The sequence below is a fragment of the Cryptomeria japonica genome, chromosome 10 (assembly GCF_030272615.1).
Source record: "Cryptomeria japonica chromosome 10, Sugi_1.0, whole genome shotgun sequence".
NCBI classification, from domain to species: domain Eukaryota; kingdom Viridiplantae; phylum Streptophyta; class Pinopsida; order Cupressales; family Cupressaceae; genus Cryptomeria; species Cryptomeria japonica.
In genome coordinates this window covers 611,610,451-611,682,539 of record NC_081414.1, presented here as the reverse complement: position 1 = coordinate 611,682,539, position 72,089 = coordinate 611,610,451, and the positions used below count along the sequence as shown (strand labels likewise).

At 35.7% G+C, this 72,089-nt stretch overlaps 1 protein-coding gene across 1 annotated transcript; it reads right to left on the bottom strand.

Moving 5' to 3' along the window:
* Window positions 1–36,368: 36,368 nt before the first annotated feature.
* LOC131064814 (receptor-like protein 1) lies at window positions 36,369–58,710 on the bottom strand. Its single transcript, XM_057999084.2, has 3 exons — window positions 57,859–58,710; window positions 57,421–57,550; window positions 36,369–36,991 (listed from the first exon to the last, which is right to left on the bottom strand). The coding sequence occupies exons 1-3, from the start codon at window positions 58,708–58,710 to the stop codon at window positions 36,369–36,371; spliced, it is 1,605 nt and encodes a 534-aa protein (XP_057855067.2).
* Between the last annotated feature and the right edge of the window lie 13,379 nt (window positions 58,711–72,089).

Here is a 72,089-nt window from a genome sequence, read left to right as displayed (position 1 = left end):
GGATAAAGTGTTTGAAGGGAAATCCGCAATGAAACTTTCATCTCTCCTCGGAGGGAAGAAAAGATTTCCTCTTGATCTCTCCATCATTCACTTTTCCCCACATCACATTTTGGTGACATCTTACATGCTTTATTCTGAAAATCATCGCATATTTTTCATTTACAAGTTTAATTTTTCTGCAAACTTAGTGGTTAATTCATTCAAAACCCTAGTTTTTAAAATTGAAATTGAACTTGTGTTGTGTAAAAATTGCTTGTTATTGTCTTAGATCTCAAAATTGCTTTGTTTGTCAAATTCAATTTCTTCATTGTCCAAATCAATTTGCAAATCAAATTCACAAAATTAAGAGGTTAATTGTAAAAACCCTAATTTTCAAAAATCATCTTGAAATTGTGCAAAAATTGAATTTCCATTTAATTTTCAGATTTGTGACTGTTTTCAGACTTAGCTTCTGTCCTAAAATTCAAAATTTCAATTTCCCTCTTTCAGAATTCAAAATTTCAAAAATTAAGTGGTTAGGTCCTAAAACCTTAATTTTCAAATTTAATTGGATTTTGTGTAAATTTCAATTAATTTCAACTTTCTAAACATTTTTCAAGGTGTCCCTATGCATTAGGTTTGACCCTTTTCAAATTTGCAATTCAATTCCTCTTTTTTCTCAAAACCCTGATAGGGTCCTATTTTCACATTCAAACCTTCATTTCGCCTATCTAGAGATCGTAAAATCCACCAATTTTGGGGGGTTAGCTTTAAAATCATTGTAACTTTCATCCCTGAAAATTTCAAAAAAAGTTGGTTGAACAGTGTGCACTTTCAACACGGTCCCTAACTTTTTTCCCGAAATTTCGGGAGACTGTTATGACTGTATTTAATAGCTTAAATCCGGAAAATTGCCCGATTTTGTCGATTTTTTATCCCTCTAAAATTTTTAAAAAACCTTCAAAATTCAACATTTCAAATTTCAATTTAAAAATAAATAAATTAAGTGGTTAATTATAATTTGCGTTGATTTTAAAAATTCTGATTTTGTCAATTTTAAATTCCAATTTCCTTTCACTTATAATAAAATTATTTTTGGAAATTGTGTCATTTTCTTCTTTCAACAAAGTTCAAATTGTTTAATTATAATTTTCCCAAATTTTGCATTATTCAATTTTTAAAAACTTTATTCCTATAATTCAAAATTCAAATTCAAAATTACAAATTTTCCCTCTAGTGCATGAGTTTCACCACTATTAGTCCTACCTACACTATCCTCGTTAGATGAAGCATTAGAATTAAGGCTTCCCACAGTTTAATTACCGAGGAGATGAAGCATAATTTGGGTGACTTATTTAATGAGGATCATTCTAATTTTTCCCATCCTAATCATGTCCCTATCTATCCAATTGATGAATCCCATGACGAACACGAAGAATCTTTGACTAGAGTTTCCATAGATCAACTCTCAAAATAGGACAATTAATTTGATAAGTTTCAACAATGGATGTCCCAAGAGTACCCTAATAGTGAAGCTCTTCCCTTAATTGAAGGCCTTAAACGCATGATTCAAAGTGATAAGAATGGAATTGATATATTGCGTGGCATTTCTCATATTATTTATTCTAATGTCATGCCTATAAAGAGTTGTGCTAAGAACTTAGGTTATTCACAACCTTCGAATCAAATCAATCATTCTATTCCTCTGACTACTCCTATGACTAGTGCTCCTACTTTTACCTCAAACATCATGGCTACATCAACTCAAAATGTCATTCCTACAACTATTAGTCACGGGGGAAATCCATCTTCTTCATTTAATCCTCCATCTTTACCTATGTCTTCCATAAGTATTCATATTATCCCTCAACCAATCAATGTGACACAAGGGGGAAATTCATTCAACAATTTTATTCCTCCTTTAAGTGTCCCATTTCCTACTCAATCATCACTTATGCCTACTTATCATAATGTCCCACCAACTTATTCTCAATCCATTCCTTCCTTCAATAACATCACACCACCTTCTCAATCAACCATGTCTAACATCAATTCTTCTACCGAAGCGACCATTAACAATCTTGCTCAAATTGTGTCTTCCATACAACAACAAATTGCTTCCATGAGTCAATCCAAGTTTAGTGTGCCCATATTTGATGTTGCGAGCCCACTTTCCCTTGATATTGTTAAAGTCATGCCACCTATGCATGTTGAGGTCCCTTAATTGGAACTCTATAATGGAAAAGGTGATCCTCGTACACATGTCAACACTTTTCAAACCTTGTGTACTGATTTTGCTTATGATCAAAGATTGCTTGCAAAACTGTTTACAAGAACACTAAGAGATAAGACATTACAATGGTATTTCTCTTTGCCTTCTTATTCTATCACTTCTTTTCAACAATTAGCAAATTCTTTCATTCAACAATTTCAAAACAACATTGGTCCTACAATCACTTTGATTGATTTAATGCATTGTAAACAAGGTGTTAAAGAAAAAGTGACTGATTTCATTTGTAGATATAAGCATTTGTGTGCCCAGATTTCTTTTTTTGTACCTAATAATGATATTCAAAGAATTTTCATTTCTAATTTACAAAAAGATATTAAGGAAAAACTTCTTTTGTTCGAGTTTACTTCCTTTCCGCAGTTGTGCGCAACACTCCACAATTATCAACTGGATGTGAGTCAAATGGACCAATCTACTCCTATGGCTCTGAGTGATAAGGGGGAGAGTGTTCAAAAACTATTTCCGAAGTTCAAACCAACAAAAAGCTTCATCAAGTTCAATGATACAATCAACAACAACAATGTGAATGCTACAATAGGTGTGCCTCCTATTTCTAAATTCTTTAAAAGGGAAAGACACTTTACTCCTTTGGATGAATCTTTACATAGTATTATGTCTCAGTTATTATAAAATTTTTTTTATCAAACTTCCTCCTATAAAACCAACTGACCCATCTAAACTTGCATCCCCTTATTTTGATAACAATTACTTTTGTCAATTTCATCGTCAGCCTGGTCATGATATTGAGAAATGTTTTGCATTGAAAAGTAAGATTCAAGATTTAATTGATAATAATACTATATCTGTGGTAGGTGTGAATGATAAGGGAAACAAATTAGTAGACCCCCCTAATCAAAATCTTAATATTTTCACTGATCTTTTTCCTTCTCATACCTCTAACGTGATTGAGACTGAACATACCTCTTTCTCTCCTTCTGATCTTACTACCACAACTCCAAATTTAGTGAATATTGTAGAGAAACAAGAGACACCTAAGGACCCTTGTATTACATTTGACCCTAGTGATACCATTGAAGCACCCGTTGGCCCTCTATACATAGTTGTGAAGGTTAAGGACATACCTTGCCGTGGTGCTCTTGTTGATCCCTCTTGCATGGTTAATGTCATCACTAAGGAGTATCTTTTCACTTTACAATTGCATAAACTGATCTATGATGACACTAATGTGGTTGTGAAGTTGTTTGATGGATTCTCTTGTCCTACCATTGGTTCTATCACCCTTCCTGTTGAAGTTCACACTAAATCTATGGATGTGAACTTCGTTATCATTCCTTCTTCCGAGCAATTCCATGTGAAGTTGGGCTACCCTTGGCTATCTTCCATGAAGGCTATTGCTTCTCCAATTCATGTATATTTGAAATTTCCCCACAATGGAGAAATCATAACTATTAACCACAACTTATTTCGACCATCCGAAAGAAGCCCAGGTGTTCCTATTGATCTCTTTTGCCCTAAGCAATTTCAATCTCTTCCACAAAGGAGCGATGCTCTTTTCCAATCTTATAAAAAATGGAGGAAAGATATAATCTTATCCTTAAGTCAACATAGATCCCCAACAATTGATATCCCCATCCTTCTTGTAGATTAAATCCTTCCCCTAACGGATAGGACTAATCTTCCTCCTAAGGAAGATCCTCAACCTATTCCTATGGATGTGACTATGCCTTCTCCTAAGAACAACAACAATGTTTATTCTAAGGTTAGACTTGTACCACCTCCCCATGATGGACTTGGTCTCCTTCCTTCACCTAATATTCCTCCTTTATATGGTGTAGTTCCACCTCCTTGTTCTTATAGAGAGAAGAGACCTGCCTCTCCTCTTGTCCAACCTAAAAGACCTCAACCTAAACCTTCAACTATCAAAGAGGAGACTATTCCTCCTTCAACAAATGTTCCTCCTTCTTCTCAGTCTTCCACAATGACTTGATGAACTCATTGTGTGAGAGACCACCGATGAAGGCGTTGTGCTCAAGCTCATGAAGCTGTTCCTCAAAACATTCAATCTCCCAAGACTCCAACAGTTGACATTTTACTCTTAGACAGTTCAAATAACCAGAAGACAATTGAGAGGGAGGGGGGGTGAATCAGTTGTCTTATATTACTAGAACCTTAAACAATTAAAACTTTAATACCGAAACCCAAAATATTAATACCAAAATGCATAAACCAAATACTGAAATAGCAGATAAGCCAATTAAGCATAAACACCAACCAGAGAATAAATACCATCCACATGACACTAAGATTTGTACGTGGAAAACCCGGTAAAGGGAAAAACCACAGTGGGGAGCCTACCTATAGTTAGATAATACTTCTGTAGTAAGTATGTGAATTACAATTGAGGGGCTTGCACTTGTAGAAAGGCCAACAACCTAGAGCGCACTGCTCATCACAAAAGGAGTCTCAGTCTCATTGACTACATAGAAACCTAGACTACAATCCAGAGAAATGAATGAACTGAAAAGATAGCATCTGCTATGCCTAAGTATACTTCCAGTTAAGCTCAATACCAGAGGACTAAATCCTCTTACATAAACCCAACTCGATCTCCAATGATCGTCCAAATCCTCTGCCTAAATGATTATTATATTATTAGCTCATTACATCCTCACACATGATCTACAATGAGATCTGACATCATATATATAAAAACCCTGGACCATAAACAATAAGGTCAGCCACCAGATAATAAACCAATTAAATAATTACAAAACATGTCGGCCTAAGATAAAATAAATAATATCCAACCCATAAGAAATCCTGGAAACACATTGAGAGGTCCAATGCACACGTTACATTAAGTCGATCCATAACCTAGATACACCGGGACCCAATATAGGTCCACACTCTAAAGAAATGATCTCCATCAACCAAGTCTCAAACATGATCACCATTAGTATCCTAAATCTCCACTAGAAGCCACACCAACACCACTTATGCATATCATCAAAGATCTTCATCAAAGTTCTGTCAGTGAAACCCTCATCGGAACCACAAACCAAGCTTTCTAGCAAACAGGATAGCATCTGATCACCAAAACAAAACCAACTGATTGAACATGAATCAGAGTAGCATGAATAAGACAATTCCATAACCCAAACATACTGGATCATAATTTAACCAAAAACCAAACATCTTACTAGGACCAGAAGCATATCGGTAAAGCAGCCAAAATAGCCAGTGTTCACATCAATGACAAAACATCAATGCAACACATAATAAATTCCTCCAAATGGCCAACAATGTCCCCCTTTGGCATTGATGGCAACACTAGATGTGAAAAACATCCAAGTGCCAAGAAATGCCAAACAAGTCTCTCTCAATGGAAGACAACCAACAATCTCCCACAAAAAGATATACCAGTGAAGTTCTGAAACAAAGACCGAACTTCCCCTATGAATGATATCTTTGTAAGGCTTTGTTTTTCACATATGTCTCTCCCCCTTTGACATCAATGCCATAAATTTGACAAAAATATCAAAGAAAAACCATAAACCACTCAATCACAAAGCTAACCACTCCCCTTGAGTAGTAGCATCCCCACATTAGTCCAGAATGAATAATATCTCTGATAATGCATACCAGACTAATGCCAAAAAAACATCAATCAGTTCTCTACCAGAGGGGCAGAAACCCCTAACTTGTCTCTCAGGTACTCAAATGATTCTTTAAGAAAAGGTTTGGTGAAAATGTCTGCAATCTGTTCTTTTGTGTTCACATAAACCAGTCTAACTTCATTTTCTTCTGCCTTCTCCCTCAAAAAGATATACTTCATAGATATGTGCTTTGTCTTAGAGTGAAATACCAGATTCTTTGATATGTCAATAGTAGTAGAGTTATCATAGTGAATAACTACCGGTCCAGTGCAATGCACTTTAATATCCTTCAACATTTGCTTCATTCATAAGACCCGTGTATAGTTCGTAGTAGCAACAACATACTCATCTTCAACATTAAATAAAGAAGTACATGATTGTTTCTTGTTGATCCATGAAACCAACTTCTTCCCAAGAAATAAAGATCCACTAGAAGTACTTTTCCGGTCATCAACATCTCCAGCCCAATCAGCATTTGTATATGCACATAGAGTAAAGTCAGCATCCTTAGGGTACCATAAACCATATTCAGATGTACCTTGAAAGTATCTAAATATTCTTTTCATCGCACTCTCATGATTTTATCTAGGATCACTCTGATATCTAGATGGAATAAAAACAACATTCATTATGTTAGGCCTAGTCTGAGTCAAATAAAGAAGACAATCAACCATAGATTTGTATCTTGTAGGATTTACTGGTGCAGATTCATCTTTCCTTGTCATTTTCTCACTTGTAACCATAGGAGTACTTACCAGTTTAGAATATTCCATACCAAATTTCTTCAACAATTCCTTAGCATACTTAATTTGATAGATTAAAATACCTTTATGAGTCTAAGTGATCCTAAGAAAAATTTCATTTCCCCAATCATAGACATTTCAAATTCTTTCTCCATATTCTTGGAAAATTCCATTGACAACTTATCTTCACCTCCAAAAATGATGTCATCTAAAAATACTTCAATATTAAATATATCATCATCAATGACCTTATAATATAGATTGATGTCAGCATTACCTTTAGTAAAACCAAGCTTCAAAATATATTTATCCAACCTTGCATACCAAGCTCTAGGTGCCTATTTCAATCCTTATAAAGCTTTCCTTAGCCTGCAAACCATGTTTTTATCATCTGAAAGTGAAAAACCATCAGTTTTCTCAATATAAACATCCTCATCAAGATCCCCATTAAAAAATGCACACTTAACATCCATCTAATAAACCTTGTAGTTCATATGGGCAACACAGGCAATAAATAATCTTACAACTTCAATCCTAGCTACAGGTGCAAAATTTTCACCATAATCAATTCCTTCCTTCTAAGAATATCCTTTACAAACCAATCTAGCCTTATTCCTTACAACTTGACCATCTTCATTCAATTTATTCCTAAAAACCCAATTAGTTCCAATAAAATTCTTATTTTTAGGCCGAGGAACTAAATTCCATGTGTTATTCTTCTGTATCTGATCTAATTCTTCTTCCATAGCTTTCAACCAACATTCATCTTTACATGCTTCAATTATTGATACCGGTTCAACTTGAGAAATTAAACATACCTCATTAGTTGCCGATCTTCTTCTTGTCATCACTCCATTGTTCTTATCCTCAATGATCTGATATTTTGAATGATTCAATCTCACATACCTAGGCATCTTCTGACTCTCTGTTCATCTTCCCGGTTCTTCAATTACTGTTGAGTTTTCTGATACAGCAGGAGTAACTGGTTCAACATTCTGTTCTGGTAAAGATGTTACGGGTTCACTTATGATCATTTCCACTGTCGGTTCTTGCTCATAAACTCTGATTTGTCTTCTATTCAGCTCATCCACCTTGACATTAGAACTCTCCACAATTCTCTGTAATCTCTTTTTATAACATCTATATGCCTTGCTTTCATTAGAATAACTAAGAAATATTCCTTCATCACATCTAGGATCAAATTTTCCAATGATATCATCTCTCCTGATATAATATTTACTACCAAAGATTCTGAAATACTTAACTATAAGTGTATTGCCAAACCATAATTTATAAGGTGTCTTACCGGTTTCTCCTTTGATATATACTCCTTTTGAATGTGTAAACTGCTATGCTCACTGCTTCTCTCAAGTAGATATGAGTTATACTAGCTTCCATCATCATTGTTCTAGCATCATCCAAGATAGTTTTGTTGTTACTTTCCACAATTCCATTATGTCGAGGTGTCTGGGAGCCGAAAATTGTCTCCTAATGCCATGCTTCTCACAAAAGTTATTAAACTCACCGGATGTGAATTCTCCACCATGATCTGACCTTAAACATTTAATCTTCAATCCGGTATCTGTATCAACTTTAGCTTTAAAGATTTTAAACTTTTCAAAAGCGTCATATTTCTCCCTTAGAAAAGTAACCCACATCATTTTAGAATAATCATAAATGATTAGCATAAAATATCTATCACCTTGAAAACTTTTAGCTCTAGCAGGGCCACACAAATTAGTATGAATTAGATGAAGAACATCACTAGATTTATCTTGTATACTCTTTAAAGAGGTTCTGACCTGTTTTCCCATTTGACATTCTTTACATACCGGATTATAGGACTTCACAATCTTAAGTATATCTCTAACTGCCTTAGTTGAACTAATCTTTACAATGCAATCAAAATTCACATGACATAGCCTCTTATGCGATAGCCAACTCTCATCAATTTGTGCAATCAAACATGTTTTCTCCCTAGAATTCAAATGAAATATATTACCTTTTGTCTGTGTACCGGTTGCAATCTCCAAACTAGATCTATTAAGGATTTTGCATTTTACATCCTTGAATTGTAATTGAAATCCCTTATCCACCAATTGTCCTACACTCAAAAGATTATGCCTCAAACCTTCAACGTAATAACTATTATCAGTATTGTGCTTACCATCCAATGATATAGTTCCTTTTCCTTTGATCATACATGATTTGTCATCTCCAAATCTAACCAGACTTCCATCAAATTCTTGCAAAGATAGAAACTTCCTTTTATCTCCAGTCATATGATGTGAACATCTAGTGTCAATTACCCATTCACCCTTATCTTCAATTTTAGCAGCAAGTGCCTTCTCTTTAGGTACATTCTCTTGTAGTGCCGGAACATCTTCCTTGATATCCAAGAACACCCATTCCTTTCCATTTCCAGAACCACTAGCAGTGTCAGGTATCGGTTCATCATCAGAACTAGTCACAACTTCCTCATCCGCTATGTAGCATGGTTTATCTCTGTTTTTCCTGTACTTATAAATGTTCTCATATCCAAGGTTAGGCTTAAAATATCTTCTAGTTATCTCTTCAAATCTTGAATTCCTTTCAGGACATCTAGATGCAAAATGACCTATCTTATTACATGCAAAACATTTAAAGGTACTTTTCCTTCATACCTACTTCCTATCTGTCCTTTAGGTACTCTTCTAGAAAATAGGACTTCAAGTTTCTCAAATTCTTCATCTTCTCTCTTCATATCATCCAATTCCCTTGTATATAAATCTTTCCAATCTTGCTTGCTGGTTGATGATGCAGATGCATGAAAACAGGTTCAGACTTCACAGCTCCAGAAGGTCCAAATTATTCAAGCTCAAAAGCAGATAATTTCCCAGCCAAGGTATCTCTATTGACATAAGTATTAGCCATTGTTCTCAATTCATTAATTGCAGTAGCCTTCATCTTGTAAGTCGGTGGTAAAGCTCTCAGAACTTTAGAAACTATTTCATCTTCACTTAGAGTTCCACCACAACATTGAATTCCCATAACAATCTCATTTACCCTTTCCATGAATGTAGTAATCCTTTCATCTTCTTCCATCTTCAAGTTTTCATATCTCACTCGGTAACCATCAAGTTTAGTAATCTTCATAGTAGGACACCTTCATTAAGAGTCTTCAACTTATCCCATATAGCCTTTGCAGATGATTTGTTAGTTAATCCCATTATTTGCTGATCAGAAAGTGCACACAAGAGGGCTTCTCTTGCTCTACAATCATTCTCAAGCTCTTTATCCAAGTTTGTCGGAGGAGGATTTCTAGATGCCGGATTATGAGGTGCAACACCATTCTCTATGATCTCCCAAATTTCCTTGCCAAGACGTCTTAGATGAGTCTCCATTCGAATCTTCCAAACTCTGTAATTTGTTCCATCAAGCCTAGGAATCTCTCCGAAAGATAGCTCCAGATGAACTAGATGAACTTGAACTGTTAATCACCATAGGATCTTCCTCAAGTGGTTAAGATTTTGTAGAGAGGACCAAAGCTCTGATACGAATTGTTAGACATTTCAAATAACCGAAAGACAACTGAGAGGGGGGGGGGGGTGAATCAGTTGTCTTAGATTATCAGAACCTTATGAAATTAAAACTTTAATACTGGAACCCAATAGATTAATATCGAAATTCATAAACCAAATACCAAAATAGAAGATAAACCAATTAAGCATAAACAATAGCCAAAGAATAAATACCATCCACATGACACAAATATTTGTATGTGGAAAACCCGATAAAGGGAAAAACCACAGTGGGAAGCCTACCCATAGTCAGATAATACTTCTACAGTAAGTATGTGAGTTACAATTGAGGGGCTTGCACTTGGAGGAAGGGAAACAACCTAGAGCGCACTGCTCATCAATAAAAGAGTCTCACTGACTACATAGAAATCCAGACTACCATCTGAAGAAATGAATGAACTACAAAGATAGCATCTCCTATGCCTGAGTACAGTTCTAGTTAAGCTCAATACCGAAGGAATAAAACCTCTTACATAAATCCAACTCGATCTGCAATGATCGACCAAATCCTCTCCCTGAATGATTATTATATTATTCGTTCATTACATCCTCACACATGATCTACAATGAGATCTTACATCATATATATACAAACCCTCGACCATAAACAATAAGGTCGGCCACCAAACTATAAATGAATTACATAATTACAAAACATGTTGTCCTAAGACCAAACAAATAATATCCAACCCATAAGACATCCCGGAAACACATCAAGAGGTCCAATCCACACATTACATTAAGCCGATCCATAACCTAGATACATCGAGACCCAATATAGATCCACATGCTAAAGAAATGATCTTCGTCAACCAAGTCTCAAACATGATCACCATCAACATCTTGAATCTCCACTAGAAGCCACACCAACACCATTTATGCATATCATCAAAGATCTTCATCAAAGCTTTGTCGGTGAAACCCTCGCCGGAATCAAAAACCAAGTTTTCTAGCAAACAAGATATCATCTGATCACCTGAATAAAACCAACTAACTGAACATGAATCTAAGTCATGAATAAGCCAATTCCATAACCCAAACATACCGGATCATATTGGATCATAATCCAACCAGAAACCAAACATCTTACTGGGACCAAAAGCATACTGGTAAAGCAACCAGAACAGCTAGTATTGACATCAATGACAAAACATCAATGCAACACATAATCAATTCCTCCAAATGGCCAAAAATCTCCCTTTTTGGCAATGATGGCAACCCTAGATGTGAAAAACATCCAAGTGCAAAGAAATGCCAAACAAGTCTCCCCCAAGGGAAGATAGCCAATAAGCTCCCACAAAAAGATATAGCAATGAAGTTCTGAAACAAAGAACAAACTTACCTTGTGAATGATATCTCTATAAAGCTCTATTTATCACATATATCTCTCCCCCTTTGACATCAATTCCAGAAATCTGACAAAAATATCAAAGAAAAACCATAAACCACTCAATCACAAAGCTAACTACTCCCTCTGAGTAGTAGCATCCCCACATCTATCCAGAATGAATAATATCTCTAATAATGCATATCGGACTAATACCAAAAAGCATCAATCAGTTCTCTGTCAAAGTAGTAAAAACCCCTAACTTGTCTCTCAGGTACTCAAATGATTTTGTAGGAAAAGGTTTGTTGAAAATGTCTGCAATCTATTTTTTGTGTTCACATAAACCAGTCTAACTACATTTTCTTCCAACTTCTCCTTCAAAAAGTTATACTTGATAGATATGTGCTTTGTCTTAGAGTGAAATACCAGATTCTTTGATATGTCAATAGCAGTAGAGTTATTACAGTGAATAACTACCGGTCCAGTGCAATGCACTTTAATATCCTTCAACATTTTCTTCATCCATAAGACCTGTGTACAGTTAGTAGCAACAACAACATACTCAACTTCAGCAGTAGATAAAGAAGTACATGATTGTTTCTTGTTGATCCATGAAACCAACTTCTTCCCAAGGAAGAAAGCTCCACCAAAAGTAATTTTCCGGTCATCAACATCTCCACCCCAATCAACATCTGTATATGCACATAGTGTAAAGTCATCATCCTTAGGGTACCATAAACCATATTTAGATGTACCTTGCAAGTATCTAAAAATTCTTTTCAACGCACTCTCATGATTTTCTCTAGGATCACTCTGATATCTAGATGCAATACAAACATCATTCATTATGTCAGGCCTAGTCTGGGTCAAATAAAGGATACCTCCAATCATAGATTTGTATCTTGTAGGATTTACCAGTGCAAATTCATCTTTCCTTGTCATTTTCTCACTTGTAACCATAGGAGTACTTGTCGGTTTAAAATATTACAAACCAAATTTCTTCAACAATTCCTTAGCATACTTAGTTTGAAAGATAAAAATACCTTTATCAGTCTGAGTGATTTGCAAAACTAAGAAAAATTTCATTTCCCCAATCATAGACATTTCAAATTATTTCTCCATATTCTTAGAAAATTTCTTGGACAACTTATTTTCACCTCAAAAAATGATGTCATCAACAAATACTTCAATAATCAATATATCATCATCAGTGACCTGATAATATAGATTGTTGTCAGCATTACCTTTAGTAAAACCAAGCTTCAAAAGATATTTATCCATCCTTGCATACCAAGCTCTAGGTGCCTGTTTCAATCCATATAAAGCTTTCCTTAACCTGCAAAACATGTTTTAATCATCTGAAAGTGAAAAACCATTAGGTTTCTCAATATAAACTTCCTCATCAAGATCCCAATTAAAAAATGCACACTTAACATCCATCTGATAAACCTTGTAGTTCTTATGGGCATCATAGGCCTGAAATAATCTTACAGCTTCAATCTTAGCTACAGGTACAAAATTTTCACGATAATAAATTCCTTCCTTCTGAAAATATCCTTTACAAACTAATCTAGCCTTATTCCTTACAACTTGACCATCTTCATTCAATTTATTCCTAAAAAACCCATTTAGTTCCAATAAATTTGAGGCCAGAGAACTAAAGTCCATGTGTTATTCTTTTGTATCTGATCTAATTCTTCTTCCATAGCTTTCAACCAACATTCGTCTTTACATGCTTCAATTATAGATATCGGTTCAACTTGAGAAATTAAAGATACCTCATTAGTTGCCAATCTTCTTCTTATCATCACTCCATTGTTCTTATCTCGAATGATCTGATCTTCTGAATGATTCAATCTCACATACCAAGGAGTCTTCTGACTCTCTGTTCCTACTGGTTCTTCAGTTACTGTTGAGTTTTCTAATACTGCCAGAGTAATTGGTTCAACATTCTGATCCGTTAAAGATGTTACCGGTTCAGTTATGATCATTTCCACTGTTGGTTCTTGCTCATAAACTCTGATTTGACTTCTATTCAGCTTATCCACCTTGACATTAACACTCTCCACAATTCTTTGTAATCTCTTGTTATAACATCTATATGCCTTGCTTTCATTAGAATAACCAAGAAATATGCCTTCATCACATGTATGATCAAATTTCCCAATGATATCATCTCTCCTAATATAACATTTACTACCGAATATTCATAAATAGTTAAATGTAGGTGTATTGCCAAACCATAATTCATAAGGTGTCTTAATGGTTTCTCTTTTGATATGTACTCCTTTTGAATGTGTAAACTGATGTGCTCACTATTTCTCTCCAGTAGATATGAGGTAGACTAGATTCCATCATCATTGTTCTAGCAGTATCCAAGATAGTTCTGTTATTCCTTTCCACAACTCCATTTTACTGAGGTGTCCAGGGAGTAGAAAATTGTCTCATAATGCCATGCTTCTCACAAAAGTTATTAAACTCACCGGATGTGAATTCTCCACCATGATCCAACCTTAAACATTTAATCTTCAATGCTGTCTCTGTCTTAACTTTAGCTTTAAAATTTTTAAAATTTTCAAAAGCATCAGATTTCTCCCTTAGAAAAGTAACCCACATCATTCTAAAATAATCATCAATGATTAGCATGAAATATCTATCACCTTGAAATTTTTTAACTCTAGCAAGGCCACACAAATCAGTATGAATAAGAACAAGAACATCATTTGATTTATCTTGTATACTCCTAAAAGAGGTTCTGACCTGTTTTCCCATTTGACATTCTTTACATACCGGATTATAGGGCTTCACAATCTTAGGTATATCTCTAACTGCCATAGTTGAAGTGATATTTACAATGCAATCAAAATTCGTATGACATAGCCTCTTGTGCCATAGCCAACTCTCATCAATTTGTGTAATCAAACACGTTTTGTCACCGAAATTCAAATTAAATATATTACCTTTTGTCTATGTACCGGTTGCAATCTCCAAACCAGATCTATTAATGATTTTTCATTTTCCATCCTTGAATTGTAATTGAAATCCCTTATCCACCAATTGTCCTACACTCAAAAGATTATTCCTCAAACTTTCAACATAATAAACATTATCAGTATTGTTCTTACCATCCAATGATATAGTTCCTTTTCCTTTGATCATACATGATTTGTCATCTCCAAATCTAACTAGACCACCATTAAATTCTTGCAAAGAAAGAAACTTCCTTTTCTCTCCAGTCATATGATGTGAACATCTAGTGTCAATTACCCATTCACCCTTATCTTCAATTTTAGCAGCAAATGCCTTCTCTTTAGGTACATTCTCTTCTAGTGCCGAAACATCTTCCTTGATATCCAAGAACACTCATTCCTTTCCATTGCCAGAACCACTAGCAGTGTCAGGTGTCGGTTCATCATCAGAATTAGTCACACCTTCCTCATCCGCTATGTAGCATGATTTATCTATGTTTTTCCTATACTTATACTTGTTCTGATATCCAAGGTTAGGCTTAAAATATCTTCTAGCTCTCTCTTCAAATCTTGAATTCCTTTTAGGACATCTAGATGCAAAATGACCTCTCTTATGACATGCAAAACATTTAAAAGGTGTTTTTCCTTCATACTTACTTCCTACCGGTCCTTTAGGTACTCTTCTAGAAAATAGGGCTTCAAGTTGCTCAAATTCTTCATCTTCTCTCTTCATATCATCCAATTCCCTTGCATATAAAGCTTTCCAATCTTGCTTGCCGGTTGATGATGCAGATGCATGAAAAGCAGGTTCAGACTTCATAGCTCCAGAAGGTCCAAATTCTTCAAGCTCAAAAGGAGATAATTTCCCAACCAAGGTATCTCTATTGACATAAGTATTAGCCATTGTTCTCAATTCATTAATTGCAGTAGCCTTCATCTTGTAAGCCAGTGGTAAAGCTCTCAAAACTTTAGAAACTATTTCATCTTCACTTAGAGTTCCACCACAACATTGAATTCCCATAACAATCTCATTTACCCTTTCCATGAATGCAGTAATCCTTTCATCTTCTTCCATCTTCAAGTTTTCATATCTCACCCGGTAACCATCAAGTTTAGCAATCTTCACAGTAGGGTCACCTTCATTAAGAGTCTCCAACTTATCCCATATAGCCTTTGCAGATGATTTGTTAGTTAATCCCATTATTTGCTGATCAAAAAGTGCACACAAGAGGGCTTCTCTTGTTCTACAATCATTCTCAAGCTCTTTATCCAAGTTTGTCGAAGGAGGATTGCTAGATGCCAGATTATGAGGTGTAACACCATTCTCTATGATCTCCCTAATTTCCTTTCCAAGACATGTCAAACGAGTCTCCATTCGAATCTTCCAAACTCTGTAATTTATTCCATCAAGCCTAGGAATATCTCTCTGAAAGATAGCTCCAGATGAACTTGAACTATTAGTTGTCATAGGATCTTCCTCAAACGGTTAAGCTTTTGTAGAGAGGACCAAAACTCTGATACCAATTGTTAGACATTTCAAATAACCAGAAGATAACTGAGAGGGGGGGAGGGGGGGTGAATCAATTTTCTCAGATTACCGGAACCATAAGAAATTAAAACTTTAATACCAGAACCCAAAAGATTAATACCAGAATGCATAAACCAAATATCGGATTAATAGGTAAACCAATTAAGAATAAACAACAATCGGAGAATAAATGCCATCCACAGGACACCAATATTTGTACGTGGAAATCTCGGTAAAGGGAAAAACCACGGTGGGAAGCCTACACATAGTCAGATAATACTTCTGCAGTAAGTATGTGAATTACAATTAAGGGGCCTGCACCTACAAGAAGGCCAACAACCTAGAGCACATTTCTCATCACAAAAGGAGTCTCACTGACTGCATAGAAATCTAGACTACAATTCGGAGAAAAAAATGAACTGCAAATATAGCATCTCCTATGTCTGAGTACAATTCCATTTAAGCTCAATATAGGAGGACTAAATCCTCTTACATAAACCCAACTTGATCTCCAATGATCGACAAAATCCTCTACCTAAATGATTATTACATTATTCGCTCATTACATCCTCACACATGATCTATAATGAGATCTTACATCATATATATACAAACCCTCGACCATAAACAATAAGGTCAGCCACCAAACAATAAACCAGTTACATAATTACAAAACATGTTGGCCTAAGACCAAACAAATAATTTCCAACCCATAAAACATCTTGGAAACACAGAAAGAGGTCCAATCCACACATTACATTAAGTCGGTCCATAACCTAGATACACCGGGACCCAATATAGGTCCACACGCTAAGGCAATGATCTCCATCAACCAAGTCTCAAACATGATCACCATTAGCATCCTGAATCTCCACTTGAAGCCACACCAACACCACTTATGCATATCATCAAAGATATTCATCAAAGCTCTGCCAGTGAAACCCTCTCCAGAACCACAAACCAAGCCTTCTAGCAAATAGGATAACATCTGATCACCAGAACAAAACCAACTGAATGAACATGAATCTGAGTAGTATGAATAAGCCAATTCCATAACCCAAACATACCATAGCATACCGGATCATAATCCAACCAGAAACCAAAAATCTTACCTGGACCAGAAGTATACCGGTAAAGAAACCAAAACAGCTAGTGTTGACATCAATGACAAAACATTAATGCAACACGTAATCAATTCCTGCAAATGGCCAACATTTACTCCTCTTTGTGTTCACGCTCCTCTGTCTATATATCTTGATTAAGAAATGAGTGAAAATGTTATTCATGATGGCAATACAACTCCTAATGCTTCTAATAGTGACTATGAATATGTTGACGTGGAAAAGCATTTATCAACTAAATTTAAAAAAACCCCAATCCTAGCTCCTAGAATCGAACAAAGTGACTTAGCCCATGAGCATAGTCCTTGTTTGGATCTTGTGTTAGCTCCATCTGTTGTGCTCGATGTTGCTCCTTTGGCGTGTTTCCCGCTTTCCTGAAATAGCACTAGTACATTTGGGCCTAATTTTTGACGGCTAATTGTCAGATTTGCGACGACACAACGTCGGACTTCCGACCAAATTTACTGTCCAAAACTCCTCGTCGAGCTTCCTGATGATGCCATTTGCGTCGGTCGTCCGATGATGTTATGAACTCCTCTGACGATGGCTATATTTGCACCCCTAGCTACAAATTTTGGCGGATTTCCATTGGAATTCCGACGGATGCTATGTTTGCTCCTCGATGACTATCTGACATTGAAGTGACGTCGGATATACAACAACCTTGTCGGATGTTTCATTAGTTGTCGTCAGAATTCTGACGATGAGAGATTATGTGGCTTAAACGGCTTTGCCATCGGTGCATGAAAGCATTGAACAAGTTCTACTTTTAAAAATTGCATAAAACATTTATTATTTATTTGATTTAGTGTTATTTGCAAAAAATGATTATCAATGATATTTCCTTTCTCCAAGAATTGTCTAGGATCTTTCCGTCAGATAATATGTAACATCGAATGACTAAATCTTTTCTTTACAAATGCTTATTTTATTTAATTATTATCTGAGCATGAATTAAAATTTATATCTGTATGGAAGCAAAACATACAAGCTGAAGAGTCATGTGCAAGCAATTTTCATAAAAGAAAGCAAGCAAGCATTATCTTGAATGACATGGAAACAAGCTCATCAGTTGCCTAGAAGAGAGCAATTGGAGAAAAGCAGAGGAAAGTGTTAAAGGGTGATAAATAGATAGAGAGTATGCAATACAAACAATCAATGTTTGGAGTGTGTGATGTGACGTCTCTAATTTATGTCTGGAGGGACTAACTGGTTTTGGAGTTCCTGCGAAACCTATTGGGCCACGCTTGGAGGAAATCAATGTGTTCATGAAAGGAGCACCTTTTTTTATTATGAGAATGATGCTTTTGCACCAAAGGATATTTGGAAGTCAATATCCAAAAATTTCTATTGTGTGGAACCAAAGTTGGCGGACTCGAAGTAATTTTCAGCTTTCAGAAGACCAAGAGGTTATGTACACAATCTCCCAATAGAAGGGCAATTTCAAGAATTACCTCTCCCCCCCATGACTATTCAAGAAGCACTTCCTCAAACAAAGGACTATTGGCCTCCATGGGATCAAAGAAAAAAATTGAAGCATAGACTCTAGACGATGTGGTGGTGTCCTTCGTGAAGAACTCTGCACTATAATTGAAAATTCACGAGGGAAACTGCAAGATAGTGAAGAGAAATACATTCTTGAAAAGTGGGAAGAATGGATCTTGGTTTGGGTGGGGCCAAGTCAGGTGGCTCCTCTAGAGGTTGAAGAGATAGAAATCATATTAGGATTTGAAAAAGATCACACTCGTGGAACTTCGTGTGCGACTGATCGATTGCATTATTTGGGTAATGCATTCCAAATAGATATAGTTGCATACCATTTATCTATCTTGATTAAAGACTTTTATCTTGATGGCATTAAATTAAAGTTCTTTCTCTTCTATCTTCGACTTGACCTGCCACCTATCGAAGAGGTTGATAGGTGGCAGGTCAGGTCGATGCAAAGCAACCTCTTCTCCACCAATACTAGATAGAATAGAAAATACTTTAATTTAATGCCATCAAGATAAAAGGCTTTAATCAAGATAGATAAATGGTATGCAACTATATCTATTTGGAATGCATTACCCAAACAGCGCAATTGATCAGTCGCACACGAAGTTCCATGAGTGTGATCTTTTTGAAATCCTAATATGATTTCTATCTCATCAACCTCTAGAGGAGCCACCTGACTTGGCCCCACCCAAACCAAGATCCATTCTTCCCACTTTTCAAGATTGTATTTCTCTTCACTATCTTGTAGTTTCCCTCGTGAATTTTCAATTATAGTGCAGAGTTCTTCACGAAGGACACCACCACATCATCTAGAGTCTATGCTTTAATTTTTTTCTTTGATCCCATGGAGGCCAATAGTCCTTTGTCTGAGGAAGTTCTTCCTGAATATTCATGGGGGGGAGAGGTAATGCTTGAAATCACCCTTCTATTGGGAGATTGTGTACATAACCTCTTGGTCTTCTGAAAGCTAAAAATTACTTCGAGTCCGCCAACTCTGGTTCCACACAATATAAACTTTTGGATATTGACTTCCAAATATCATTCGGTGCAAAAGTATCATTCTCATAATAGAAAAAAGGTGCTCCGTGCATGAACACATTGATTTCCTCCAAGCGTGGCCCAATAGGTTTCGCAAGAACTCCAAAACCAGTGAGTCCCTCTGGACATAAATTAGAGACATCACATCACACACTCTAGACATTGTTTGTTTGTATTGCATACTCTCTATCTATTTATCACCCTTCAACACTTTCCTTTGCTTTTCTCCAATTGCTTTCTTCTAGGCAGCTGATGAGCTTGTTTCCATGCCATTCAAGATAATGCCTGCTTGCTTTCTTTTACGAAATTTGCTTGCACATGACTCTTCAGCTTGTATGTTCTACTTCTGTACAGATATAAATTTTAATTCACGCTCAGATAATAATTAAATAAAATAAGCATTTGTAAAGAAAAGATTTAGTCATTTGATGTTACATATTATCTGACGGAAAGATCTAAGACAATTCTTGGAGAAAGGAAACATCATTGATAATCATTTTTTGCAAATAACACTGAATCAAATAAATTAAAAATGTTTCATGTAATTTTTAAAATTAGAACTCGTTCAATGCTTTCATGCACCAGCGACAAAGCCGTCTGACCCACACCATTATCCATAATAGAACAAATCAATATAATAGGCTATTATAAAGAATATATACAAAAATATGAAAGAACATTAAATTACCATTACAAACCCATAAACCATTAAATAGTGAAAATAGATATAAATTTGTAAATGTCTCCCTACAAACACCACAACCATAACCAAAACAAAAAAAATTCTTACCCACAAAAACTAAGTAGCTGGTGAGTTGCAAGTCTACAACATCTCTCAAATGATCAAACCGTTTCTTAATTTTGTTCTTCTAATTAGTCAATGGATTTAGTTGCATGTTTCTCTATATTTGAGAATTAATAAAATTCTTGTGAGTAGGAAATTGATTCAGGAGTTACGTGTGAAGAATTTGGCAAAGTAAATGATGACAATCAAACTCAAATTTTATCTGTCTTGAAAGCCTTTTATCCTGATGGCATTAAATTAAAGTTCTTTCTCTATTTTTTGGTGATCTCTGGAGCAGAGGTTGCTTTGCATCGACCTGGGATACATTTAACTTGTGTTGTATCTATGGAAATATGTATCATAGGTCGATGCAATGCAACCTCTGCTCCACCAATACCAGATAGAAGAAAAAGTACTTTAATTTAATGCCATCGGGATAAAATGCTTTCAAGACATATATTAGGTATAAAAGGAATCTTACCCTATCATTTGAAGGGGTCTACCTACAATTCAAGTGATCTCTTAATTATAAAATCAATTCAATTCCAAGTGAACAAGCAAATCAAGCATTGAAGGAGAATTCAAGTTGGTGCAGGTGCATTTGGAAGATGAAAGGACTCAATGAAGCCATTAAAGACTTTTGAAGGTCTTAGGAGTGAAGAGACAATCAATTATAATGTCTTAAGGTCCATTATGGTCTTTAATGATGAAAATTGTAATAAGTTTGTAATTTGTCGTAAAGGGCCTGGTAAGGACCTTAGGACCAACAAAAAGATGTAATAGGAATTTATGGCTTAGGGAGTCTACAAGAGTTTAGGGAAGTTAAATAAATCATTTCATGACCTTGTGTGTCAGCAATTAAGAGTTTTTGATCAAATGGTTGATGTAATGCTTTGTACGGTAGATAATGCTGGTGTACGGACTAGGACAAGCAATAATAATAAATTTTTGTTTTCTTGAAATTTTTTGGTGTTTTAGCTTATGGTAACTTTGTCTTGAGTGTGTATTCAAATTCCTAATGCATTGAAGAGACCTTGAACATCTTATTTGCAGGGAAGATGCACTGATAATCCATTTGTCTCAGACTTTAGACTAGTTGCATTGACTATTCTAACAGATTTGTGTAATTTGGCATTTGATTTGGTTGATTTACAATGAGAATGGTCATTCCATGAATGTAAAAGGCCTAATATTCACGGGATGGCACTCCTCTAACATGTACAATAAATTACTAACAGGTTGATGTGCAGATTGGGTGGAGAACCGGGGTGCTCACCAAAACAATGAATGTAAGAGTGGAGAAATTGCTTGCTAAGGAGCAGCAGTAGAAAATCCGCCTTAAGGAGGGGCACATTTTATGATTGATAGCATTTAGACATTTCAAATCAAAAGGTGAATCCATCATCATTTGGATGGTATAGTGTTTGGAAGAGGGGTATATGAGAAACCCTACTTTTAAGGGTTTGTGAGAGGTTAAATAAGGGATTTTGCATCTAAGAAGGTTAAAACTTGTAAATAATTGCATTTCCTTAGTTTTGAATCATATACTTTCCAAAGAAACCTTTTGATAGTAGATTCTGTGTACCATCCTAATCCAAAAAGCATTCATTTTGTCTACATTCGATAGTCATTGCTAAAATCAGTTTAAAGTGTATTCATTTAGGGACCTTTCATAAAATATTCTCAACTTACACATCATAAAAGGATCTTAAAATATTCATTGTTTATAATGATAAGAATCTGGTTGTTCCATACACCTTCCTTTACTATTTTAAAAATATCATCGACCAAAATATTGTGCAGCAGTTGTATGGAGTGCATTTCATCTATTTTATGCCTAAATATTTCATCATACCACTTTCTTTTCAAAGGTGACTGATCGATTGTGTTGTTTGGGTAATGCATTCCAAATAGATACAGTTGCATATCATTTATCTATCTTGATTAAAGACTTTTATCCTGATGGCATTAAATTAAAGTTCTTTCTCTATTTTCTAGTGATCTCTGAAGTAGAGGTTGCTTTGCATCGACCTAGGATACATTTAACTTGTGTTGTATCTGCGGAAATATGTATCCTAGGATGATGCAATGCAACCTCTGCTCCACCAATACCAGATAGAAGAGAAAGTACTTTAATTTAAAGCCATTAGGATAAAATGCTTTCAAGACATATATTAGGTATAAAAGGAAGCCTACCCTGTCATTTGAAGGGGTTTACCTACAATTCAAGTGATCTCTTAATTATAAAATCAATTCAATTCCAAGTGAACAGGCAATCAAGTATTCATCAAGAATTGAAGGAGAAATCAAGTTAATAATGTTATTTAATAGAGGAGATATTTAATAAAGACATCATCTTTTAAATTAAGAAATGGGCAGGAGATTAAGAATACAAACCTTCCATATTGCACACTTCAAGGTATATTCAAATTACAAGTTACATTTATAGGGTCTATCCTATTTGAGCTAGCTATTATTTCAACACATTCTAACACATGTATCTATTTCTATGCAATAATTAGTAGTAGCTACATAGACTAGCATGGTACATAAGTTCTTTTCTAATAGTGCCCTTCATATGCAATTCTTTCAAGATTATTTAGTTGTATCTACCTTCTTAGGTTATGCAAATGGAGATTAGATTAGGTTATGTATCTATTTTCTTGCTTTGTAATTCTCATTGTGTTTAATAATTTTTTATCCCTTTGGTGAAAAAAAAGGAGGTTGATGATAAATATCTATGCTGTCTATTAGTTGATTCCCATGACAATAAGTGGTTAATGCTGATACAAAGTAACACTAACAGGAAACTTTGATGACAATCTAATACACATCTCTATTGAACTTACCCATGTCTCATATAACCCTATGTTGGCTAGGCCCCACAATAATTAGAAGATCCCAATTACTACTGTCCTAAACCTTGCATTGACCATCACAATTTCACAGTGAGTTGAGTTAATTAGTCCATTAGCGAGATTGGGAAAGAGTTTGGTATTGAGTTAGGTGTTGGTGGAAGGTTTAAGGAGGTACAATATCATCATAATTAATGTTAGAGAGTGTTGTGTGAAGAAGAATGGCCATGAAAGGAGTGACTGTCCTAAGTGCTTGAGATTGTCACAAAAAGTGAGTGTTGCAGCAGTGAATCTTCCTTTGACCTTTGTGTGTTTGGGAGGGTATATACCCATGGTGGTATATGTTGAGTGGTTGGGAGGGTAAAGACCCACATATCAACTATCTACTTTGACATCCTAGGATGGTGTCCACCTACTCTAGAACCTTGTGGGCACTCTCTGTCTGATACTAACATATACATAACATGTGCCTCTCATATAACCCTATGTTGGCTAGGCCCCACCACAATTAGAAGATCCTAACTACTAAAAACACTAGATTCTCCCCTAAAAGGTTGTTGAGTCATAGAAGGCCTAGCTTGATATCTCTCTAGTCTCTCATACCTAAAATATCCTTGTGTCAATGATGGTCAAATGTGACTACCCTATGGCCCCTACTATTCTCTAGACCTTTATCCCTAATATTGATACTATTGGGTTTTTCTTTTTAAATCATATAGTAAGTCTAAATTATCCTTTGAAGGATGGGGAGGCCTATGGATACTTTAGTCCCTTCATCAAGGTTACAAACTTCTCTCCTGCCTCTTGTGTCCTCCTATGTACCTCATTTTCCATAAGAGACTTTGCCATAGCAACCTTAAAGTCATTTGGATTGGCCATGTGTAGGAAAACTGAAATTTTGGGCTTTCCACCCCTAATGAAATAATTGACAACTAACTTGTCTTGAATGTAATCTACAAACTACAAGAACTCCAAAAACTAACTCTCATGTTGAGCCACTATGAAACCTTATTATGTAAATGTGTGGGGGAAAAAGTGAGACTAGGTTATCATGCCCTAATCCCACCTTTTGTCACACATTACGGAATACGAAAGAGCCTAGAGGTATCACACAATTGGCTACTTCTTTTTGTGAAAGAGAGAGCCACGGGCTACCTATTAGGGTTTCTATTCCTTTGTTGTAATTGAAAGGTAAGATTATGCAAGTTCAATTCCTAACCCTAAAATGCAAGTATGAGCTAACAACAAGATTGCAGAATTGAACTTAAACAATGGAAAGCTATAAACACAAGGATAAAATAGGAATGCAGATGCGTACCCGGAGTCAAAGTTTGACTGAAAATGTTCAGGACGGGGGCGCGGGCGCCACTATCCTGATTCTGTCCCGGAACTACACCTGAAACTGCTGTTTTGCACTCTGGAAACTGTTTGAAATGCTGTCTGTCAGGAGGACCAGGGCGCCCAGCGCCTCTGTCCCAGGGACCAGGGTGCCCAGCGCCCCTGTCCTGGTAGGACCAGGGCACCCCACGCCCCTGTCCTGGTATTCTGCTCTGCAATTTGATGTGGGGTGTTGTCTCGACCTGCTTTTTTCGGATCTGCAACCTGCGGCGTCGTCCGAGTCTCGAAACCTGCACTTATATCTGAAAAAGGTGTTTGGGCGGCTATATAGGGTTTTGCCTTAGTCAAACCCCCGCTTCGGTGATTTCCACCTCCACGAATAGCCAAGTTGTATTGTAAAAGTAATGTGTGTGTAGACCTTGTGTGTGTGCAAGATCTAAAATGCAAGTAAGCAAGCTAGAGCAACCTAGAAAGTAAACCCTAATTGCTTGTAAATGATAATGTAAATGCTCTAAATCAAGATGCAAAGTGATCTAAAGCATGAATAAATGAGATATTGAAGCTTATGCAAAGACCTGAAAACAACATGAAATCATACCCAACCCTCAAGGGAGGAGTACAAGCCAATCTTCAGTCGGTAATCTCCTATTGTTCTTCAATGTCTTCCAAGCCCTAAATGGATGAATGGATTTGATAAATGCTTGATAGAGGGATGTTGAAAGTTGTTGAAGTCTTCAAAGATCCGCTCTTTCGCTGCATATGAGGTTCCTGAAAACAAAATTCTGATCCATTCAAATGAAGAAAGAGAGCTCTTATGTATGAAACCCTAGGTCTCAATTCCAATTTTTTGGCCGACCTAGAGATTGAATATCCCGCCAATTTCTTGGGGTTAAGCTTTATTTTATGATTGGATCGCGCTCCTAAAATTTCGGGAAAAATGTCCGGGACCGTGTGCACTCCGGGCACCACGGTCCCGACAACTTTTCACCAAATTTTCAGGGCCGTCAGATATGATGATTTTAGAGAGAATCCCGAAGTTACAGGTGATTTCGAGATGTTTTGACCCCCGAAATCAAGCCCCCAAGCTCAGAATAGGGCCTAATTAGGGTTTTTGATTAAGTAGTGTATTGGAAGAATAAAATGAAAGGGGCACACTTTAATGAAAGGGCCCGACTTTATGATGTGGAAGATGATGAAATAGAACCTTTAGACCTAATTAATCTGATTAATTAAGTGCTAAAGGGGAAATGAAATGCAAAATGCAACTGCGCCAAGGCGGGTGCTAAACTAGGTGTTAAATTGTACTGCTTTAGCAAGTGCGTACAATTTATGACGTTACAGTAAATTGTGAAACTCATCTATGCATCTCTATCAAAAATATTTTGAAATAGAACACACTTTGAAGCACTCCAAAATGGTATCTGGAGAGGGTTTCCAATGTGAGTTGGTGCATTTTATCCTCCCAGTACTACAAGGTGTAATCAAGTCCTCTCAAAAATTGCATTGAAAATTATGCCTTTAGGTTGCTCACATATAGATGCAACCCAAAGCATAAGTCCAAGCTAAGTAACCAAGACTTATCCTCAACCCCATTTGTGGATCTTAAAAATGTAGAGGATTGGAGATGAAGCAACTCTCGAATATGATCCTTTGGCTCATGATATGTGCTTGCTATAGTCTATACCTCTTGTATTTATGCATGATGAGGCTAGGTAATATGTATTGATCAATATTCTATCTCCTCTATGTGTATTTCCCAAATTCAAGGTGAACTCCTAATAAGCTCCCAAGATGCAAGTATATGCTCCTCTACTACAAGTGGATCCTCGTGGCTTGTAAGATTTGAGGTCCATACTCAGGCTACTCATGTTGGTGAAAACTCTCAAAGTGATATGACCCTTCCTTCCATTTCCTACACCCTATTTTCTAACCCACACCTCATAACCTTTACCTCACTTCCTATCATTATTACCTTCCATCTACCTTTCATATCCCCTATCTTAACCTCCTCCACTTTCCTACATCCTATCCTAAACCTTAACCTCATACACACTTACTTTTACTTCACCTACCTAACCCCATTCCATCCTTCACATCCTTTTATCTCCCCCCATTCACTTTCCTACCTTCCAAACCCCTAACATATCCTAACTTACTCTTTCACCATTACATCCTTCATCACTTACCTCCCTATCTTATCCTAACCCACACCTCATAACCTTATACCTCCCAGCTTCCATTTTATACCACCTTCCTAACGGTACACTTATGCTCCCTTCCAAAACACTGACAAAAAATAGCACTCGATCACTACACAGTGCTCTCACGGTTCTGCAGCAGGGATTTTCTGTCACAACCATATATACCAGCATCCATAATTAGGATATATTTTACATAATGGCACTCGATCATGCAAGTTTAGGTCATCCCTCTCCTTAATTAGGATATATTTTAAATATGGAAAGTAGTGTTAATATGTTTCAGGCTAACTATATTGTTCATTATTTAAAATGCAGTGTTTAATTAATACATGATTGTAGGATTGTTCAACGGTTTAGGTCTTGTAAGAAATTCTTCTTTTAAATCAATCATATCATATTACAGAAACCTCTCACCATATATGCTATTGGCAATTAATCTGATAAATCTATAATAAACTTTGAATCTAAATATTTGAATATGTATAACAATGAATTTGTTGATTATACCCTACCTTTTTCCTGCAGCGATTAAACCATTCCTACATCCTGTAGCGATTAAACCCACAGGGAACCTATGTCTGCCTCCCTCCTTTGTGTTCATCGGTGGATGGCCCCTACTTGCATGTTCCCTATTGTGATCCCCATTGTGATCCCCTAATATGCCCTGAGATAGCGAACTAAGATACCTTGGGAGGGCCTTTAGGTAGGCACTTGTTCGCTTGACCGGGAAGGGACGCTTACGCGAATAGTTGTGGTTGAAGCCAGTGAAGATGGATGGAGATTCGATAGTGAGTGTCCAGGAATTTGGGTTGTTTCCAGTGTGGCTCTGCTTGCTTCTTTATGTCAATAATTCCCATTCGTTGGGAAAGCACAGAACCCAATCGTACTCCCTCCACTTCCAACCTGAGCTGCAAAACCAGCTGGTTTCACACCAATGATCTTCCCCGCCACAGCCTCAACAGTAGGGATTTGGGGCCCAACAATAACTTCTCGACTTACTAGACCCCGACCCGCGACTTCTTGAGTGCATAATCAATCTGGATTCTTTCACTGGAATCGGCATGGGAGGAACCACTTCATTCCGTGGCTAGAGCACTAGTAGTAGATAGCTAGGATAGCTGACGATTAAACCCACAAGTTCCCCACAGAGGCGGGATTTTGTAATGGTAGAGGTCGACGGGACGAAGAGGCGGGATTTATGAAATGACTTGGTCTTTTCTTTTTTTTTTAAGTAATGCACGCGGTCGTCGGAATTTTGACGAACGCGGGCACTTTTTCTAAAAAAACCCAAATGTCATTACCAATTCCTTCTCTGTCGAAACCAAATGTTGCATTATCGTCAGAATTCCGACGAAATTGGGCATTTTTCCAAAAAAAATCAAATTTGATCACAATATACCTTCTCCGTCGGAATTTTAGGCCAAATGTATTAGTGTAGTGATCAACAAGATCGGGAGGTGGATGTCGTGCTACATTAGCAACATTAGCACTGTAGATCTTCTCCTTCTCTCCTCTCTTTCTCTTTGTAACTATTCTTCTATGTGTATCCCCGTTCTTCTATTTTTCCCTTAATGTCTACTTGAGAATGATATAAAGCATTGAGATCTCTTTTGGTCTCTTTCATGTTGACTTGAAAGACATCTTCTATTCCCTTTCTTTCAAGGTAGTGTCCTTTCTTTTGGGAATGACGATTATTATATGCACATATACATATATGATATACATGAGTTACCATACAACATACTGACCTCGAGGAATGAGAAACTACCTCGTGTTTTGTGTTCATTATCCTTGGGTTTATTCCTCGAATGGGTGCTAAATCCTTGCGATAATGTGTTCCATTTCTTTTCTCTCTCTTGGATGTATCCTAACTTAAATAAATCACTCGTGATAATGCGTGCATGATCGCTTTAATGTGGGGGCATACACTCCGCTCATATTTTCCTTCTTGATACTTAAAGTTATTTAGTGAACTCGGCTTTGCTCTATAATTTTGGTATCTTTTCATGACTCATGGTGAGGGAAACCTTGCTACTTGCAGTCATGGTTTCCCCTTCTTGATCTTCCCTTTTACTTTGTCAATCAATGTTGTAAGATCCTTAGTCCACTGGGGGCTTGGTACATCTTGCCTCCTTGACATGGTAGAAGTCTTTCAAATCTTGTTTCCTTGTACTTTATTGATAGTATTAACGTATGCTTATACTCCCGCTAAAGTGGGGGCTAAATGTAGTGTCATAAAATTGTGACCCCTGCAATTTGTGACCACATTAGGGTCTTCACATTGGCGATTTGAATCCCCAAGCCTGATTGAAGACCCGAGACTTACCCATCCTTGGAAAATGCACTTTTTCTGCCCTCTGCACTGCTTGAACCTACTTCCTATCTTGAGACAAGGGCAAGACAGGGGCATGGATCCCCTATCCTTACCCTATTTTGGGCTCCCCTCTTTCCTATCTTTGCATTGGACTTTGCAATTAAAGTGGGAAAACTTTCCCTGTGTCGGCCTGTGACGAAAAATCAGTCAATTAACCCTAATTGATGAATATATAAGCTGCATTTTCCCTCCCATTTGCATAAGTTCAATAAGAAATAAGGTGGGCATCAGTTCAAGCATTCAAGAGCATTCAAGCATTCATTTCCAGCATTGAGCATTCTCAAGTCTCCCTTCAAGGTTAGGTGTTGCATTCAAGTCAAGGATTCAACCATTGAAGAGGAGATCCCTTTCAACATTCAATTCCATACAAGAAAATCTACCTACATTCTATCTACAACCTCCCTTGGGGTGAATTACATTTCAGTCTTTCAGTTACATTTACTTGCAAGTACTTTCTTTCATCATTTGGTTAATTCCAAAACTAGGGTTTGACCTGAAGGCAAACCCCCAATCCCAACCCCTTTTCCTCTCTTTTCTATGTGTAGGTTGCAGGTGAGTAGCTATGTTTGCAGATTTGGACTCCATTTGTAGAGGCGGAAAAACCCTTTTCATTTTGTGGATTTTTCGGAGGATCGTGTGCACTTTCAGCATGGTCCCGACAACTTTTCCTCAAATTCACAGGGCGACTTTGTCTCGACATATTATAGCTAAATCCAGGTGCATAGATTCATCTCACGCTTCTATTTCAAGTTATAATAAGCTCGTTGCTACTTTTACACTTAGTCTCACAACACATAGTTCAACCATTTTCCATTCTAAAAGAGGGGTTAGATTGTCATTTCACACCATTATAAATTCATTTAGTATTCAATCTCTTTCCTAGGAGGTTGGATCTAGTGAATCCCCCCCTCCTCTTTTAATGTAATGTGGATAAAGTATTTGAAGGGAAATCCGTAGTGAGCCTTTCATCTCTCCTCGGAGAGAAGAAAATATTTCCTCTTGATCTCTCCCTCAATCACTTTTCCCCACATCACAGTGGCTATCAATATTTTTTCCAATTAGACTTAGAACTCTAAAATATCATTTTGTCTTGTGGAATCAAACTATTAAGTATGAAAATGCAAGGTGTTTTTGTTAGATCTATAAAAGATATGGTTATTTTAGTAATTAGTTGTAAGAAACAACTTGTGGACATAAATAAAAAGGTGGTTAGACAACAAATTATTGATGCTATCCCTAGGACTCTACTTTGCTGATTGATATATTTAAGCAAGATAAGAATATGGAGGAGAATGACACATTTGTGGATTCTAATTTAAATTCAAATGAGGTTGAAGAAAAAGTTAAGGAGGGGGAATCTAATGAATCTACTAAGTGCAAGAGAAGGGAAATATATGGAAATTCAAAAGAGATTTCTTACCATGGTTCCTAGTCACTATAGGAAACAATTTCCATCCATACCTCTAGTAAAGGTAAGGACAAAGTTTTGGTGAAAGTATATAAAGCTCTAAGTAAATATCAAGAGAAACCTTATCTTTAGGAAGATTTTTGAGAAAAGATTCAATGTGATTCTCAACCAAAAAGGAAATAATTATCAATGGTGAGAGTGTTGTTCCCCATCCTCCTCCCAAGTAGTGGAAATATCTAAGAAGATGGAGAGATTGAAACTAAAATTAAAGAAGTCAAACAAGATGAAGATATGACAACTAATATTTATATGTTGGAAGATGTACTAGCCCTTTATTTAGTTCCATGGAGGGTCCAAATAGAGATATGTAGGAATCTCTCTCTCTCTCTCTCTCTCTCTCTCTCTCTCTCTCTCTCTCTCTCTCTCTCTCTCTCTCTCTCTCTCTCTCTCTCTCTCTCTCTACATGGGTTGGAGGTGAATGCTATTCAGACCACTCCTTTGAAACTTATACATAGAAATTTAGAGGAGGAATAGATTCAAGTTTTATATATATATATATATATATATATATATATATATATATATATATATATATATATATATATATATATATATATATATATATATATATATATATATATATATATATATATATATATATATATATATATATATATATATATATATATATATATATATATATATATATATATATATATATATATATATGTTGGGAGGTGGGAGGGGAAGTGGACAAGGTACACCTTAAAGAGAAACTAGAGCTCAAGGTACTATTGGTGATGTTGCCTTAGGTAAGCAAAAAATATTAGATAGCCTTTCATGGCCTAAGAAATAGAAAAAAACTAATGTTGTTTATTGGAAAGGCTTTTCTCAATCGTTGTCAGTATATGGGTGGTTCTCACTTTATTTAGTTCTTTCCTTCTTCTTCTTTTTTTTTTTTTTTCCTAAATGAAGATTCTTTCATGGAATATTAGAGGTCTAAATAATTATTTTTAGCAACATATTTTTAAGAGCTATATTGTGGAGCTGAAAATTGGCATTCTCCTTATTCAAGAAAATAAGATGCATGATTCAACCTTTGTTTAGAATGTCAAGAATATTTTCCCCTTAGATGATTATTGTGTTTGTGCAACTGAGGGGGCTTTTAGAGAAATTGCTACTCTATGGAATCCTACCATATATAAAGGTATAATAGGGTCTCAATGCAAGAAAAATTTGATGGTTTCCCTTGAATACTTTATAACTTTGTCAAATGGAAAACTGAATGCTTGGAGGATATTTCAACATGTCTCAATTTCCTTCTAAAATATTGGGTGGCTTGGAAGATTTCTTAGACAAGATGACTTCCTCTCCTCATCAGTCTCATAGACATTAAATTGCAAGAATATCCATTCACTTGGTCCAATAAAAAATAAGGTAATAATCACATTTAAGTTAAACTTGATAGGTTTTTTATTTCCCATGGTTGGAATATTCTTCATAGAATTTCTTTGTCATAATTTCCTAGGAGTGTCTCTAATCATAATACTAGTTTACTCAACTAGGATGATGTAGCTACTAAGGGCCCTTTTCCTTTCAAATATAAAATTGTGTAGACCTCCTACCTAATTTCAAATATCTTGTTAAAAGTTCGTTGAGCTTAACTTTCCATGGTACTCTAATACATTGTTTAGCTAAGAAGTTTAAAGTTGTTAAATAAAAGTTTAAAAGATGGAATACAATATCTTTTGAGAATATATTCATTAAAAAAGAAGTCACTCTCAAAGATCTAAAATAGGTTCAAGGGAGATTGGATGAAGTAAGGGTTGATATGGATACATGTGCAAAAGTTAGATAGTTGGATGCTAAGTAGCGGAGGCTCTCAAATATTGAGGAGGTTTTATGGAAATATAAATTTAGGATTGAATGGTTAATGGAGAGATATAGAAATATTAAATTTTTTCATAAATCTACAATGAAAAATTGAAAGATTAATCTCATCAGGAATATGTCTCTTTTTGATGAGACCATTCTCTATGAGGAGGACGATATTGTTGAGGCTATTGTTTAATTTTTAAAGAAAACTTGGGAAGATTCCAATCTTGACTTCTCAAGTCTTGACGATTTGATTAACGCAATTCACAATGTGTTGACTAATCAAGACCTTAAGGATTTAGGGAAAGTTATTTCATTGGAAGAATTTAGAAATTACGTGTTCTTTGGAGCACATAAATCCCTTGGGCTTGATCTGTCTCCCCCTTCATTTTTTAAATATTTTTGGGAAGTTATATCTATTGATCTTCTCAATGTAGCTAGGGATTTCTTTAGGTCAAACAAACTCCTGAATCAATTGAACTCTACCATTATTTTCCTATACCCTAATAAATTTGAATCTTCCTTGATAAAAGACTATAGATTGATAAGTTTATGTAATATTGTCTACAATATTTATGTAAACACATATTCAATATATTCAAACTTCTCTTCATCGATTAATCTCCTCAAATTAAAAGGGGTTTGTGAAAGGTAGACAAATTTTAGATGTTACTTTATCCACTCATAATATATCCATTCAATGAAGCATATTAAAAATTTAGACATGATTTTAAAATTAGATATTTCTAAGGTAATGTATTAATTTCATAATCTTTATTATAATGAGAATCATTACATTAATCACAAGGATTAGCATAATTTTTAAAATACTAAGACATCATGCATTAAAATGGTGAATGTGGAAATCTACATAGCATACACCAAGGAGTATGGTCCATCATGTTAACATTACCTGTTATCAAAGGATTTGGATTTTTTTTTGTTTGATTGACCCTTTTGATTATTATGAATAGGTTTTTCATTATACCGTGTTGTATTATATGGGTTATCAAACAATCTAGGCACCATCTCTTGTATGGGATAAGTCTATCTTTCACGAGGTAAACCCTTTTCGATTCTAGAAACTTTGTAACTCAAATCCTTTGAATAACTCATCAATTTATCCAACTTATCCTCTAATGTAGATTCTTTACTATGTTGGAATTTGGGATTAAGGTTTTGAGTAATCTTAACAACATCTCTCTTGTTTAGTTTACTAGATGCTTTTATGCTATTTACAATAATTATTACTATTTTAAAAGCATCCCTTAAATTCTAAGGATTTTTATCTTTAAGAAAACATTCCATCTTTGCATCATATATATTACAATACAAGACCATGCACATTGACTCATTCAACAAAGGATTATAACATAGGGTTTAGGGCTTAAGAAAGTCTTGGTACAAAAAAGGGTTTTCATTGAAGTTTGAGAAAATTTTGCAATAAATTAACAAAATAGAGATCCTAGGAAACTTGCAGAGGTTCCATCAAAATTGAGACATGCTCTTGGAAAACATGGTGGTGAGGTGGTGTTGTGTCTAAACTTATGGATGGTTTTACCCTGGCCTTTGGGTTATAGCCTTGAAGGTTAAGGCCTTGGTCTTAAGAGATACCAAAAGAAGTTTATATTTGTGTTTAGTCACCTTGTGGTGATGTGAGTTTCATAAGTGTTTGTACCTTTCTTGGGCTAATTTTGTAGTTAGATGGGATTTCCTAGTCATAGTGGTAAACCCTGAGTAGCGTTTTGGTACTTGGTAGTTGTGGGATCATATAGTTTGTCCTTGTTCTTCATGCAATAGAGCTTAGTGAAGGTTGTGTGGTGATCTCCATGGTGGTTACACACCTGGTGGTGAGTGTTCCCTTAGTCAATGCACCTTGGAGAAGAGTGTGATATGGGTTTGACGTCTAGACTTGTTGATAGTCTAGAGGGTTGATCTTGTATGTTTTTTTTATGTTTAGAGAATTGAGTACTAGGTGTACCTTATCACTGACTTGTGTAGGCTTCGAGCAATAATCCTAATCTTAGTGAGGGAGGATGTAATGCCCTTCTCATTTCCATCCTTGAGATATTAAATTGCTAAAATAATGTATAGGTGGTCATTGTGCTTATTTCTTCTCGATGATTTCTTAATGGTTCTGCTTCATTATTTCTATGTCGCATGTATTCTTATTTTTCTTGGTATTTTGGATCACCACATGTTTAGATGCATGGTGTATTTAAATCTTTAATTAATTGATGTGCAAAAATATTGTTGGACTAATCACAAGCACCCCCCTTCGAATTTGAGACATGGACTAACCACCTCCCATGGATTTGTTTATCTGTGGAGTTTGTATCAGACGTTAACAGGTCGACCTTTTTGTACAAAGACAAACATGTTCCAACAATTGGTATCGAGGTCGGGTCATGGGTTTGAACCCCCCAAGTGACACTGAGGGGTGGATTGTTGGACTAATTGCCAACATCTCCCTTCTTTTTCAAGACATGGAATAATCGCCTCCCATGGATCCATTTATCTTTTGCATTTGGATCGGCGTTAATAGGTTGATCTTTTGGCACACCAACAAGCATGTTCCAACATTATTCATATATGGATTAAATATGGTTATAGTTTTGTGATATTTTGATGTATTTAGTTATATATTATATCTAGGTTTTAATTTTAGTAATTTTATATTTTTTGATATATGGATCTTCATTTTATGTCTTTTTTTATTGTATTTCACTTCATGATTATATTCTACTTCAGCTATATACACATTGAGTATGAACCATTGATGTTTGTGGAATGGTTACAAGTATAGTTTATTTCTCTACATGGATCCATATGTTTATGTTATTCTCCAAAGGTGGTTATATGAGAGATGTCAGATTGGTTGAAACAATTTGAGTGCAATAGCCTATTTTATTGACCAATGTTGACTTTGATACTATCATTATTATTATTTACAAAATCACACCATATGTGAATGTATAGTGAATGTGTATTTCAATAATATTTTTAAATTCATAATTTCCATTCAAAATTACAAATACACTCTTATGGATTAAGATTGTGAATTTAAATGCTAAATATCAAATAAGGCTATATTTAATTATTTTACTTGGGTTGGACGAAATTAGGGTTAAGCTTATAATCACTTGGGGAAAAAAGAAAATTTTATTATTTTACTTTGGAATTTTAAAATGGGTAAATAAGCAAAAAGGCATTTCATTTTTGTTAATTTTAGTTTTGGAAGAAAATTGTGTGCAAAGAAAACCCTCTCTTTGACAATTCTTGTTTGGATGATTTGGGGAGAAAATGTAGGTCGAATTGAGTGAGATTTGAAGCAATGGATTAGGAATTTGGAAAGGATTGTGCATGTAAGTGTATTTTCTTGTTCCTGATGTGTTCTTCATTTCAAAATTTGACTAAATTTAAGATGATTTTTTGAATTTCCTTTACTAATTATTTTTCATTTGAAAGTTTGGAATGGAACTAGGGGAGTGTTAGAGACTCCCAATGCTTTTTATTTTGTAAATTTTCATGATGTATATTTATTTGATATTATAACCTTAAATCAAAAAAAGAACTTAAAACACTTGATAACTTATCTATCATTAGTATGAAAAATAGGAAGGTTTGTGCACGTTTAAATGCTAGATACGTTACTAGAATAATACTCAAAGAAGTTGCACTGCAAATTTACATTAAATATTTCTTCTTGGAAATAGGAAGCTTTTTGGAGGAAGCATTTTATTCTCTAAACCGATATAATCTTTTGATAGAAGGAAACAAAGAGCATAATAATGATCAATACAACTGGAGCGCTTACAATACTAATGAAAATGATAATGTCTTTAGATACTCCGCTTGTATTGCGAATCATGTAGTACTTGGTGAAGGAGAAGGAGGGAAAAATAAGAATGAGCAATTGTGAGATAATTTTGTGCCACACAGTAAATCGTTGCCCAAGTAAGAAGATTCGTCAAATGAATTCAACACAGTGGTATTTGGAATGGAGCCTGTCAAATGATTGTTTGAGACATTGAAGGCCTTCAGACTAGGCTGATTGAAAGCAGGGATTGAACCTGTCAGCTCATTGTTCTGCAGATACAATTCCTCCAACAGACTCGAATTCACCAGACTCAATGGGATGCTCCCATTGAGTTTATTATATGAGAAGTCAATTTGCTTGATCAAATGAAAATTTGAAAAATCTGGAAGACTTCCGGTCAAGTTATTGTTCTTAAAACTGAGCACTCTCAATTCTGTTACGTTTGCAAAAACATCCCATGGAATGCTTCCATAAAGCCACATGCCCTCTAAGAATAATTGGACAGCACGCCCATTCATGCATTTTATACCTATCCAGTGGCTCACATTTTCATAGCAATGGGCACTTGTCCAATTGCTATGCAGGATTGTCTTGTTTAGGGGATCAAGTTGATCTCTCAGGATAGTCAGAGAATATCTCTCATCGCCATTAAAATCTGAAACAGCAAATCCTGCGCAAATCAAGAATATAACGATGGAAATAATGCAGAACTTACAGATTGATGAGCCCATATCTGGATCACCAAAACCACTTTATGCTTTGCATGAATTAGAAAATAGACCTCAAGCTTGACCTGCAAAAGAATCAGATTCTGCTATATAGGAATAATCTTGGGATTGTTTAAGATTGTGACAGTTGGTTTCCTTGTTTTCTATTCATAATACCGGACACATCGATGCATGGTATTAGCATTAGATTTCCCTTAAGCAATAATTTAAATTGGTATTGACGCCATGTTTAAACAGGACAGAGTAGATTTCCCTTTCATTGCTTATATCGTTTGTAAATGGAGAGTAATAAACAATCTTCCAAAGCTTTGTCTGCATAGCTTTATTTCGGTTTCTTCGTTTGCAACGCAATATTTATGTAATCTAGAATTCGTGTTTTGTCTTCAACAGAATGTTGGCAATGTGCGAGTTTGATGATTGCGTGAATCAAAACAATATATTGGCAATGTGCCAGTTTGATGATTGCGAGTTAAAGTCGAAATAAAGATAATCGACATAATAGGAACGTAGATATCTAGGACTCAATGACTTGACTTCACAATAGAGAAATAGAAGCATGTTGGAGCTATTGTCATGTAGGCTATCTATAAGAATATACTTAAGTATTCGGAAAGGTATCAGATATTTTATGATAATATTAAATTATTATTAAAAAATAAATATAATATTATGTTTTGATATGTATTCTTGTTATTATATTTTTTATATTTCTTTTAAACTTTTGATTAAAGAAAAAATATTTAGATTATTTGGTTCTACGTGAAATGCTTTTGACTTAGAACTATGAACTGGTCACATCACAAATGAGGGATCTCATCTCCATTTATCAAAGCTCTTGCTCAAACTTACGATCACCATGTATCGGCGAATGCATAAGAGTCCGATCACAATGACTGAGCCACAACACCACCACCACCACTTAAGCAACAAATTATAGGAAGAACCCCACATTATCATTATTATATTATCATATTATTATATATATTTTTATAATCTTTTTATCCTTATCCTTAACAAAAAAAACACTTTCCATCCCCCATAATTAATAACATTCTTTCCAATATATTATTATATTAAATTTTATATATTTAAAACAATGTAGAAATATATATTTGTTTTTATTTATATTTATTAAGAATATTAACATTCCAATCTTCTAATAAAAATAATATAATTTTTTTTTTCATTCAAAGTGTCACAAACACGTCAAATTAAATGCTTCTAGGTTTTATTGATGGAGGTTTATGCATCCATATGTAAGTGTAATACACCTTTAGCATAAGCATTATTATTAGTTCTAATGATAATTTTATAGAATATTTGAGTGAAAACAATTAGATGAAATGGTAGATCTTGGTCGAGAGAAGAATGATGATATATAGCAAACAATTTTAATTATTCCTTACACTGTTGTAAGATTAATATAGATATATATTAAATATATCTATTTACAAAACATTTAGAATTACTAGGAAGATGGGCGGGAACAGCCAAGCTGCTGGGAGTGAACAAGTTAGGGTTTTTATGGGTGAAGACTTAGGTGAAGAGGATGAGGACGATGATGCAGATGGGCTAGGAGAAGGTCTTTTCTTTTCAGCCTGTGCGACAATTTTTCTTTTGGTTGCAATTTTCTAAAGATCTAGATTGACTACAGTAGGCAAGGAGGTGATCTTTTCCTCAATTTTGATAGTTCTGATACTTAATGTAAGTACAGATCCAATAGCCAACAAGATGAGAGGGGGCAATGAATCATACAAACTTAATCTTCCATAAAAACATCAGATTCAACCTCGGTAACATATACTTCAGTAATATAACCAAAACTGCTAAACATGCAAACTTAAAAGCATATAAACATCATAAACCTCATAACACCAGATTTAACGTGGAAACCCAACTAGGAAAAAACCACTGTGGGATTTCGGACCCACTAAGAAATATACTCTTCTAGAGTATGCTCGGTTAAAAGCAAATCCTGTTAAAGATTACAAACACATTGCTAGATGTGACCCGATTAAGGGATTTCCCTCAGATCTGTTAAGATCTTCACCTTGTTAGAAGTGACCTTGTTAAAGGATTTCAAACACTCAATCAGAATGTCACCTTGCTAGAGGGTTTTAAAAATAAGATTGTTAAGTCCACTCGGTTAAGAGATTTTCTGTCACTTTCACAAAATAACAGTAATAAAAATCTATCTGCAACTTCACATCTAAAATGCTAAAGAAGATTCTTATTTGCTCAATACAATCTAGACATAGAACTAATCTTGTCCATCTGTTGGGCTTCTATACTCTGTTATTCAAACAGGTCTTCAAGCTTCTGTGCTCGGTAATCACTATGTAGCATCCCTGTGCATACATTTACCTGCATACATCGTTTATCAATAGTTCCCTATATATAAATAATTCGTCAATCGCTTAATCTCCTTGATCACATTTCCCATGATCAATCATAGCCATCAGATCTACAAACTTTGACCAGGTTCAATGTATCCTTCGATCTGAAAATGTTTTACCCTGCCTTGGAACTTGCATACATTTCTTGGAACTTGTGCTAGGGTATTGCGGTTCAATCTGAGCTGTAGATCTTCATGCCGATTTTCCTTTACCATAGATTCATTAACAAACTTCATGCACGGCATACCAATCATGTAATCAATTCTAGTTCATTAGCTTCCTTCATTAAATAACGCATGTAACCATTTAATGTATTCTATTACAGCTCGGTTACAACTCAGTAACAAATCGGTAAATACTAAACTTCACTCGGTAGACATTCTGCCTTCATTAACCGATAGCGATAACCTTAGGGTTTGCCGACTAGGTTCTTTACTTGGTAACATAGTATAGTATTATCCTTACAATTTACAACATATGTATGATGTTAAAACAATCTAAACATCATGATCTCATCATTGTCTGACTCGGTAATAGTTTCCCATTGAATACCTTATTCATCCCCTTATTCATCATATTCTTCCTGTGTCTTTTACCGACATCTTTATACTCTTCAAATCATACTTCTCAAGATATGGCAACATCATACTAAATTAGAAAATCAATTTCTTGACATCAATGACAAAATAATAATATTAAGACAGTAAACATCCTTAATCAGTTATATCCATAATCATCAACAACCTTCTCAATATCCTTATTGAAATGCCAACAATCTCCCATTGTTTGTTATAATGCCAAATGCCAACAATCTCTTCCTTTGGCATTGATGGCAAAATCAATTGATTTGACCTTAAAAAGATTCAGATTGATGTGCTTCTGAAATGCTGAAATGCTCTCTTACTGTCAACAGAATTCTCCCCCATACATTAGACTTCTCCTCTTTTCTCAGTCTTCTCCCCTTCAGTTTCAGTCTTTTTAATCAGTCTTCTCCCCCTTTGACAACACTGCCAAAAAGTAAAGAACTAAAACATAATTTTTTCCTGTAGGAAGTGATTTCCTACTGTTGTGTATCAACTGAGTCTCAGTCGGAGCATTTTGTCTTCAATTCTTGTTCCTTGTATTGTATCCTGCATTATTTCCTGCACACCTTTAGAAAACATCCTAAAGTGTGTAAATCAGCATCAACTCTAAAAATATATTCGATAGAGTTATTGAATTGATGCTTTCACCGAACTCAGTTAGTGAGCAGAAGATAGGGGTAGGACCCTTAAGTTACTTCTGAGATATTCAAAAGTGTCCCTTGGTAGTGGCTTGGTGAAGATATCTACTATTTGTTCCTTTGTGCTAACATATTCCAACACCACTTTCTTCTCTTGAGCTTCTTCTCTAAGATAATGATATTTGATAGAGATGTGTTTTGTCTTAGAGTACATAACATGATTCTTTGAAATGTTAATGGCACTAGTATTCTCACAGAATATAGTTAATGGCTCGATAACTTTCTCATTTATTCCTTCCAATAGTTGTTTGATCCATGCTATGTTGGTACAATTCAATGCTGCAACAACGTATTCAACTTCTACTGTTGACTGTGAAACACATCCTTGTTTCTTGCTAAGACAACTCACTAGTCTTTCTCCTAAAAAGAAAGCTCCTCCACTTGTTCTTTTCTTGTCATCAATGTTGCCTGCCATATCAGCATCAGTATAAACTTTTAAATCAAAATCATTTCCTTTCTAATATACTAAGCCATAATCCTCTATGCCTTTCAAGTATCTAAAAATTCTTTTGATTGCTGTCATGTGTGTTTCCTTAGGATCTGCAGAGAATCTTGCAACTATACCTACTGCATGTGCTATGTCTGGTCTGCTGTGAACAACATATTGTAGCTTTCCAATCATGGATCGGTAAAGTGTCTCATCAACAGATGCAGATTCATCATTCTTTGATAGTTTACAATTGGTAGTCATAGGAGTACTTACTGGTTTTGAATCCTCCATTCCAAATTTCTTCAAGATTTCCTTTATGTACTTGGATTGAGTAATGAAAATCTTATTTTTCATTTGCAGTATCTGTAAACCTATAAAATACTTTATCTCACCGATTAATGACATCTCAAATTCTTTGCTCATTTCATTTCCAAAGTTCTTGCATAAAGAGTCATTTCCACAAAATATAATATCATCAACAAATATGGCTGAGATCAGTATTCCATTTTCATCATTCTTCATGTACATATTGCTATTCTCACTTGTCCTTATAAAACCAATCTTAATCAAACAAGAGTGCAATCTTTCATACCATGCTCTAGGTGCTTGTTTCAGACCATATAATGCTTTGTTCAATTTACATACCTGATCTTTATTATTGTCTTCAACAAATCCTTCAGGTTGTTCAATAAAAACTTCTTCTTCTAATATTCCATTCAGAAATGCAAATTTGACATCCATTTGATATACCTTGAAGTTTTTGAAAGCAGCATATGCCAACAATGTTCTTACTCCTTCAAGTCTAGCCACAGGTGCAAAAGTTTCACCATAATCAATTCCTTCTTCTTGAGCATAACCTTTGCAAACTAGTCTTGCTTTATTTTGAATGACCTCTCCTTTTTCATTTAGCTTGTTTATGAAAATCCACTTTGTATCGATTACATTTTTGTCCTTCGGTCTTGGGATTAGTGTCCATGTGTCATTCTTCTTGATTTGATCAATCTCTTCTGTCATAGCATTTATCCAATCTTCATTGTTAAATGCCTCTTTCACTATTCTCGATTCAAATTCAAATATCAAACATGTGTTCTATCTCAATTTGTTCCTTGTCATCACTGGATCATCCTTATCTCCTATAATCTGACTTGGTGCATGATGCCTTCTGACATACTTGGCTAATACAGGCTCGGTAGGCTCTGTATGATCTTCTTCATCACTCGGTAACTAGTTATTTTCTTCATTTTCTTCAACAGTTTTCTTGGTAAAACTTGTCGGTTGAACATAGACAAATTCATCATAATCTTTTGGTTCTTTGGAATTTCCTTCATCATTTCTTTCTACAAATTCGTTAATTTTCACATTTGCACTTTCTACTATTTTGTTAGATGATTTGATCAGACATTTAAATGCTTTGTTTCTAGAAGAATAACCTAGAAATGTTCCTTCTTCACTTTTCTGATCAAACCTGCCATTTCTATCATCTTTGTGTACATGGCATCTACTTCCAAAGATTTTAAAATAACTTACATTAGGTTTCTTGTCATACTAGATTTCACATGGTGTCTTCAAAGTACCTTTCTTCAGTTGTACTCGGTTCATGGTGTATACTGTTGTGCTTATTGCTTCTCTCCAAAATGTTTGTGGCACTTTCTTTCAATCATCATTGTTCTAGCACAATCCACAATAGATTTGTTTCTTCTCTCAGTTGTTCCATTTTGTTGTGGAGTTCTCGGTGCAAAGACTTGTCTTTTAATACCATGATCATTGCAGAATAAGTTGAACTCATCAGATGTGAACTCTCCTCCTCTATCTGATCTAAGACATTTCAGTTGCCTTCCTATTTCATTTTCAACTCTTTCCTTGTACCATTTAAACTTTGAAAAGCTTTTGATTTTTCTTTTAAAAACATTACCGACATCATCCTTGAATAGTCACCCACAAATAATATGAAATATTTATCACCATAATAACTTTGAACTTTCATAGGACCACAAAGATCAGTGTGCACAAGATCTAAAATTCCCTTAGAAGTGCAAGACTTACTTGTAAAGCTTGGTCTTGTCATCTTACCCATCTGGCATCCTCGGCACATAGCATTCTCAAGCTTTTCAAGACTCGATAGACCTTTTACTCGATGCTTCTTACTTATTTTGATCAGATTATCAAAATTTACATGACAAAACCTTTTATGCCATAACCAGGTATCATCTATCTTTGCATACAAACATTTATTCCGAGTTGAGTCAAGGTGAAATGTGTTACCTTTTGTTTGTGTCCCGATAGCAGCTAACTTTCCATTCTTGTCATGAACTCTGACAATTCCTTTCTGAAATTCTATTCGGTAACCTGTATTGTTTAGCTGTGCTACACTCAACAAATTGTATTTCAAACCTTCAACTCAATAAACATCATTGCATCTTGCATTGTCAAGAAGTGTTATAGATCCTTTACCTTTCACTGGACATGGTGCATCATTACCAAATCTTACATAGCCTCCATCATAATCTTCTAACATAACAAACTTGTGTTTATCTCCTGTCATATGATGTGAGCATCCACTATCTATGATCCAAGAATCATTAGTATTTACGTGAGATATTAGGGCTTTTTCTTCATACCTTTCTTCATCTGATCCATCTTTGATAGCCACATAAACTACTTCCTCTGTATCAGTTTCATCTAATTTATCATCATTGGATTCCTCATCAGCTATTAAGCATGTCTTTCTATCTCTTCTTCTGAAGTCTCAGTGTCCTCTGTAATGATTGTCTTTCTGTCTAACATCTCGGTAATCTCTCTTTTTAGTAGATTCTTTGTCAGGACAGTTAGAAGCCATATGTCCTATTTTATCACAATTGAAACATTTCAAAGGTAGTTTTCCTTTATACTTACCTTTGCCTCTCGGTAACCTTCTGGCTAATAGTTCTTCAAACTCTTCCTGCTTTCTGATTTCCTCATACAATTTGTGTACTTCTTCCATGTTCTTACGAAATCTTTCACTTGCTCCACTATGATCTCCTTCAGAGTACTTATACTTTCTTTCATTGTAATCATTAGATTCATCAAGATGAAAAGAACTAAATGCAGATTCAACTTTATTTACCGAAGATCCACTGTTATCAAAGTTACTTAACTCAAATGCATGTAGCTTACCAATAGTAGCATCTAAAGAAACTAGCATATTAGGTACAGACCTCAATTCATTGATTGCAGAGACTCCGATTGCATAAGCCGGTAGAAGGGTTCTTAACAACTTACTTGTTATATCTTTTTCTTCAATAGTTCCACCTGCTCCTTTGATTTGATTGACAGTCTCCTTTAGTCTTGTATTGTACTGAGTTATGTTCTCACCTTCATTCATCCTCATAGATTCAAGTTGTGCTCTTAGACTATCTACTTTTGCTCTTTGAACATGTTCATCTCCTCCATATACTGATATGAGATTATCTCACATAGCCTTTGCATCATTGTAGCCTTCTAGATCATTAAACTCTGAGTCGGTCAATGTATATATTATTTCAATCATTGCTTGGATATGTTCTTGCTTTGCCTTTATCTCTTCCATTGTCAATGGATAGGTGCTCGATGTGATAAAATCATTCTCCAGATAATATACAGCATATTCTCCAACTCCTGATAGGTGCAGCTTCATCCTTTTCTGCCATGTAGAGAAACTTGACCTGTTCAACTTTGGTGCATCCCTCTTATACATCTTTGGATCTTTGCCTCAAGTACCTTTAAATTTTTCTTCCGGAGTCCAAAGCTCTAATACCAATTGATAGTTCTGATACTTAATGTAAGTACAGATCTAATAGCCAACAAGATGAGAGGGGAGAGTGAATCATACAAACTTAATCTTCCATAAAAACATCAGATTCAACCTCGGTAACATATACTTCAGTAATATAACCAAAACTGCTAAACATGCAAACTCAAAAGCATATAAACATCATAACCCTCATAACACCAGATTTAACGTGGAAACCCAAATAGGGAAAAACCACTGTGGGATTTCGGACCCACTAAGAAATATACTCTTCTAGAGTATGCTCGGTCAAAAGCAAATCCTGTTAAAGATTACAAACACATTGCTAGATGTGACCCGGTTAAGGGATTTCCCTCAGATCTGTTAGGTTATTCACCTTGTTAGAAGTGACCTTGTTAAAGGATTTCAAACACTCAATCAGAATGTCACCTTGCTAGAGGGTTTTACAAATAAGACTGTTAAGTCCACTCGGTTAAGAGATTTTCTGTCACTTTCACAAAATAACAGTAATAAAAATCTATCTGCAACTTCACATCTAAAATGCTAAAGCAGATTCTTATTTTCTCAATACAATCTAGACATAGAACTAATTTTGTCCATCTGTTGGGCTTCTATACTCTGTTATTCAAACAGGTCTTCAAGCTTCTGTGCTCAGTAATCACTATGTAGCATCCCTGTGCATACATTTGCCCACATACATTGTTTATCAATAGTTCCCTATATATAAACAATTCGCCAACCACTTAATCTCCTTGATCACATTTCCCATGATCAATCATAGCCATCAGATCTTCAAACTTTGACCAGGTTCAATGTATCCTTCGATCTAAAAACATTTTACCCTGCCTTGGAACTTGTGCTAGGGTATTGCGGTTCAATTTGAGCTATAGATCTTCGTGCAGATTTTCCTTTGCCATAGATTCATTAACAAACTTCATGCACAGCGTACCAATCATTTAATCAGTTCCAACTTATCAGCTTCCTTCATTAAATAACGCATGTAACCATTTAATGTATTATGTTACAGCTCAGTTATAACTCAGTAACAACTCGATAAATACTAAACTTCACTCGGTAGACATTCTGCCTTCATTAACTGATAGCGACAACCTTAGGGTTTACCGACTAGGTTCCTTAGGGTTTATCGACTAGGTTCTTTACTCGGTAACATAGTATAGTATTAACCTTATAATTTAAAACATATGTATGATGTTAAAACAATCTAAACATCATGATCTCATCATTGTCTGACTCGATAATAGTTGCCCATTGAATACCTTATTCATCCCCTTATTCATCATATTCTTCATGTATCTTTTACCGACATCTTTATACTCTTCAAATCATACTTCTCAAGATATGGCAACATCATACTGAATTAGAAAATCAATTTCTTGACATCAATGACAAAATAATAATATTAAGACAGTAAACATCCTTAATCAGTTATATCCATAATCATCAACAACCTTCTCAATATCCTTATTGAAATGCCAACAATCTCCCATTGTCTGTTATAATGCCAAATGCCAACAAGTTTCCCCCTAATCTCCTTGGCAAGAGTTGCAGATTGCAAGCTTTTTTTGGGTGTTGGAGGCAAGGCTATGTCTGGTTATAGGAAGGTGTGGCTGTGGTGGTGGGTGTTGTTGGCTTTGGGAGTGAACTATTTACTTTGCAGCTTTGGAGATGGAAGCCCCAATCTTTTGGGGTTGGGGTTTTTTATTTCTATGGTTGGTCCGCTTCGAGTTTTTCTCTGCACAAGTTTTGTGGGGCTTCCACTCTTGTGGGTGGTTTGGCTATTTTGGATGGCCTACTGCTTCTTTTCGTTGGTTTTCTGTGTGGACCCTCTATTCTCTCCTGATTTATTCCTTGGTAAGGATTTTTATGTTCTTCCTATTAATTCTCATGAATCTCTGTGTGAGGTGTTTTCTCTCCTATGGAGGTGGAGTGGCGACATGGGTTTTGGGTTGTGTTTGAGCTATCTGGGCAGTCGGGCTACTCTCTTTCTTGTTCTATTGCTGGTGGCGCTTTCTCTTATTGAGGTGGAGAGTAGGTGTGGGAGATTTTCTTGGCTGCTGGTATTTGTGTTTCTAATCGAGGGATCCAGTCAAAACCCTCATAGTTATCTTCGCAGATGGTTTTGGGCTTACGGTTTTCCCCCTGTTTCCTAGAAGGGTTTGCTGGTTATGGGAGCCTATAAAAAAGCTCTTGGCTAGATTGCACTTTCAGGACAAGATGTTATTTTCTAGGCCTCAAAATATTGTGGGAGCCTTGTAAAATCCACTTTCATGTTGACCTATGTTCCTTATTGTCCTATTGAGGTGGAGAGTAGGTGTGGAGGAGCATGTTGGTTGTTGCAGTTCATGCTACTGATTGAAGGAGCTGGTCTCAACCCTCATGGTGGTCTTCTCAGATGGTTTTGGGTTCAAATTTTTATCATTGTCCCAGAATAGTTTGTTGGTTGTGGGAGCCTATAAAAACCCTCTTGGCCAGATTGTGCATACAAGTAATGTTGGGCCTTAGAAGGTAGTGGGAGCCTTGTAAAACCCACTTTCAAGGTTGATGGAGCCTAGAAAAACCCTATGTTTTTTAGTTTTTTTCTAGGACTGGCTAGTTGCTAGCAGTTTTCAAGGGCCCAGTCTGGCCATTGTTTGTTTTTGGTTACATATTGGCTATTTGGTCTTTTGTGGCCAAGAACTTATGTTACAAGTTATGGGAGCCTAGAAAAACCTTCTACTATTTGTGGGAGCCTTGTAAACCCATTAATCAGGTTATGGGTGCCTGGAAAAACCCTTGGTTTTTGTTGAAGGTTATGGGAGCCTTGATAAAACCCTTGAGCTAGTGAAAGGCTTTGGCCTCCTCCTTTTTCAGCTAGGTTTCATTGATATCTCTTTGCTACTAGGTTTGTTTTGGGCTGCTATTTATCTTTGATGTATCATTAGCAATTGTTTGTTTTGGGTTTTGGATCGTGGTAAAATCTAAGGGTTTCAGGTCCCTTCAAAACCTACGTAAGGGGTTTCGGGTCCCCTCAAAACTTGTTTACCTAATCAAAAACATTTAGAGTTACTAATTTGGAGTGCTTTTATTTATTTAAGAGTTATTACAATGAGAGACATTCTATAAATGTATAAAAGAGTCTTATCCCACAACTTTGTTAATTTTTATTTTTATTTTTTGAAATTACATGTCTTGTCCAAGGGTTTGAGCTTAATTGATTAAATTGTTGGGTATTCATTGTGAAGTTTCAAGTCCAACATATTCACAAAACTATTACATCTAATAATAAATATTTTTTAAAAACATAATACAACTAAGAACAATAATGTATAGCTAACATAGTAAAATATGATACAAATTATGCATAGATATAAAAAAGGATGAAATTAAATAAAGTTAGAAATAAGTGCAAAATATTGGATACTTTAATTTTAAAAAGTGTAATTGCTAAAGTCATAAAAATCAATAGAATAGCATTATGAAGCATAAATCTACATAGATTTTCAATATTTTTGTTTTGAAAATTAAATCCATAATAAAAGTAACTACCATAAAATTAAGATTACTTAATACAATTTTAAATTCCTATATAGATAAATCAAAGATTAATATTTAATAATTATTGTTTTGCTCAATCAAAGATGGTAACCTACCTATAATATATTGAAATGACTAGAAGGTTTTACCTAGTGGCAATAACAAGAGTATTACAATCCAGTCCCAAGAGGATGATTATCATATTGATTCAGAGTATGAGTATTTCTCTCCCCAGTTGGCTCCTAAGAAAAACAAGGGCAAAGCTACTCAGAGAAAATTTCCCTCTTCTTCGGCCTCTTCGGAATCTCATCATGTTCAAAACCCTGAGACTTACCAACCCTTCCCTAACAACCTAGATCCTTCTTCCAATCTGCTCAATTCTGATAAGGAGGTGGTCATTGATATGTTGGATTTAGCGCGATATGGGGTCGTTGATACATTCAAGATATTTAAATGGATATTCTATGATATTAAAGATGTGCAATTGAAGCAGAGGGTGAGTAGCATCAATATTGACATGATGAAAGACAAAATCAAGCAATTGGAGAAGCCTCAAATTGTGGATGAGCCTAGCCCTACATCTTTGAAAGACAAGGCATCGGTAATTGATGGCATCAAATCTACTATGGAATCTTTTGATTATTTCAAAAAGGGCTATGAGACTAGAATGGTTGCACAGGAAGTGAAAAAAATAAAGGAAGCCATTAAGGTCCTGTGGTTAATAATAGTCGTAGGGTGTTAAGTGCCACTGTTGATAGATTTAAAAACATGATAAGTAGTCTCGAGGACCAGTTTCAACTTAAGGAGGGTTTGGAGGCTAATACTATTGAGCAGGATGCTACGTCTGGACCAAGCAAAAGGACCAAAGGTATTCTGAAGAGAAAGGCTGCAATTCCTCCTCCCGATTTTCAAAGGCTAAAGAAAATCACTAGTACCATGAGGGATATCGAAAAAGAGATGGAGTAGTCCATGCAATTGTTGAATTAATATTGCCCTTTTGTTGGGCTTGTGTGGGTGCTTTGCTGGTTTTTCTACTGGTTTTGTATGTTTAGTTCTCAGTTTGACCTTTTTTGTTTGCCCCAAGTATGTACTGTTCTATATATTTATGTGGGGATTTTTTGTTCTATTTTGTGTTTTGGCTTAATGCCTTGTTAAGTCAAAACTTTTTCTCTTGTTAAAGGGTTTCAGGGTCCCTTCAAAACTTGTTCTTTCTCTAATAAAAAATAAGAGCATTCCAATCAAATTTTAAATTTTGAAGTCTTTAGAGGGATTGAAGTAATTAGATCTATTAGGAGGTGAATTCCCTTGGAATCCTCCATCCAAAATGGTTGCATTTGGGGTGGCTACCGCTAGTTCAAACAGGCATAAGGCAATAAGTTCTTCAAAGGAAGTTGGTTGGGAAATATAAATGGCTCATGTTTCCCCTACCTATGGTCTTGATTACTTCTTTTCAAATAAGGATCTTGTTGTTGGAATCCAAGAACATTGAGAGGGGGGGTGAATCAATGTTCTACAGGTATGATTAATTTTAACCTTATTAACAAAACAACTCAGTAACCGGTATGCATAAAAGCAAGTAACAACAAGTGATAATAATGCAACCACAAAGATGAACACCATAACACATAGATTTATACGTGGAAAACCTCAAGGAGGAAAAACCACAGTGGGATTGGTGACCCACAATATCTATCCACTGGCCAAATGAATAAACATTACATAGAGGGGCATGCACATGCAGGAAGGCACACTTCCTAGAGCACACCGCTCATCACAAAGGAGCCTCACTAATTACAGATTCAAAATACTGAATTGCAAATGAAAATCTAAACTCTAAATGTGCATCTAGTATGTTGGATGAGTTCCAGTTTAAGCACAAACTGTATCGGTTAACATTGTTTCCTTCCTTACTAGTAACCTAATTCACTTTCCAATTCTCTTGACAAATAACCAAGACCGACTACCGATCATTACATTCACAATATCTCAATCAAGATCTCTCTCACACACTTGCATAAATCCTATATCACCTTATATCCCAAAATGACCTAATAGACTGACTTATATACCCTTACATACATGAATGCCTTATGTCGGCTTACAATAATATTACAAAAGATAAATACATGTCAGCCCAATACAAAGTACAAACATTAATCATCATGATTGTTGCCGCTTAAACCTTTGCCAGATCAATCTCTTATGTCGGCCTCCAAATACTAGTTCCTAGTTTGTCGGTTTCCCTTGCTTTTCACAATGTCAGATTCCTTGAATACCGGATGTTAAACCTTAAATACAAGTGATTACTAGATAAGTATCCAACCCAAAATGATGTGTGTTTCCATCAATGACAACACCATGAGTCCGGATGAGTGTCAATTGACAACAATCTCCCCCTTTGGCATTGACATGTGAAAAATGAATCATTCAAGTGTTATTCTGGTTCCTGTCCAAAATCTTCCCCAAAAATGATCTCAGAAAGATGCTCCTGCTGAGCTATACATTACTTCTTATGTCCCTTTAACATTTTTCACATCTAACCTCTCCCCCTTTGACAAAAATGCCAAAGTCGGGGTAAATAATAAATGAAAGAATGAAATCAAAATTATGTATATCGGATCTAGATGTGCTTGATAATATCCGGATAAGCACTCTGCAAAACTCCCAAGAAAGTGTCCCAGTCGGTTTTCAATGTTCCCAAAATTGATACAAACCCATTCAGAATGTAAGAATGCAATTCTTCTTCTGTTAACGAGTCTGGTGTGGGCTTACTCATATGTTCTATACATTCTCTTTTGTGAAGTAATAAAGTGTTAAGTCGAGGACTGACCAAACCTCTCAATTCTTTGGCCCACCGGATTAACCTGTTCTTATCCTCTCCAAGGCAGAAATTTATGATTCAAAAAGAAAAATTTGACCATCAACAGTGCTGGTCAATGATTGAGTACCAACAAAACTATTTAAAAGTTGCTCAATCTTATACTTAGCCACCTTAATTTTATCTTCCAGGTCTTCTGTTATTTTTTCTTTGTTAGTGCAAGACTGGTATATGTTGCTATATTGATGAAGAGCTTCATCAATCCTTGTCAATTATTCTGTCAAGAAAAACATATGTTGTTGCATCGATGAAGATGAAGAATGTGACTATCCTATTGTAAAGAAAAACATGGCCACCATAGCGTATGTCATGATAAACAATAAATTTTTATGATCCTTTTTCAATTGATTAAGTTAATCAGATCACATATGAAGGCCCATAAAAAAATTTAAGAAAATGAATGCCTCTTAACTCTTTTTTAATTAAAAAATCAACTTAAATGTGCTTTTTCCCATATTAAATTAAGAAAACAATTTAAATTTAACAAAAAAAAACTTGTTCAATGGGACACTTTTTTGTAAACCCAAACCAATTGGGTGTTAAAGGCTAAGGAAGCTACAATATTTCAATAAATATTTGCTTGCTAAGATTGGATGGAACCTAATGTCCAAAGAAAATTAGTGACAAGAATTTCCCAAGCCAAATACCTTAGGGTGAAGACTTACTCTCCCCCTCTCTACCTAAAGGCTTCAAGTGATTTAGAAAAATATCTTGAATACTAAAAGAATCCTTAATCAAGGAATCATATGACAAGTGGGAAAGGGTTTAAGAATCAACTTTCTGCAAGGATGAATAGATTGGCAATGCTACTCTCAACTCCATACCCCTGTTTATGGATTGTAAAGGCACTCTTTCTAAACAATTTCACACCAGACTATTTTATTATAATGATTGGAATGGGAGGTAACCTAGGTGTAAGCATTTACTACTTCAATTTTTCATGAGAAAGGAGGTCAAAGATTATTTTTTTCTACACCTTAGAGAGTGTTATTTAGAGCCCAAATCCTTTAGGAAACTTTTTTGTCTCTTTAGATTATTACGTCATAGCATCATAAATTGTTACCCTACATAATTTACACAACATTTTGAGGCACTAATTTAGTGTGACTTATCTTAGATCTCTCTTAGTTCCATTCCTGGTCTTCTTACCTCGAATCTAATGTCATATGTTCGCACAGAGAATTGAACTTATACCTTGGGTTGTGCACCTTGATATCTCCCTAGTTTGCCTTGTTTTTGGTGGACCATGGGACCCATTCCATCTTCGTCCCAAGACCATAGCACCTGAGGCATCCTGGTCCTCCTTAAATAGGAACAAATTTAAGTGGATCAGTGCACTTCTCTGTCTCGATGATTTCGGTTATGAGTGCCTCTATTTAATCATTGGAGGTCAACCCAATTGGTAAATTACCTTGGGAACCATATATAAGAGCATTCTTCCTATTAACTTTTCCTATTCATTTTTATCTAACATCATCTATCACATTCAAATATTATCCATGTGTCAAAGTCAAGAATCTCCAAGAATTCAAGGTAGCATTACATTCCATCATATCCTTCAAACATTGTAGAGCAACAAATCTACATCAATATTCATGCAAGCATGTGTGTTTGATTAGATCATTCATGTTCATGTTATGTAAAGTCATGTTATTGCATCAATACTTGTGATCACATCTAAAGAACATTGCATCATCATCCATTATCAATTGCAACAGATTTGAGGTATATCATTCAACATTTACTTCAATATTTCCATTTACAAATTCAATTTAATTCAAGGGTTAGTTCTAAACCTTATCAACAACACTATTTACCTTATTTTTGTGTGTAAGTGATAAATAAAAAAGCCAAAAATAAAGAAGCTAACAACGATGATTAGATCTGACTTTTGTAGAGGTGAAAAATAGGAGACCGAGATAAAAACCACCATGGTCTTGAGAATTTTTTACGAACTTCTAGGAATAGATTCTATGCGACATCCTGATTCCAAACTTGATTTCGATCTATTTGCATATTACATCAGGGACTAGGATGCAAATTGTCACATGGTCCCACAATTCTAAGCCAAACTTGTTGTCATAGGTGCTTCTCTGATTCTCGTGTTCAAACATTTCTATGTGCCTCTGTATCCCATATGAAGCTTATTGTTTGTACAATTTCATATCAATTCTTCATCATTCACCCTAGAACTAGCATTCAAATAAATTTTAATTTGACAAAGGAAAAAGAACTCGATCTACATTCAATCTTCTTGCATTGGATCAATTAAGTTCTCTCTTTCTTTAACATTTTGTTTAGAAAGTTAGGTCAATTCCTAGTTTACAAGGCTTAACTTGTGAAACCTAATTTCCATTCAATACATACATGATAGAGAAAACCTTAAAAAATTGGACTTCAGATGGAACCTAATATGGAGAAAAATGTCATTACTAAAATTACCCTTTTCTGTTAGACAACTAATCACAACAAGATTTTGACTATAGAAAACCTCATCAAAAAGGGGCCTCGATTTGGTTAATAGGTCTATCTTATGCTACAAGGAAGAGGAGTTACTGGATCATCTAATTATGTACTAGAATTTAACTAGGGAGGTTTTGGATGAGGTGTTATTTTCTCTCCAAATTAATTGGTTTTTTCCTTGGACCACAAGAAGTTTTATTGAAAGTTGGAAGGATAATTACCCCTTTGAAAATACCTTAGTTTGAAGGAACTTTGGAATCAAATCCCCTCTTCCTTTCTTCGGTCATTTGGAAGGAGAGAAACAATAAGATATTTAGGGGGGTTATTAAGAACAACAAAGAGGTTTTACAAATTATAAAGAATGGGATAAGTGAAAATACTAATCATATGAAACATCAAAAAGCTTCCCAACCTGATACCTACTTTGAATTATATGTCAGATCAAAATGGTGAATTACCTATCGTATGAATTAAATCAGAGTCACCAAGAAGTTTATAAGACATCATATTAAATAGAGAAAACTTAAAAGAAATGGGTGAAGCTAAAATTTGATGGATGCAACAAAGGTAATATTGGAATGGTAGCTACAAAAGGTATAATATGTGATGATAGGAGAATAATGATAGAGTGTGATGGTAAAAAAATTGGGAGTGAGACCTATAATGAGGCTGAGGGGATTTCTCTATAGCAGGGTCTGAAGCAGATTATTATGCATGGATTTCATAAAACTGGTAATTAAAGGTAATTCAAAAATTGTGATAGATATCAAAAATTTGGTGACTCCCCCTATGAAAAATAAGAAATTTCATAGAAGATAGTGGATGTATCCTCACTCTCATACCACTCTGGGAAGCTAAACATAGTTGGCAAATAGATTGGTAGATGAAGGTTATAAATTTCATGAATTGAACTACTAGGGAAATGATAGGGATATTCTATTTTCAATCAAGAATGATCTGATCAATGATGGGCTAGTGGATTTCATTAACCATGCAAGGAATTAATTTATTTAGTATTTTGAAAGGTGTCTTTATTATTTGCATCATTATGATGTATAGCAGGCTAATAAATCATTATAAGGATATTATCACCTAGTTGAGAAAGATATAAAGGATGAGAATTGACAACAAGCACATGAGAAACCAATGATGAAAGATTAATCATAAAAGGGTAAATGTTATGGATTATCTTTTGAATAACTCCAAGGAGTTTCTTAATCTTCATACTAAGTGAATGTATGAATCCCACTTTGATATAAACTTTCCTATTCACCATAATATTTAAAGAAATAGAAAAATATATAAGCAAAAAGATAGTACAAATTTTCATCTATCTTTCTCATGTGGTAGGGAAAGAAATGCCTTAGTGGCAGTTTATTTATTAAATATTGAAGTCCTTTTGGAAAACATTATTAAAAGTGAGTTTTGTCTTTCTCTTCTAGGTCTTGGTTTTCTTTTGGTGTCTGCATCTTTGAATAGTAGAAGAGCTACCATGGGTGGACAAAGGATGCATGTGAAATCCGCATCCTTTAACACCCTAAGGAAGAATACTGAGGTGTGAGAGATCTTTTAGACAGGATGTATTATCCCTTTCTTTTGGGTTATGAAAGGAAATGATGAAGAATTATCATCCTAATTTATGAACAATTGGAAGAATGGTAGAATTAAATTGGGTAGTATAAAAATGGAGGTGTTTGAGAAGCTCATTGCATAGGTGACAAGTTTAAGTTGTGATGGGAGGAGATTCCCAACTTGAACCAAAAGCAAGCTTATGAAGGTTACATCACTGTGTTTTTTGAGAAGGAAAAAACTCAAATGACACCAAAATGGGTTTAGTAGGGATGATTTGGTTCCTCTTCGGGGGATTGTCGACTACCACTTGATAAAATATTTCATGTTTGAGGGGAGGTTTGTAATGGTGCACATGTACCATTTTCCCTTAATCTTCTTAGGCGCCTTAATTTTATCAATTTTTCCTTACCTTTTTTATGGAAAAATGTATTGTTGATGATGTCTATCCCCCTTCACATCAATGTTTATTCTATGCTATTTATAATTAATATCTATATATGACCCCTACCTTGAAGTCTACTCTTCCCCAGAATTATCTAACCCTGGGCCAAGACCTTGGCCCTTCCCAGAGTGGTGGTATCAAAAGAAAAATTACTTTTATGGATGATGCTCGCTCTTCTTCTAGGGCCATTTCCTTAAAAAAAAGCCCACCTTTTTTCTTCCAAGAAATAGAAGTTAAGCCTTGGTTGTGATACCCCTTAGCTTGTTGTGGAACTTGGCCCAAACCTTACTCCTAATAAGGGCAAAAAAGTGCTCAATCTCCCAGGTAGTTCGAAAAAGACAACTCTTGGTAAAGAGAAAGTGGTAAAAAATTGCGTAAAAAATAGCTCAATTGTTTCACCCAAACCCTTGTCTGCTATTGATATTTTTGATAGGGATTGTGCTAAAGAAGATATTAATAGCTCCTCTAGATATAGGAGGTCTAAAAGGCTTTCCAAGATCACTACAACAGCTAAGATTGTTGCCTCTCTTGGAAAAAACCCTCTAGAAGAAGAAATTGAGTCCAAGTCAGATGATTCCACCTCCTATGAGGAAGCCAAAGAAGACAATGATAAAACCCTTGAAGAGTCATTGAACCTAATCCTCAAAGACTCCCTTTCTCACTCACCACCCTATGAAACTCACTCTGAGGAAGCCCTGGTTCAATATCGTCAAAGGTTATGGCGAAGAGGAAGATGAGGAACCTGTTGACAAAGGGGCTACTAGCAAGGTGGAAAGTTCTCTAAAGTGGTAGGTCCTTGTAGTGGAGTTGGAAGATCTTGTGATCAAAGTTGATAATTTGGAGACTCCAAAAAACTGCATTGGTTGTGAAAGGAATAGGGAGTGGATTTCTCGACTAGAAACTGCCATAGAAAAGTTAGTCAAGATCAACAATAATCTGATATGCAAGACTTTAATGGTGTGGTCATAGCAGGAGGCAAAATTTACAAGAAGAAGATGAAAAATGGACTAGAGAACAAAAATGAAGACAAGAAAAAGGGAAAGAAGATTGCTACTTCGTCGGCTTGGGAGTCTATTTTGGATCAGATGATTGAAGACTGGGAACTTTTAGAGTCTGCATTCTTTTTATGTTACTTTGTTTTTTGAATTTTATTGTTCTTATTATGTTGTCTTTGTACTTTATGTTAATAGGTTATCGTATATATTGGTTATAAATTCTGTTTGACCCGTGGTTGTTTGTTGGCTTTCTCTCCAAGCCTATTTTTTTATGGTTTTTATTTCTTATCCGTAAGGGTTTGAAGTAATTTCCCACTTATTTTAATAAACAAAAACCTTCCAACAAATTATTATTTTCAGAAATATTTTGCAGGCCGCCATTGTTAATCCGGCAGATTGTTGTAGTTTGCACGACTCAAACTTTGCTTATGTTTAAAGTGGTCTGATCAAATAAGTATGTAAAACAACACCATCACTTAAATCGTTCATTGCCCTAAGCTCTTAAAAATAAAAAATTATATAATGATACTTTAAAATAAAAATTATATATAACGATAATTTAAGCTTTTGCAAACATGTTAAACATTGAGTTCTGAGTCGTATCACAGTATACCTCTTCGTCGAAGACAGCAGCCTCTTTTTTGCTGTATCAAATTTCTGTACAGAACAACACAATGCTGCCGGAGCAATTCTGAATTACAGAGCACCCAATTTGGAATAATTTCCTTTTGAGGAAGTAGATTCTGTAAACCTTATACTCTTTTATATCTGAATAAATCAGTATATTGTAGCTCTTACAGAACATAGATCAGCACAAATCAAGTTTCTAAATAATTTAACCTTACAACAGCTATCTATCATTAGTATGAAAAATAGGAAGGTTTGTGCACGTTCAAACTCCAAATATGTTCTTGGAATAATGCTCTGAAAGAAGTTGCACTGAAAATTTACACAAGGATTTCTTCTGGAAAACGGGAAACTTTTTGGAGGAAGAATTTTATTCCCTTGACGATATAAACTTATGATATAAAGAAGCAAAGAGCACAATTACGATCAATACAATTGCAGCGCTTGCAATACTAATGAGAATGATAATGTCTTTAGATAAACCACTTTTATTGTGAATCGTGGAATAAAGCTTTGAATCAGGTACTGGTGAAGGTAATATAAGGGTTGATGGCGTTGAATGAGCTGGCGGCTTGTGAGTACTTGGTGAAGGTGAAGGTGAAGGTGAAGGTGGAGGAGCTGATAAGGATGAGCAATTATAAGAAAATGTTTTGCTACACATTAAATCATTGCCCAAGTAAGCAGACTTATCAAATGAATTCAATACAGCGGTATTTGGAATGGAACCTGTCAAATGATTGTATGAAACATTGAAGGCCTTCAGACAAGCGTGATTGAAAGGAGGGATTGAACCTGTCAGCTCATTGTTCTGCAGATACAATTCCTTCAAGAAAAGCAGATACACCAGCCTCCATGGGATTTGCCCTGTCAGCTTATTATATGAGAAATCAATTTGCTTAATGAAATAAACATGTGAAAAATCTGGAAGACTTCCTTTCAAGCTATTATTCTTCAAACTGAGCACTCTCAACTCTGTTACATTTACAAAAGCATCACGTCCAATGCTTCCATAAAACCCCATGCTATCTAAGGATAATTGGGTAGCACGCCCATTAATGCATGTTACACCAATCCAGTGACTGATATTATTATAGCAATGGGCCTTTGTCCAATTGCTGTGCAGGATTGTCGTGTGATTGGGATCAAGATGCTCTTTCAGCATCATCAGAGAGGTTCTCTCACCATCAACAAATTCTGAAAGAACAAGTCCTGGGCAAATCAAGAATATAAGGATAAGAAGCTTACAAATTGATGATTCAACAATTTCGGGGCTCATAGCTCGATCACCAAAAGCAGCATATGTTCTGCACGAATTTGGAATTAAAATTTAAACTTGATCTTCAAAAAGAATCATCTCTTTTATGCGTTTATTCGTGGGATTGTTCAAGATCATGCTAAGCTAATTTCCTTGTTTTCTATATATGATAGCGAGCATATCGATGTATGGCCCTCGCCGTAATCGTTAACATTGGTGTTTGCACCATGTCTTATCATGACAAGGTAAATAATTTAATTTCCATTGCTTAAATCGTTTCTAGATGGATCACTAAACGATAAGCAACTCGTCTGACTTTGATTCTGTAATCTTATTTTACTTTGTTTGTAGCAATATTTATGTAATCCAGCATTGGATTTTCATCTACAATATAATCGGCCAGCTTCGAATGTATGTACACTTTAACATTTTTTTGTTGGTAATGTGCCAGTTTGATGAATGGGAGTTAATTCGAGACAGAGATAATCCGTCATAATATGAACCTAGATATCTCGGACTCGGTTACTCCACACAACATTAGTTCCTTTCGATATCCAGGAAAAGCTTATGTGAATTATTTGTGTCATTGACAGCTATCAAAAAATCATATTCGATGAGTTTTTTTTGTTTTTTTTCAATAGAGGATTTTGATGAATTAAAATCCGAAAAACACTCGAGATTGCAATTTTGTCAGTCAATGAAAAACCAAACAATCCTTATATAAAGAGAAAGACAGTAAATGGGGTGATCGACAAAGAGGAGTTCCTATTTTTTCTTTTATTTTATTTTATCTTGACTGCTTAGGTGGCTGGTGTGGGCTCATACCTTAGCACCGTTCATGTTTGAATTCAAACTTTATTCCCGCCTAATGATTCCCATTTATGTCGCCGCTATCATAGAATGGTTTTATACTGCTCAAGGATTTTTACAGCCCAGCACAACACAGCCCGATAATTATCAAATATCGTAGTTGGAAACGCTATGGTAGAGATTCAATCAAAATGTGGAAGCACAGACAAGGTACGTGAACAGTTTTACCAAATGCCTTGTATCGAGAAGATCCATTTCTTGAAAAGGATTTAGACAATTTCAACCAAATGAGATGGGCGGGTGTAAAGCCAGACATCGCAACCTTTGCCAGCTTCCTCTCAGCCTCTGCGAAAATGGGAGCTTTGGAACAGGGGATGGACATCCATCACAAGAATTTATTCAGATCTTGTAGCTGCAACTGCCTTAACGGCCCTTTTAAATATCCGTCCAAAATGTGTAAGCATAGACAAGGCACATGGACTGATTGACAGAAGGTCATGATTGCAGGATATGCAAAATCTAAAAGCATAGGAAAGGCACCTGAACTGTTTGACAAAATGCCTCAGAGAAAAATCTTCTCATGGAATGCCCTGAATGGGATATTAACAAAATATTTCATTTACGTCCACCAAGTTCTATAAAAGATTGCATTGGACAAGCCATGGGCAGTTCCAATGACTGAGTTCTAATATCAAGTTCAGTGGCAGATAGTTTTTGAGCTTATCAATAGCTTTGCAATATTTTACAATTTTGAAAGATACCCTGGAATAACATTGAATTATCCACATTTTTAAATGAGACCATGGATACCCACTTGCTCCATTTCTTCTTGTGCGAAACAAACTCTCCCGTGTTCTTCCATCATCTCCTACCCAATAGTTCTAAAGGACAAATTTGTTCATTTGTAAATAACAATGAAAGTTCTCTTTCTTATCATAAAGAGTATTTCTTACCAGTCAACCTAGTCATATGTAACCTAAATTACTATTTTGCAACAATCAAGCAACATTAGGGGAAGAGCACCAATAAAAAAACATAGTTCTAATAACCGTCACCTTATTGTCATGTTGACCCCCAATAGCCGTCATAATGAAAACACCATTAATAAATTTGTTTTGTACCAATAGCTGATCATTTTTTGTAATTAATTGGCCCATTTGTGCACAACTATTGGAACATTTGTCCCATTTGTGAACCACTATTGGAACATTTGTGCACCACTATTGGGACATTTGTCAACAAGTACTAGCAATTTTGAGTTGACTATTACTGGAACATCTTTAGTTAGGTATCAGGCGACACTTTGAATTGTGTACTTTTTGACCTTTGTGTGCATAATTGATTCCACAACATGCATCATTACTACCCAAAAGCCAAATCAATAGGTATAAGCAATTAAGTCACATACGAAGACAAGTAAAAAAAAAAATCAAAATCCAATGTACCGTTTAGGATATGTGGGTGCGCGAAGTTAGCTATGATGGCTACTGGTGCTCTTCCCCTATAGTTCGAATTTTGCTTAGAAACTAGATTGAACCTTTCCTTTTGGGATTTCCACAACCTCAATTTGATTTTCTTACAGATCCCCCATTAAAAATCTTGGAGAATAAGATGGTAACAAAAACACTAATTAATTAAATTACAAGGCTTTCAAAAGCAATAATTTAAATGCATCTTAAGTAAACATAAATATTTTACCCATGCTTCTCATGACACTTTGATCAACTTAAGAAAAAAATAATTGCTATCTCTGCAACTTTGACTCGATTACATTAAATAGATGTTTCTTATGAAAAGAAGGATTGAAATTATTAACTATAGTCAATGGGCCCTTGAACTGTTGGTGAAGTTGAATGGTTCTTAATGAACCCATCAAGGATCAAGTCTTGCTAAGTGCATGGCTCCAACATCTTGAAATAGGATGAGGTTGAGATCGTGCCTCGGGTGAATTCGGATACGCCTTAGTCCTTGGCTCTTATGATAACTCTTGTTCTCTACCAATAAAGAAAGAGGAAGACAATTTCATTCTTCCATATGTATAAAAAAAGAGAAATTTTCATCTTTATTATCCAAAGAAGAATAAGTAAGCAACTTTTAACAATCTCAATGCTACTTGATTGATGACACTACTTCATGGATCAAATAGTTTTTTTATGATATTTATAATCTCATCATTTCCTTTAATATTTGTGTTCTATTGATTTTTTATTTCTTAGGCTCACCTAATTATTTTCTATATCATTTCATTAAAAAAATTGTGAGATATTCTATCTATACATTTTTATGTAATGGATTTTTAATTTATAATGCGTACAAAAGATTGGTTTTACCTAACTTCCTATAAACTAATTATAGCTAGCTATATTAAATTCTACATTTGATTAGCATTTGGACAAATGTCTCCTTATACATACACTTGCATAAATCTCTCCTTGAATCTCCCTACACAATTAATTCATCTAAGATTTCAATTTTTTTAACTTAAATGTCAATCTACTCCAAGATTGTGTATTACCAATATTCTTGAAGAAGACTATAAATTCTAAATATATTGAAATTTATTGGATTTTGAGATCTAACAAATCAAAACAATTGACAATTTTTCAAGAAAAGGTCTACACCATTTGACATCCTTGGTCCTCCATTAAGAACATTATCCCTTTCCATTTTATTAGAGATTTCTACTAGAAAGAATCCTCTTGAGAGGAATTTTAGTGTATAAGAATCCCCTATTTGATTTTCAATTTAATTTTTCATTTTCCTTTTGCAAGATAGGAGCCAATTAAATTTATAATTCGAACAACCCAAATGAAAGATGAATTTCATTGTCTAGGCACAAATTATTAGATGAGGATCTTGATTGATGGAATATAATTATTGTTAATTTTCCCTAGCCTCGCTTGCTCCTCTTAACGTTGATTTCCTTTCTTGAAAGGTGAAAGATTCCTTAGTCTATTTCAAGAACTATTTTCATGGACATTATTAAAAAAATATTTTGTTGAGATATGATTGATTATTAAAAAAATGATAATCTTTTCTTTCCTATTTGCCAATCATGATATTCATGTATTATTTTTATATAATTGTACTTCTTCCTTTGGAGTCATTCAAATTAGAAAGATTATTCTTGCCTTTTTGTGCACCTTTTCTTGGAAATTTTCCTAACCATTACTAGTTTATTTCTCAATTAATTTTTTTTGTCAAAATCATGGTGATTATGCTAATGATGATTTATCAAACCCTCAAAATTGGTTCATAATTTGGTGCTCCAATTCAGGGCATATGCACCAAGATGGGGGACCAAAAAGATGCCAAAAATATTTTTGGTCCCCAAAAGCCCATTTGGCGCATGCCAAATGCAAATGCAATATTTAAACATTGATTCATTTGTATTTTGGAAACCAATTTCTGCTATCCCGCATTTTGACTTGCATATCTCGCCTTCCAGACTGTGCATGCCAAATAGAGACATAGTTTTGGCTTCCAGTAGTGTGAGATCTTCATCAAAATGGAACCACAATGTTGAGGGGGTCGAAGAGGTATGTATTTCTATATTTTTACTCTCTAATTTTTGTTTAAAATATGGATTAAATTAGGTATTTAAATTGAAAGTTGTTTTACATTTCAGGAAATCAAAATCCATTTGAAAATGTTGAAAACCCACCACCACCTCCTCATGAAGAGCCTTCTGAAGAATAGGCACAACCAACGCTTCCCCCAATTCCTAGACATCCCCCAGGAACACAAGAAAACATATTAAGGAAAATTTAAAACAACCAAAAAAAACTTAAGGAGTTGATAAATAGGCTAAAAGATCCTAATTCCACAACCTCTCATAGGACAAGCCTTGCGGAGTCACTAGAATCTATTGTAGCCCATGTAGGTTTAGTGAGTGGTCAAATTAATATGTGGTCCAACAAAAGAGAAGAACAAAAACAATTTTATGCAAATAAGTTATCATATGCTGCAGTAAAGAAAAAGAAGATAAACAAAGTTGAACTGTGTGCACTTTTCACAGACCCTAGAACCAATCAACACTTATAGCATGGATGTAGGAGGTTCCCTATCCATTGGTGCCACCACGAAGGGATAAGGAATAACTTTTGGGATAGGTGGTGGATTTTTTTTTATCAGCTGCCATGTAATAATCATAAGGTGCCTCAGTACTTTTTGAGGAAACTCTATTGTGATTTTGTACTCAATGAGATCCCTAACTATTTTGATTACCTAAATTTTCAAGGTAGGGGTAGGGGATCATCAGATGATAGAGTAGGGGCACAACATGACCCAAACCTAGCACCAAGACCCTTGGGTAGACCTATGGTGGAGCACGTGACTATTCCTTCCATTGTGAAGGACAGTGTCAAGGTGGATACCTTAGAGTCCATTAGCTCATTGACTCAGACCCTCATACAGTATGTTGAGCCTCTAGTACATGTTGATATGGATGAATCTTATAGGCATTGAGTTCCATCTCACTATTGTCAGTCATGTGGGGCCCTTTGTACTTATCAACCTGATAGTAGTCAGCATGCACCTACATAGCAACCATCTACTACAGAGAATATGGTCATGACAAAATCTTTGCTGAGTCAGAGATTCAACATTCATACCCAGGTAAATTTTTGCAACTTTATTTTATTTTGTTTATTAAATTTTATTTTCAAGTGTTAGAATAACTAAATTAGTACAATGATTGTGATAAAAATGTAGGCTCAAAGTCTTTTTACTACTTGTGACATTCCCTCGGCCACATTTTACATGACACCATCGAGCGATCGAGTAGGTTTCTAGTAAATAATTTAAATTTTACATGTGAATAGTCTACATTAGATGAATGGTTTTCTCATAAGTCACTTTGGATAGCAAATAGTTTGGAGTTGGAGCTTCGACATCGACACCTCGCAATGAAGTTCGTTGACATTTTCAGTTGTTGACATCAGATACTCCTCTTGATGTTCGAGTTACATTGGATCGTGGTGTTGCTGCAGCAGTAGCGAGTTCAGAAGCTTTGACAGAGGTATGAGACAAATTAGTACATTTAAATTGTTCTTTTAATCGTATGTATTGAAAATTATAATGATAATGTATGTAATTTAATTTCTATCATAATGCTTGTTGTAGGGCCTTGTCACTCCTGAGCATGATCGTCCCCCCATTGTGGATGAACAGAGTGATTATATGTTTGCAGTAAGTAATTGTTCTATTATTTGTCATTCTGTAATTCATTTTTTATATATATTATATATTGATGTTTATAGTTTTGATTGTATCAGTTGGAGCTCTAGAGAAGTCTAGAAAGGAGGACTAGTGAGCGCATTCGAAAGATGCCAGTATCACGTATATCTCCATCCCCTTGACAGTCAAAGGCATCTCATGATCTATTTCCTGGTACTAGTGGGAAATCAGTAGAGTAGGGGTCTTTATTGTATGCCTGAATGGCATTTTTTAGCATATGTTTTGTATTATGTATATGTGACATTTTATTTCCATATGGCTTTTTGCAAGCTCATCTCATTGTATTGGATATATATGGTATACATTTATCGACATGAAACATTTTATGACTTTATGACTATTTTGGTTAATGCAAATCATATTAAAACTATTATCCAAAATCACATATATAAATTTGATGATTGAAATTGAGTTTCTCTAATTGTAGAAACATTTTTGTATGTGAAATATTATATATTCTATAGGTTTTTTCTACAATTCTTATTATGTATTTATTAATTGAAATCAATTCGTGTTCGATAATTCAACTTCATAACTTGGTAACTAATAAATGTATTTATTTTCATGCCTAGAATTTCTATTTTGTCATAGTTCATGGAGACAAACAATAGTAACATTATCCTAGTTACATTTTTAGTCTCAATAACTAGTCTCTTCACTTTAGTTAGAGTTGGTTTATTAGTGTTAGACTAAGTTAGAAAGTCTTATTTTGCACTAGTCTACATATATGCTTAAGAAAGAAATTACTCTTTTAATTAGGTTTTTCCTTTTCTTTCAAGTACAAGCTAGATGTCAACTCTTACATTAAATCTGGACCCTATAAACTACTTTCAAAATTCAAATAACTTTTATTTATACCCATTCACACTAAAAACAAAATGATCACATCGTATTTTAAAAAAAAATCACAATCGAGCGACTTGGTGACCGAAAGAATGCCATACCTAGCGATAACCTGGCCTCCTAGATGCACTCACATGACTATTCATTCCCACAACAACTAGAACGAAAGTGGCGCTATGTTACCACCTTTCACTGAATGCATTTGATAGTTTTTTATGCGATAGAAAAATTCTCACCATGAGCAAATGGAATTGAGTTGTCCAAAAGAAAGAGATTTTTTTGTAGGTTCCCACACATGACTCCATAGGTTCAGACGACTAATCCATATGTGACATGGGCTCCGAGATACGCGACGTGAAAGTTTGACAGTTTTCACACTTTGAGTGCTAAAAAGAGTGTCGCTAGGGTGTGGCTCAGAATGATCAAGTGACATGGGGAGAAAACCAAGGGTATACCTAGCGTAAACCCAGCCACCCAAATGTGATCACACTAACGGTTTGTGCCCATGACGAGCATAATGAAAGTTACACTATGTTGCCACATTTCATTGAATGCATCTGACAGTTTCTGATGCGACAAAAAAAGTCTAGGCATGGAAAAATGGATCTTATTTATCCAAAAGTGAGAGAGGTTTTTGTATTCATCCACCAAATGACCCCGTAGGTTTAGACAACTCATCCATACGTGCCACGAGCTCTGAGATATGCGACGTCAAAGTTTGATGGTTTTCACACTTTGAGCGCTCTAGGGAAAGCATCACTAAGGTATGGCTTGGAATGAATGGGTGAGTTGGGAGCGGAAGAAGGTCATACCTAGTGTAAAACCAACCACCCAGATGTGATTGCACTAACGGTTCATTCCCATGATGAGCATAACAAAATTTGCACTATGTTGCCACCTTTAATTGAATGCATCTGACAGTTTTTTATGCAACATAAAAAGTCTAGGCATGGGAAAATGGATTTGAGATGTCCAAAAGAGAGAGAGGTTTTGTAGTCATCCACTACATGACCCCGTAGGCTCAGACAATTTTTCCATTCGTGCCACGAGCTCCAAGATACGCGACGTCAAAGTTTGACAGTTTTCACACTTTGAGCACTCAAGGGAAAGCATCACTAAGGTGTGGCTCGGAATGATCTGGTGAGTTGGGGAGAGAAATAATGGAATACCTAGCTTAAACCTAGCCACTCGGACATGCTCGCACTAATGGTTTGTTGCCACAACGAGCGGAATGAAAGTTGTCCTATTTGGCCACCTTGCACTGAATGCATTTGACAGTTTTTTATGCGACAAAAAAAGTGTGACCCCAAGCAAATGGATTTGAGTTGTCTGAAAGTGAGAGAGGTTATTGTATTTTTCTACTACATGACCCCATAGGTTCAAATGGTTCATCCATACATGCCAAGGGCTATGAGATACACGATGGCAAAGTTTGACGGTTTTCACACTTTGAGCGCTCAAGGGAAAGTGTCGCTAAGGTGTGGCTCAGAATGATCGGGCGAGTTGGGGAGAAAAAGAAGGGAATACCTAGCGTAAACCTAAAAACCTAGAAGCACTCACACTGATGGTCTGTTTCCATGTCGAGCGGAACGAAAGTTGTGCTATTTTGCCACCTTGCACTGAATGCATTTGACGATTTTTTATGCGACAGAAAAAGTGTGACCACGAGCAAATGGATTTGAGTTGTCTAAAAGTGGGAGAGGTTTTTTTATTCACCCACCACACCACCCTATAGGTTTAGATGGCTCTTCCACATATGCCATGGGCTCCAAGTTACGCGACATCAAACTTTGACGATTTTTCACACTTTGAGCGCTCAAGGGAAAGCGTCGCTAAGGTGTGGCTCAAAATGATCAAGCGAGTTGGAGAGAAAAGAAGGAAATGCCTAGCATAAAGCCAACCACTTGGAAGCACTCGCATTGACAGTTTGTTGCCACAATGAGCTGAACAAAAGTTGTGTTATTTTGCCACCTTGCACTGAATGCATTTGACATTTTTTATGCGACAAAAAAAGTGTGACCATGAGAAAATAGATTTGAGTTGTTCAAAATTTGGAGAGGTTTTTTTAGTCATCCACCACACCACCCCATACATTTAGAAGGCTCTTCCACACATGCCATGGGCTCTGAGTTATGCGATGTCAAAGTTTGATGGTTTTTTACACTTTGAGCGCTCAAGGGAAAGCGTCACTAAGGTGTGGCTTAGAATGATTGAGTGAGTTGGGAAGCAAAAAAAGGGCCTACCTAGCATAAAACCAGCCACCCAGATGTTCTCACACTAATGGTTCGCTGCCATGATGAGGGGAACAAAAGTTGTGCTATTTTGCCACCTTGCACTGAATGCATTTGACGATTTTTTATGAGACATAAAAAGTGTGACCACGAGAAAATGGATTTGAGTTATCCAAAAGTGGGAGAGGTTTTGTATTCATCCACCTCATGACCTCATAGGTTTAGATGGCTTGTCCATACATGCCATGGGATTTGAGATACACGATGTCAAAGTTTGATGATTTTCACACTTTGAGCGCTCAAGGGAAAGCATCGCTAAGGTGTGGCTCAAAATGATCGAGTGAGTTGGGGAGTGAACCAAAGGCATACCTAGCGTAAAAATGGCCACCCAAATGTTCTTACGCTGATGGTTTGTTGCCATGACGAGCAAAAAAAAAGTTGTGCTATTTTGCCACCTTGCACTAATGCATTTGACAGTTTTTGATGTGACAGAAAAAGTGTGACCACGAGCAAATGGATTTGAGTTGTCCAAAAGAAGGAGAGGTTTTTGTATTCATCCACCACACCACCCCATAGGTTTGGACAAATCTTCCACATGTTCCACGGGCTCCGAGTTACACGACATCAAAGTTTGACAGTTTTTCACACTTTGAGCGCTCAAGAGAAAGTGTCGCTAAGGTGTGGCTCAGAATGATCGGGCGAGTTGGGAAGCAAAAAAAGGGAATACCTAGCATAAAAGTGGCAACTTGGATGCACACGGACTAACGGTTTATTTCCACGATGAGTGGAATGAAAGTTGTGCTATTTTGCCACCTTGAACTGAATGCATTTGACGGTTTTTGATGCGACAGAAAAAGTGTGACCACGAGCAAATGGATTTGAGTTGTCCAAAAGTGGGAGAGGTTTTTGTAGTCATCCACCACACAACCCTGTAGGTTTAGAGGGATCATCCATATGTTCCATAGGATTTGAGATACACGACGTCAAATTTTCACGGTTTTCACACTTTGAGCGCTCAAGGGAAAGCGTCGCTAAGGTATGGCTCGAAATGATCGGGCAAGTTGGGGAGAAAACCAAGGGCATACCTAGTGTAAACCCGACCACTTGGACATGCTCGCACTGACAGTTTGTTGCCATAGCGAGTAGAATGAAAGTTGTGTTATTTTGCCATGTTGCACTGAATGCATTTGACAGTTTTTGATGCGACAGAAAAAGTGTGTCCACAAGAAAATTGACTTGTGTTGTCTGAAAGTGTGAGAGATTTATGTAGTCATCTACCATAGCACCCAATAGGTTTTGATAGCTTGTCCACGCGTGCCACGGGCTCTGACTTACACGACGTCAAAGTTTGGTAGTTTTTCACACTTTGAGTGCTCAAGGGAAAGGGTCGCTAAGGTGTGGCTCGAAATGATCAGGTGAGTTGTGGAGAAAAAGAAGGGCATACCTAGTGCAAGCCTGACCACTTGGATGTACTCGCACTGATGGTTCATTTCCACAAAAAGCGGATCAAAAAAATTTCTATTTTGCCACCTTGCACTAAATGCATTCGACGGTTTTTTATGCGACAGAAAAAGTGTGACCATGAGAAAATGGATTTGAGTTGTCCAAAAGTGGGAGAGGTTTTTGTATTCATCCACCACATGACCCTATAGGTTCAGATGAATTTTCCATACATGCCATGGGCTTCGAGATATGCGATGTCAAAGTTTGATGGTTTTCACACTTTGAGCGCTCAAGGGAAAGCGTCGCTAAGTTGTGGCTCGGAATGATCGGGCGAGTTGGGGAGTGAACCAAGGGAATACCTAGTGTAAACCTAGCCACCCAAATGTTCTCACGCTTATGGTTTGTTACCACGACGAGCGGAACAAAATTTGTGCTATTTTGCTACCTTGCACTGAATACATTTGACGATTTTTTATGCGACAAAAAAAGTGTGACCACGAGAAAATGGAATTGATTTGTCCAAAAGCAGGAGAGGTTTTTGTATTCATCCACCACACCATCCCATAGGTTTAGAAGGCTCATCCACACATGCCACAGGCTTTGAGTTACATGATGTCAAATTTGACAATTTTTCACACTTTTAGCGCTCAAGGAAAAGCATCGATAAGGTGTGGCTTGGAATGATCGGGTGAGTTGGGGAGAGAAAGAAGGGCATGCCTAGTGTAAACCTAACCACCTAGATGTACTTGCATTAAGGGTTTGTTGCTACGACGAGTGGAATGAAAGTTGTGCTATTTTGTAATCTTTATTTTCTAGTTCCCTCTAAATATCAATGTTCTAAAAAGGTTAATTGGAGAATTTTTTTGTGCTAGTAATCATAAAAATATCTCAATCATTTTTAAACAAAAATATATTGCACATAAGTATCTCATAATGACATTTAATATTACAATGCCTCAAATATTTCATTTGTACAAATATACAGGTCACATGTACATATATCTAAATAAGCTTGATATTACACTTTAATTTATTGCATTTCATTCAGTTCAATGAACCATTTGGATCCACTCTACTCTTTATTGTTTCAAGAATTGCCTCATGGTTAGACTCACGAGCCTTCCATAGGTTCTAGTTAAGTGGTCTACCCCCATATTTAGTCAAGTGAACATTTGATGTCACCACAAGATTCCAATAATGAAGAATCTTTCTATGTGTCTCAAAGTCCTCAAATAACCACAAGTTAGATTTCTTCAATTTGTACCTCCTAAGCCATGTACAAGTAAAAACGACTGATCCTGTAGGGTATTCAATGTTTTCACCATCTACCATAAGGCCATCTAATTTATTTTTTTCCTCCACACAATGACATAGATAATAATCATTTCCTTCTTCATTGTCTTCAGTTGCAATAACTACATAAACATGCCCTACAATCATATTTGCATTTATGCACATGAATAGAGTGAAAAAATAGATATAAAATGAATTTATTTAAATATGTATGTAGATCATTTACCTAGTTGCACTAGATCTGAGACATGGTCAAAGTTAACTAATGCTTACATTTGTGTGAGTTGCAATGCTATCAGGAGAAGATATGTCTCAAGTGGGCTCAGAGCTCATACACCATTCGTCGACCCCCTCCTTTGACTCGCACTCATTCCATGTTTCATTTGCACATGACGAACAAAAGCACACCATATGTCGTGTATGTATAGTCCATGAACTTGCGTTAGAGCTTCTAAAAGAGTGTAGCTCACTCGATCCTATCAATGTAAAACATGTTAGGTCCCGGAGACAACTGAGAGGGGGGAGTGAATTAGTTGTCTAATAAATTCAAACCAAATACTATTTAACCAACTTAATGCTTAATACCGGTAAACCAGTTAGCTATGCTGATAGACAGTGTTAACAGTAAATTGCTATACCGGTAAGGATTAATGCATGAAACATAAACATAAAGTCATCCACAACACATAACACCAATATTTGTATGTGGAAACCCTATAAGGGGAAAAACCACGGTGGGAAACCTTACCCACAATCAGATGATACTACTACAGATAGTAAGTGTACATAATGGGGTCTGCACATGCAGAAAGGCCAACAGCCTAGAGCTCACTGCTCAATCACAAAATGGGAGTCACACTGACTATAGTTGGATGGTTAAATCGAATAAGAATGTACTGCACAAAATAGCATCTTCATATGCTGGATTCAGTACAGGTGTAATGCTGATATGCTTATACAAAAACCTAGCTTCACCTTCAAATGATGTCTTCGTGTATACCTCTTCTTAATCTCGCATATACCTTCACTCAATTCTTTTTCGCATTCCACACTTGATCTTACAAATAAGATCTTACATTTATACCATAACCTAAGACCAATTTTATTAGGTCGACTCTACAAGATATTACAATAAAATCATTTTAAAAACAATATAATATCCGATGCAATAATCGATTGAACATGTCGGCTTAATGCATTTACAAAAATAATAAATCATCTTCATAGCGTGCCATGTTGATCTGAAAAAGATAAACCTGCCGGTGTAACCCTAGATAACCTGGACCTATTTGCCAGTAAAAGCAAATATGCAAATATGAATATACCAATGATTAATTCTTCAAAACAAAGTGTCCACACGATGTCTTCAACATTATCAAGTGTCGGTGAACATTATATCCTGCTAGTGAACCATATACCAGTAACTGTGCAATAGTTACTTGCTTGCCGGTGAATGTTGTTGGATCTCCAAAGTGCTAGTTTTTAGTAGGTGTTGACATCAATGACAAAACCATACCAAAATACCAACAATCTCCCCCTTTG

What these genes read in the sequence shown, in the direction of transcription:
- LOC131064814 (XM_057999084.2), bottom strand. Translation starts at nt 58,710, where the DNA reads ATGAGCCCCGAAATTGTTGAATCATCAATTTGTAAGCTTCTTATCCTT. An exon ending in GCGCTGCAATTGTATTGATC is followed by an intron (nt 57,551 to 57,858) that starts GTAATTGTGCTC and finishes TAAGGTTTACAG; the next exon opens with AATCTACTTCCTCAAAAGGA. An exon ending in CTGCTGTCTTCGACGAAGAG is followed by an intron (nt 36,992 to 57,420) that starts GTATACTGTGAT and finishes TGATTTGCGCAG; the next exon opens with GATTTGCTGTTTCAGATTTT.